The 72,089-nt window shown below is 39.5% G+C and overlaps 1 protein-coding gene across 1 annotated transcript; it reads right to left on the bottom strand.

The window, feature by feature from the left end:
- Positions 1-35,822: 35,822 nt before the first annotated feature.
- FAM174A (family with sequence similarity 174 member A) lies at positions 35,823-46,075 on the bottom strand (the record flags this gene model as incomplete). Its single annotated transcript, XM_082301989.1, has 3 exons — positions 35,823-36,299; positions 40,839-40,973; positions 45,768-46,075. 3 exons carry the CDS (start codon positions 46,073-46,075, stop codon positions 36,278-36,280), a joined length of 465 nt encoding a protein of 154 aa, XP_082158115.1. The 3' UTR covers positions 35,823-36,277.
- Positions 46,076-72,089: the final 26,014 nt, after the last annotated feature.

Below are 72,089 nucleotides of genomic sequence, written 5' to 3'. Positions count from 1 at the left end.
CCTGTCTTTCAAACCACGACACTCTCATTCCACACCAAACCCATATCTTTCCAGCTTAGAGGTAAAACATCATAGGGGAGCATATCGAAGGCCTTACAGATGTTTGGTGAGATCCAAAGGTCTTCCCTTATCTACTGCTGTAGTGACTTCATCATGGCTAGATTAGTCAAGCAACAAAAATGTCTCAGATGGTGGTCCACAACAGCCAAGGCAGGAAATGAGGAATTAAACACCCAAACAAAACCCCTAGGAAGAAAGACTGCATACATGTCTATCTCCAGATAATCTCAGATGTTCATCACTTGATTTCCCTTCTGAAGTCAGATATTTATGCCTGGTCATTCTCCATTAGCAATTCTGGCAGCAACAAGTACCCTTTTTACAGCATTACTAAACAGCTGTACCATTTCACTTTTACCATTTCTTCTTTTGCATGGGAAAATTAGAACCCACAGGTTCCTCTCTGCCCCCACTTCCACTCTGTCTTTGCTTTTTGAATCTGAATGTGACAGAAACTCTTACTGGATATGATGGATATGAAAATGATGACATTCACTGAAGCCTGGACTCATGTCAAGTTCTCATTTTGTTTGGGGTATTGCAAAGCCTAGGAGAATGAAAAGTCCTGGATATTTTTTCAATCATTTTCTGAATAACGAAAGAGATACGTGGGTCTTGCTGCCTGATACAACAAGGATTTATTCACTGAGCATTAAATAGGCAAGAAAAAAACAACTGTCACTTTTCAGAATAAAGAAGCGAAAAACATTTCTAGGTCCTCTTTCATTATCAAGAAACTTCCCTCCAGGTGTTATGAATTGACACAGGAAAGAGCTGTAACATTGTATCTGAACCTCTTCTTGTCATGTTCCTTCAGATGACTGTTCAGGGCTTCCTCCTTGCATTTTGCAATCTCCCAGCAGAGCTAATTGAACAAACTAGGTAAGAGGGGGGAATCTGAGCACTGTGGAGGGATTCTTGTCAGAGCTCTTGTGATGACCATCTAGGGATGGTCATATGCAGTGGGTGCCATTTTTGAATAGTGTTTTAAACTATTTAATGTGCATTTGCAGCCATGCAAATCCTGTTCTGATGTTCAGGCATCTGACTGTCTGGCTTATATATTTCCTTTTCATTTCCAAAGCCTCTTCTATTTCAGAGAAGCCAGTACGCTCTAAGAATAAGTACTGTTGTGAAAAGCTTTTATGGAACTACAAGAATCAAGCAATTTTTAAAGTGCTGCCAAAAAAAAAAAAAAAAAAAAAAAAAAAAAAAAAAAAAAAAAAAAAAAAGAAACCAAAAACGTTTCTGTACCCAGACTGAGAGAAATTGATACTCTTTATGAGCCCTGTATAAAAACAAAGATTGCCATAGCTAAAAAGCATGCATATCAATTACACTTAATTAACTTTTTACATTGTTCACATTTCTGTTAGGTTAGGCATTTAACAGAGCTTTTAAAACCCTGTTGCACTGTATTATCTGAAGCTGTTTGAGTTTTGGTTTCCAACACTTGTGATGCAGGAATGAGGTCTCCTGCATAATGTGTTCTGCTTCAGAAAAGAGTCAGCATCTAATTTAGATAGTGTAGGTATTTTATTAATATTTTTCCCTCAAGGAGATGACCTGCTTTAAGGTTGTACTCACCTTAGCAAACAGAAGTACTTTTGTAGAGGAAAATAAATTAATGCTGAGACACCACTGCCATCCTACATGCCTTTCAGGTATGTACCCCAGGTTCCACTGTGATTCCAATGACCGAATGACCACCGGTAGCTGGAACCCAAGAGGTGCATTTCCAGAATACAGGTGTCCTGTTTTCATCTCACCATTTACGGTGTAAACTAAAGCATGATAAAAGGGGACACTTAAGAATTTTGTTTCAGAAGTTCACTCCTGCTAAGAGCAAGATGGTACAGGAAAGTGAAAGTTTCTAAATTAATGGTTTGTTGTCATCCTGTTACAGGCATTTGATTTGCTCAAACATAGCTCTGATGTCTAAATGCTCTCTTTTTCTTTATTTACATGATATATACTCCCTCACCTATTTTTTAGTGGTTAAAAACCACTAAAATTATGACAAACAAAAAGGCCTTTGCACCTTAAAGGAAGACCATTTCAGTCCTATCATAAAATTGTCAAAGAAATACTACTAAGTTTTAAGGTTTAGTTTCAAAACCTTTATATATGTTACATAATTCAAATAGGTCAAAATAGTTAGCATAGAAAATATTTTTTTTGTAAGTATTTCATACCAGTAAATGAATTTCTTTTGTTGTTGTTGTTTTACTTAGAGGAGGTTTTATGTCAAATTGTATGCACTGAGTACATAAAATCCTGCAGAAAAACAGCTGGTAGTATTTCTTTTCTCTCACTTCTCTCATAAGGATTGAATACCTGATTTTTCCCTCAGCCAGTTTCTAGCTGCAACTGCTATGAACTGCTGTTCTCTACATAAATGACAGACATTTAATAATATTCTGTAGAACAAGGTTCAAAACATAACTAGGTTGGAAAGCAACAGGCCTTATCCTGACAATTTTTTGTTACCAAAACAACCCAAGCTCTGACCCTTTGGCATTATTCAAGGAGGGTGTCTCCAAGAACCATCTTACAGCCTTAGTGTGTTTGATCAGGGGTTCAGGAATAGCTGGATCTGACTCAGGCTTGGGGGAGGAAATGCACATAGTGCATGACGGCAGTAACAGCAATACATCGAGCTCCACTGGTATAGCTCAGGTGTTTGCTAGTATTGTCTTTGCTGGTGTAAGTTGTAGAGCTAATAAGAAAAAATTGAACTGCTGTGATTTATAGCTGTTTCCATATTACAGGATATAGATCCTATTTTTAGTTTGGGCACAGGAATATTGCCTTTGAGCAAGTTTCACTGACAACATGTGTTGAATTAAAAATTTCAAACATTCCCCTAACACGGACCTGTGAATACTGCTTACAGTTCATTAGGCTTTGCTGTTGTTTCGACCTTCCCTTTAATTGTTTTCAGGCTGTATATTCTTTATCATTACTGCAAGCAAGATAAAATGAGCACATTTAATGCAGTTCATTTGTGCCATAAACTGACTAATTTGTGGAAATAAGGTATGGCTAAGGTAGGTTGTTTACCGATATACCATTTTCAAATTGATTACTGTTCACATATTGTAGTGTCTAATTTAGTGTCCCATTGTATTTTATGGATATATCTTTGAGAATTGCTAGAAATACACTCACATATTGAAAAGACAGACAGAATAATGTTTTTAAAATTTATTCCAGATGCATAGAAACCAATTGGTTTTAATTGTTCAGTTTGGGTTTAGGTTTGTGTTTTTCTTTGGTTGTATTTTTGGAGGGGTTTTGGGTGTACATTTATTTTAATGTATTTTTGTAATAATAATGAAAAAATAGTGTCTTCTTTTGGACATATATAGATACTAGGTCCTAACCTGTTAATACCATTGCTTTTGATTTTGGGACTGCAAAAATTACTGAAATCAATTATATTTTAATGAAACCCCTCATTGTAAGGTGAATTGTTGTAATATCCTCTATATCAATATGTTTCTTCACAACTCTTAACAAAGGTTACAAATAAAATACAGATATTATTTAAATATTAATTTTCTGAGATTTTTTTATATCTAATGAACTGATTCTTTACCTTCCTTGCTGCATAAAAAAAGTGGAAAGCCTTATTTCAGATTTAAAATTGCTTTTGCAGTTTTGATTCAAATACCCAAACTGAAGCTATTTATTTGAAGCAACTAAAAAAAACAAAACAAACAAAACCCCCAAAAAACCCAAACTGAAACAACAACAAAAAAAAAAAAAACCAAAAAACAAACCCAAATTGAAACAATAGAATGCAGCTTTAGAATTACACAACTTGGACAGACACCTGAGAAAGTTAAAGTCTTTAAAATTTTGGCCCATTATTAGAAACATATGCATTTCATATTTGAGTTTCTGTAGAGTTCTGTATTTCAGTACTTTTTCCATTCTTTGATTTCTCGCTAGGAGGTAAATAAATTGATTTCAACCTGAACTAAAGCTTGTGGATCATGAAAACTGAAGTTGCTGGTTGTATTTTCTCCTGTCTTTTAACAAGACCTTTAAGCATGTGCTTTAAATGTCTTTGTAAAGCTGAGCAGTCACAATTGATCTCGATGGATTCTAAGATTTCTCCATGCTTTTACAATGAAAAGTAGACACTCTTGCAACAACATACAATTTTCAGGTTTCTTGGTATTTCCAGCAAATGTCGTCCTTCCCATTCACAGCAAATCTGTCCTTTCTGTGACATCCCAGCCTTAAGAAAACCAAAGCTGCTTCTGCTCAGATATGTCATCTCAGACACTGACAACTACCACAGCAGTAGAGAAGGAAGTTAGGAAGAGGCAAGTACAGGAAATATTTTCTTTGCTTCCAAAAAGCATGATTCAGAGAGTTTCCCTGTTAGAAATTCTACTAAGGCTCTTGTGTTCCAATGGTTATCCCATATCAGTGTACTTTTGGTTTCCTAATTTGTTAAGCCTGTATGTTCTTCAGGCACAACATCCTGGCAAAATGTCAGGCAATCAAATTTAATTTTATGTTAAGTAAAAAATTACTTCCTTTGAAGTCTCATGTCTTAATCTTGGGATGTTCTAGTAACTGGTGAACAAGTGTTTGCTGTGAATTTCCATCACAATTGTGACTATTGAAAGGGTGAAAATTATTGTACTTGGGCATGCTCAGGTATACTGAGGCTAGAATAAGATACACTGTAACCAATGTAGAAGCCAGCTGAGAAACTTGGCAAAAGATAGGGAACAAAAACTTGCTAGATCCAGTGAAGAAAATGCTGTAACAGCTATCAAGAGACTGTGCATGCCTAGGAAAGAAAGGTGAAAAGTGCAAAGCGAGGAAGACATTCAGCCTTCATCAAAATGACCACAGAGCCTTCCTCAGCATGACTACCAGGGAGCACTGTGCCTGTGCTCCGTGTATGCTAATGATAATAACGAGTTCTAAGAAATAGTTTCCATAACCACACCTTTTCTAGGGAAAACAATGAATACATCAATTGCAACCATAAACTGCTGTGTGCCTGGTGTGTGTGCTAGGAGGAGCGATCCCCCAAGCACCCAGCGCGCTGAATAAAGCAAATACCTGCTTCTTGGACTTTGTCTCAGAAGTGTCTCTTGGTCTGGTTTGGGGCAAATCACTATAGATATTGATTGAAGGGTACATTTCTGTAAGAAACTCTTCATAGTAACTACTTATTTTGAGTATAATGGTATATTTCATCTTGTCTATTTGTTTAAATTTTGTTTGGAATCTACTTTGAAAGTTTTGTTTGAAAAGTGTCAAAGGCGGTCTGAGAACTGACAGCTCTCTAAGTCTCCAAGGATACAAATCTTCTGCCTGTATGGCTCAGAGTTTGGAATTTTTAAATTCCCACTTCCAAAAAATGTGCATCCAAACCAATGGGGAACAAAGACATACGAACCTCCTTATACATCCGAAGAAGATCGTTTTATAATAGCTAACCAGGTCCTTGTATATTCTAAAACTCAATGGAACTTTACTTAACCTTAACAGAACTTAACAGAAACCTAAACGAGAAGAGCATTTATTGGCTGCTGCAGCTGCAGTGTTGTTGCTCATGCGTCCCTGCATCCAATCAGCCTCCTATTCATGTGGTCCTCACACCTCCCCAACCAATCACTGTCTCACTACCAACTGACACTCAACCGACATTCAACTGACTCTCAACCAACTCTCAACTGACCACCTGATCCGCAGCTGAGCCCTTCCCAGAATGCTTTTCGGTGAACAGAATTTAATAATTTTAATATATTTAACATAGGTAAAAAATATTCCTATCTCCTATGTGCATCTTTGATTTTGCCACCCTACTTTATCTACCTGATGATGAAGTCACAGTTTGAGCTCCTTCACAAATCCCATGGAAATTATTAAATTCTAAAACTAATTAGCCAAGTTCCTACAGTAGCAGCTATTCAAACCTGAGTACACAACATACATCTGGGTATTATGCATGCAAAGTGGGTAACAGGCTGTTCAAACCTGCTTTATCTTCCTAGGAGTAAACCAGTGACATGGTGGAGAGGCAAAGGAGAAAAAGCTTCAGCCATGATGTGCTCCAATGCCATGAAGTTAAAATAAAGAGCATCTGATCTTGCTATAGAAATTACAGTATGAAAGACAATAAGCAAAATTGCAGTGAGACCATACAGCAGAAAAAGTGTCAGAGCAAGGCAGGTTGAACCACCTTGGAAAACCTAATCTCTGATTCTCTTCAGATGTGTTGATACAAGAATTGGGTGCATTTCTTCTACAAAGCTGTAAAATCTGACTTTGTAAACTTATTAAGAGATGATGATGTTTCCACTAAAACTAATTAACAAAAAATAGAATGAAAGCTGAATTCCTATTCAGTTTTCGAACTATTGTAAACAGACTTGGAGAACGGCAAACACCTAAAAAACATTCTAAAAACCCCATCATTTAGATATAACTCTTATCTTTCACTTTCTCAAATAAACAGCTTCAACATTTTCAGCTTCTTATTTGTATGAAAGCCTTTGTGGGCACCTAAAAGATATTTGAGATGTTTGATATTTTTATAATGTGAAAATTTTGAGCCACCTAAAATAAAAAAACCCCACATATTAAAAGCTTTTTGGGCACTAAGTTGAACTAGAATTGCACATACAAATTTTCCAGTGTTTGACAGTTTACAAAGGCTTTCTTGAAACTGTTACACACTTCAATGCAGCATTAGTTAAAAGTGGTATTTCAGCTCTTGTATTTTCCAAAATTATTGTGTTCTTCTAGGGGAATTTATGAGACATCAGTAAGCTGTTTGTCTTTGATCAAATATTGTAGTAGTTCTTAGTGGCCAGATGAGAAACCCAATACTTGGTCATTGTCTCTCATGCCTTCAACTTTGAACTTTGCTGAAACTGCAATGAGCTTCATATGTCAGTTTTGACCAGCAGCCCTTTAACTAATGACTTTCTAACCATAAGGAATGAACCTAAAGCAAACAGAATAGATTTTTTTCTTTATGATTCATATTTAAGAACGAAAACAGTTTCTGACTGGTGGTGTCATATGTTAAGATATTTATTAAGAGTAAATGAAGGTATTTTATGCTAATGAAATATTTTTAGAAAACCTCCATGGTCAGATGCTTCAAGAACTCAGCAGTCCAGGATTTTAATAAATATGTAATCTAAGCTTGTTTTTTTTTTCATAAAAGTAATGTTGACTGCTTTGCAATGTGTCCGTTCAAGGTAATGTTCAGGGACATTGACCTACAATAACCCTCTTGATTAGCTTGAAAGAATTTTCTTTCTCTTAGGATTAAAATTTTGCTCCTAGTAGCTTTATTTCTTTGAAAAATTGGTCCTTTTAATAGCATAGGCATTTACAAAAAAAAAAAACAAAAGGGGGCTTTGGAGCAGAAAAAACATGTTACTCTTGCGCAGTTGCATACTTCTGGTTTGCAGACTGAATAAGGTTTGGATAAAGAGCAGCCAAACCAGACAGCCTCCTAAATATTTGGAAAATTATACAACTATCGTCATCACTACTGCTATCCTTACTAGTGTTATTTAATGAATTTTATGGTATCACTTTTTTCTAATGCTGATATCCTAAAGTATTTTATGTTCTCAGCATCCCCATAGCTTTAAGCCACATAAAAAGTAGAGAGTGTTCATTTTGTACTGAAACATTTGTTATATGTATGGAAGAGTTTAAAAATTACATTTTCAGAAATGGAGTGATGTTGGTATTTATTACATTTGTTTCAACTTCAACATATCTTCTGTAAAGAATTTGAAACAACTGGAAACTCACAATGTTACTGATATTCATAGACATCAAGAAATCTGTATTCCAACATATTATCATAGCAAGCACTGCTGTGTTTTCATATTTTCAGTATGTTCCTTTTAGGTGAGTAAATTATGCTCCCTAAGATATCTGTAAATAAACAATAATACTTTCACTAAAATGAAATGACCAACCTAATGTTTTGGACTCCTTAATCGATTAGCATAAACCATAGAAGTAAACAAAGACACCACAAAGTCAATTAAGAGTGACAGGCAAAAAACATGTGACTTGTCCCACTGATATCATGCAGATATGGAATAGCTGAGGGTTTGGACAGGTTTTTGAGCTGCCTTTGATTATATCAAATGGCCAGGAGATGATGGCAAGGGACTCCAACAGGTTATTTTAAAAACTTCCTTTTGTCTGTTCAATCTTGCTCTGTGCAGTAGAAAATAAAATTGTCCTCTAATTCTCTAAGAAGACAATTCTTTTCTATCCTCCTATTCCTTAATTGTATTGATTATATCAATAAAAATTTATAGAGATTACACTATGCATGAGCAAACAGTATATGTCCTTTCTTAACCTACTCCATCCATTAAAAATGGGGGGGTTTATGATTTTTATGATTTATGATCAGAAATTTAAGCATGAAAACATTGTGTTAATTTTCACAAACTAAGATGATGATGCTATTAAAAATAATTAAGCATTTAATACAGAAATAATTGTAATCCCCATCTAATTATGCTAATCTTTTAAATTCCCTGTGCAGGCTTTCTCTTTCCTTTTTGTTCGAGTCCATACATATTGTTTCCACTTAGAAGCAGCCTGTCATCCAAATAGACAGGATACTCAGCCTGTGTTCAAATTTACATTTATCAAAGCAATTTGAATCTTGAATTTGGCAGTTACTAAAGAAAATATGTTTATGCAAAAAAAAAAATCTGACCAGCTCCATTCCTCTTCTACGACTGCCAGCTTTTCTGCTGTGTTTGGGAGCCTGACATATTGTCAGTAACGGATAGGTTTTAACAACTTTTTTTTATTGTTTCTAGCAAAACCAGAATAAAACAGACCTCTTTCCTCAAAATTCCTAGAAAAACTATAAGAAGATGCCTTCCTTTCCTTCAGCCACTTTTATAGTGGATATGCTGTAACTTAATACAATGTAATTTTATTTGCTATTTAAACTACAATTCAGGAGACAGTAACTTAATACAAGTAAACTGGATTTTGGAGTGGGCTTCTGTCCATTTATAAAGCTGGAAAAATCTGACATAGGCTTTGTTTGAGAACTTAAATTGGGCTAGATAATTTAGTTATAAATTTTATTTTCACATTAAAGTTAGGAGTGTTGGAAGGTGTGAAGGGATTCTGTCTGGTTTTGGAATTGAGGCAAAGAGCTAAGTACAGAGGATGTATCTAGAAAAGTAATATTTAAACATTTAAATAATGAATTTGTAAGTAAATATTGGGTTATAAAACAAAAAATCTTGCTCTCAAGAGAAATTGGTGGTATCACATCTTTTAAAGTTTTGGTTTATTTATACTTCTTTGCAGATATTCTTTGCAGAAAATCTTCCACTTAGATATTGTTGACAATAAAAATCACTTACACTACATTAAAAAAAATAGAAGTTATACATGGAAGATATGTATTCAGAGCAAGTGAAGTGAAAATCATTGGCTGGTAAATATTCATAACTAATTAGACTTATGCAACTATAAACTCAGTAGTAGTTATACAGGAAATTATTAAAGGACAATATTTTAAGACTATCTTACAGAAAAAAAACCCCTCTTTTTTCTGTTTATTGAAATCATCTGACAGTAGAAATGGCCTATGTCCTAGAAGTTCAGCCTAGAGCTTCTGTTTTGGTTTAGAGATTTTTTTGAGTAACACAATAATAAAATAAGGTAGAGAAGCACAGTGAACGCATTACTGCCAGAATAGTCTGTATTAGCAGAAGCAGAACCAACTTATTGAATAGCTGTAAAAAAAAAGGGCGAGAAAAGTAAAAAAGGTGTTTTGAGATCTAGGCACTGCCTATGAAGGCATTAGCATATGGCCACATTTGAAGACATGGTGCCCTTATGCTCTGAGTCTCAGGAAGATGAGCTGTAAGGAGGTTTAAGACCAGTGTACCACAACATCACACACAGGGAAAGTAATTCAGGCTGGAAGAAGCCTCAGGACATCTCAAGCCCAGCTTCTGACTACAGCAGGGTCAGCTCTGATGGCAGAGCTGGTCCTGAGGAGTAATGGCAAATCCTTGTTTCCTCCAAGCAGGGCCAATTCCTCTCAAACTCGTGCTCTGTGAGGACTCCACACTCCACACTCCACACTCGTGCTCTGTTGTTGGCTCCTACACTTTACCCATTATCTTACTGTGGTGGTATTGGGACTTTCAGCAGAACTTTATCTGTGCTATGAATTAAGCAGTGACAGGTAGTATTGCAGCAATAAAATTCAAAAAGCTATTCTGTCATAATATTAAACTTTTCACAGGCAATTTTAGGGGACCAGAAAGTCTGTTCTAGGGGATTCTCAGACCCAGTTTAAGACTTAAAAACTGAGTTCTGAAAACTGATTCCAGTAGACAGCTTGCTATCCTTTTTAGGAGGTTAAAATATGTTTAAGTGGAAGAATGAAGGCTGTTCAATGCTAGCATGCCAAAAACCAGCCCAGTTTGTGTTCATTAGCCATACTTGCAAAGGAAATGGCAAAGGAGGGGAGAGAAAGGAAGCTTGCAAGAGAAAGATCTTGTCAATGAGCACCATGAATCTATATATATAGTATCTATCTATCTATCTATAGAACCTATATACATAGTATAACTAAAGGCTTTGATCTTTATCAGGGCTTGTTTTTCCCCTTCTATTTTTTAATGGGTCTTCTAGGTCTGACTACTTTTTCTTTACTTTTCATTTCTACCTTATATTGGATAAGCTGGCCCCATGAAAATGAAGATGAAAACCATTATTTTTTTCAGTAAACTGTTACAAATATGTTTAACTAGAATTTATTCTACTACCAGTACTTTCAAAACTGATTTTTATGTTTGGTGGCTTTTTAACATAAGCATGTGCTTACTGAAATAGGAGATAGTTAAAGCATTATAAGTCATCCCCAACTGCAGTAGAGATACTGCATTACTTCTGTTAATAAAATTTTTAGAGTGAAAAAATTTACTTCTGAATGGTCAAATGGTTAGCTAGTCACAGCTCATGTGCGTGGTGCCAGCTGTTGGGGTGGAGTGTCTGTGTTAGGAGATTAAAATTTAGTCTACTCTATTTCTCTTAAAGGGGTTTAGAAGTAGCTTGATAAGTCAGACATTGGAAAGACCATTGATTCTATGGAGCTTTTCAGTCTTTCAGAGAAGTTCATAGTAAGAAGAAATGGTTGGAAAGTGAAATTAGGCAAAATCAATCATGAATGCAGCTGTCATTTCCTAGAAGTGCCACCTGGCACTGGAAAAATATGTCAGGAGAGTGACAGGATCTCCATCACTTACTGCTTCAGGGAAAAAAAAAAAAAAAGAGATACCTACATAAAAGGTTAAAACCACTGGGGGGAAAAAAAAGCAGGACTGGAAAGAAAAAGGGAAGAAAATCTAGTCCAGCCATAATATAAACTTCAGATGTTAGGTGCAATCTGTAGTCAGCGTGATCTATAGAATGTGTGCAGACAGGCAGTTACAGCTTCCTAGGGAGATGGTTGATGCCTCAAGCTTGTCAGTGTCTAAGAGGCATTTGTATAGACCTTTAATACCATGCTTTGATTTTTGGTCAGCCCTGAATTTGTCAGGTACTTGGATTGCATTGTCACTATAGGTCCTTTCCTGTGGCACTTAAGTAAAACCTTATAAAATGAAGGCCTTGTTGCCTTTGTAAAATTATGGCTCAGGCCTGTTACTTCGTCTGGAGAAGGACTGTGAGAAAAGTCCGTGAGAAGAAAAACAATTAGTTTTTATCCATGAAAATGTAGTGTCAATAGAGGCAAGAAACCTAAACAACAGAAAGAGAAAATAGCAACAAGGCTGCACCTGTTATTTTTCTGAATGCTTAGAATGCTTATGATATAGGTAACCAATAATAGTATGTTGTAGTTAAATAATAGCCAATGAATCTATTGTAGTAGTTAAGCAACCAATGGATAACTAACAGGAGTGATAAACATACAAAAGTGTATAAATGACACTGGCTTTTTAGAATAAACACCTTTTTGTCTGGAGTTGTTGGTGGGGTTTGTGTGTGTCATGTCCATCTCAACAGTGACACCCTCCAACTGAACTATTCTATCCTATTCTATTTTAGAGCCTCATGCAATGCTACTAATACTGGACCTCCAATATACTTGGCACATTCTTTGGCAAGTTATATTTCAGAGATAAATTATTCTTCTGCCATGCTAGGTTGCCTGCCAAGAGCACAGTCTTTTATAACATTTATAAATTTTCTTTGAATAAGCATCTTTCTTTTTAGATGAACAATCCCTGTGTACTTGATCTGTATGGGCCTTTGTAAAAAGTCTGAATTTTTTTCAGACCGCAGCACGGGGAATTATTATAGTATCTGAAATTTGTTTCTGCTTTTTAAGAACTCTCTCTACTGAAGAATAATTGCATTGGAAGAATGGATCTAAAAGAAAATAATTTAAAATCCCACATACACACAAAGTGGTAATTTGAAAGAATTTTGGAGCTGGAAAGCTGTTGAGATTTTTGTCATGCACAAACCCTAAGATGCTATGACTAGGTAGCCTAACAGTTTCACATGAATAAAACAGCCTTCAGAGGTCTGTATACCTGCTGTGCTCACAAGTCAACATGGCTACTGTGCACAATAGTCTCCTAATTGCTTCAGGAGAAACTCACGATTTCATTGTACATATATACATACATACCTACATGCATAATGAAAGCTTTGGCAGTTTGATAGGAATGTACAGTTAGTGTGGCCAAAGGAAAAAACCATTACATACTCAATCAAACTTACACATTCTCGTTTCCATAGTACTACTCCTGCACACTTGGTGTTCTGTTTAATAGACTAAATTTGTTGTTTTGTCTCTTCTCTAGGGTCTCTCTTCCCTATCGGACTATCTCTTTTTTTCTTTTATGTATAGGAAGATAATGCCTGTGAGAACTCCCTCTCTCTCTGCCACATCTGGATGAAATGGGCCAGCATTTTCATTACTAAGAGATGCTAGCAGAAAGATTTTTGTACTCATGCAGATAATGTGGTGATGATGTTTGTTCCCTTAAAAAGACAGGCTAAACCAGGAACTTACTTACAATAACATTTCCACTGCAATACCATGTAATCAAACTGAGAGCCAAAGAAAAGCAGAGATATTTGATGTTTCATTCTACTGGGAATGATTTTTTGCACCAAAAAATTGCTTGACAGACATTATACAACTTTACAGTAATTGTTACTAAAATAAAAGATGTCTGGAAATGTTGCAGCGGGGATTACTGCAACAAAGTATATTTCAAACCAGGAGTCCCGTGGAAACCGAAGTATATATGGACAGATTTGTGGTAGATGTTTCAGAGATGTTTATTTCTCCAGCCGCATGGCCGGGGCTCAGCTCAGGAACTCCCCGGTCACGGGACCCGAGGGTCCTTGGCCACCCCGGGGAACACAAACCAACCAATGGGGAATGAGACTGACCAGGGGCAGGGAGACCCCGTGTCTCCCCCCCAGGGCCCCTCTCCCAGGGCTCCATGGCAGGGGGAGGAGACCCCAACATGGAAAAAGTGCAATTTCACACACAAATAGGAATAGGAGTCTATCAAGTATAAAAAACAATCTTTAAAGTCCATCCAGTAGCACAAAATATTTGCCATACAAAAGTGTACTTCTATGTATTGTATTATTTTCAAAACATATTTTGGAATACCCCATTTTTTGGTAATTTAGATCAAAACACAAAATGCTCTCCATAATGATGAGATATCAGTACTTCAGATTTATGTTAAATTTATTATTTTGAATTTTACCCAATAGATGTTCACACTCAGAAACCCAAATCCATTTCAAGTGTTTGATGAAATTTAAAATACATACTCTAACAACAACAAAAAAGTGTTCTTCAAGAGAGGAAGGAATGTTATCTGCAAGGTTAAACTTAATGGAGGGTCTTGTCCTTATCTTTCCTCAGGTTTTTTTTTTGTTCCGTCCTGTTGAATCCTCCTCATATTAAATGCTTTGACAGGAACAGAAAGTAAAATCTGAATTTGGCAGATAATAGATAATTTTCAATTTTTATTAGTCACCGAACAAGTAGACAAAGCTTTTACTGAAAGTGGAACACAGGAGTGACATGACACCTGAATAATAGTGCAGAAATAGTGTAAGGACACTGGGCAGGATAAAAGAGAGCTCTTTGTGCCTCCTGTATATGAAATGAAGTGCCAGTTTATTTGTTTGAAGAGAAATAGAAAACAATGAATATTATAGCTCAGTGAAATACATAGGTTGCTTATGCAGTCTTAATGCTGTTGCACATTCGCACAGAAAGCTAGCAAATTAATGCCATAGTGTGCATGTATGTGTGTGTTTAAGTAATATAACTATGAATGGGTAGGGAGTGAATGGTTGTGTACGGATCAGCTAATTATATGGAGGATGACAAATTTCTCCATGTCCTTTCACTCACTTATATGTGATTTCTCACTAAATTGCAGATTTTCTGAATGTGAATTGTTGATAAATACTAGTCCTGCTTATGTCAAAATGCTCAAAAACTACCCTTTTCCAAGACACACAAAGTAAGAAATTATTTGTTCCATTGTTAAAAACAGCGTCAGATAGAAAAGAATGCCAGGACACTCAGGATTTTTATTAATATATAATATTTATCACACCTGTCCAATTTTGAACATGTGCTCACATACAGAAGCATTTTCTGCCTTACTAATGTTACTAATCCTGCTGGTGAAGAGCAAAGGCTGTTAGACCAGTCTTTGTTCTCTAAAATACAGCAGGTTATTAAACATACTCTCCAAAGTAACTGAAGTATGACATGCAGCCCTGTTAGATGTGTGCAATAAATGGACAACATTATAAAAAGAGATTTACAGAATCTATTACTGTTTCCTGCTGAAGACAAATACAAAATGTAGTCCTAAAGGTGACATATGATAAGGAATTGAATACTATAAAGGTTGCTTATGCAGTACTTTTTTTCCCTAGGGGCCCAGTTTAAAGCAGGCCAAGCTGAGGACAATGAAGAACAAATATAAAAAAGTGCTCAAACCTTGAGAAAACATGAAAAGCCATTGAACAGATGCAGAGATAAAATCTGAACAGCTGCTTTACAAAATCAATTAGGAAAAAAAATCTGGAAAATTATAAAAAATTAAAACACATTATTTTGTTCATCATGAAAAATCCAGTAAAAGGATCATTGTCTAGTAAAACAAAGGCAATTCAGCAAAAATACGTGACTTATCTTTGCCAGACTGGTTGGAGCAGTTTACAAAAATCTGTCCATTTGTCTTAGACTATAAGCTTGCTTGCAGACATTGCCAATAAGTCTTGCCATTACTTTTGACATCACAAGTGTCTGCCTGTGGAAACGACAGAGCTGGTGATCAAAGCATAAATGCAATGCAATGCATAAACAGTTTACAATCTGCATATGACCTATGCAGTCAGCAATGTTCATTTCAGAGAATAAAAAAATCTAGGAAGGTGAGGTTGTATAGACATCTGAACACATGAATCAGAAAGAAAATTAAAACTGATGAAAAATGTCCAAAGGACAAATATTCCTATTTTACCTCCTTGCTTTGATAATGTTTCAGATTTATAAAACTATAAAAGTGGAATATACTGACAATAACTGAAACTGTTGTGAAGTAAAAATATATAATTAATAATGTGAGTATTTCATGTTTGACCTTCATCCCAAAACACTTGATCATATGTTACAAATTTTGGATCTGAACCTATAAGCTGTACTGCAGATTGTTTCTTTTTTACTGGTGTACTACACAAACACAAAAATCTGTCTGCAAACCTAGGTAGAACAGACCTTGTGAAACTGAGCTGCTACACAGACATGTACTTACTATTTAATGCAAAATATCAAATTTCTGCATGATATATTTGGAGACTTACTCTGCTAGCTGGAAGCATTCCTTTTCCAAATTGTTCACCTTTCCCTCAACTCTTCATGGAGAGCAGTCAGGTAAACATTCCTACTCCTGTCTGGGAGTAGATGAAACATCCATCCATCCATCCATCCATCCATCCATCCATCCATCCATCCTCCTCTCTACACACTTGATTATATATTACTTATACTACAGGTCCCCTTGGGAAGTGGTCACAGCACCAGCATGACAGAATTCAAGTAGTGTTTGGGCAATGCTCTCAGGCCCATGGTGTGATTCTTGGGGTGTCCTGTGCAGGCCAGGAACTGGACTTGATGATCATGATGAGTCCCTTCCAAGTCAGCATATTCTATGAGTGTATGATTCTAGGATTCTATATGAAGTGATGAACCTCTATGTGTCAGAGGGAAATAAAACACAGGTAAGCAGAAATAATATCACATCTCTTTGTAAACTGAGTATTTGCCCATCCCTTCTATAAATACAGTCTGCTAAAAGTTTGAATACTTCTTCAGATCTTTGACCTATTCCAAAATGAGTTTACAGCATAGGTTTTTTCCTCTTGGTTGAAAAGCTAGCATCTAGAATAGCTAATTCACAAAACTTTGCAGAAATGTACGCTATTGAAATTTTAAGCATCTAAAGGCTAAAAGAAAGATTGTACTTAAAATTTAGGCAATCAGCCACCCTTTCAAACTGATGAATGTTTACTATTTTTCAGTAAAACCCTAATGATTTTTAAACTCTGAAATTATATATATTTCTTAGCTCCCTATTCCATTTATACCATTCTTCACTACATCAGTATACAAACTTGCTGCTTTTGAGGAGTTTTTTGGCTGGGTTTAATTTTCTTTTTTTTTCCCCATTATGAGTATGCTGGCTTCACCTCAATAGGAAAGAAACATTTATTAGAGCACATTCCAGGATATGACAAAGTTAACTCTACATTCACTCTACAGCCTTCAAGATTTTGCAATGGGGGCAGACAGCAGTCCCCTTATGTTGGACATTTCTTCTGGTCTGTTTCTCAATAGCTTGCGTCCTGGCATCTTTACACCTGCTGCCTGACTAACAACTAAAATAAGATAGTAAGATTCAGTGTCAGTTTTCATCTGTTATTGAGAAAGTACTCTACATCATGGAATCATAGATTCATTAAGACTGGAAAAGACCTTTAAGAAAGTCCAACTGTCAACCCAGCATCACCACCATGTTCATATTAAACCATATCCTCAAGTGCCATATCCACACTTATTTTGAACGTTTCCAGGAATGGTCACTCCACCACAAACTGGGAAGCTTGTTTCAATGTTTGACATTGAAAAAAAAATTTTTCCTAATATACAATCTAAACCTTCCTGGCACAGCTTGAGGCCATTTCCTCTTACTTATCACTTGTTGCCTGGGAGAAGAGGCGTACCCCCACCTGGCTACGACCTCCTTTCTGGTTGTTGTAGAGAGTGATAAGGTCCTTCTGAGCCTCTTTTTTCTTAGGATAACCCAAATCCCCTCAGTTACTCCTCATCAGACCTTTCCCTGTGCTCCAGATGCTCCACACCCTTGCTCAGCTCCACTGCCCTTCTATAGACTTGCTTCAGCAACTCAGTGTCCTGAATTGAGGGGCCCAGAATTGAACCCAGCACTCAAGGTGTGGCCTCACCAGTCCTGAGTACAGGGGGATGGTCACTGCCCTGGTCCGGCTGGCCACACTATTGCTGATCCAGGCCAGGATGCCGTTGGCCTTCTTGGCTACCTGGGCATGGTTGGCTCATGTTCAGCTACTGTTGACCAGCACCCCCAGGCTCTTTTCCCTAGGCATCTTCCCAGCCACTATCGCAGCCTGTAGTGCTGCAGGAGGTTGTTGTGAACCAAGGGCAGGACCTAGCACTTGGCGATGTTGAACCAGTTGAACATGAGGCCAGTTGACCTCAGGCCATTGATCCAGTCTATTGAGGTGCCTCTGCAAAGCCTTCCTGCACTCCAGCAGATCAACACTCCCTCTCAGCTTGGTGTTGTCTGTGAACTTGCTGAGAGTGCACTCCTGAAATGACAGGAGAAACAAAGGAAGACACTCATAAGGACACTGCCAGTCTGAAGAATCAGCACAATGAACTAGCAAAATTAATCTGCTACTTTTATGGTGTTTATTAGTAGCTCATAGACCTGGGTCATACAGCGTATTACCAGCCTTTCTCAGCATTGTCATTCAGGTTGAATTTTCACATAACAAACAACCTTTGGTATCAGTAATCATTTTCAGGTGACACTCAAGGAGTTCTGGGAAGCCTCAGGAGGAGAATCTGTGGGTGACAAACATGAACAGGAGAAATCAAAGCATACAAGAACTTTTGGAAGGCTGGAGCTCATAAATATGATTGTCTGTCTGTGGCACAGAAGGGAAGAAATTCCTGGGTTTTTTCCCAGCCCCTAAGTTGTATACTATTTTGCCTATCTCTTTGAACCAGCCGTAGCACAGACTTTCTTAACAATTCCGCAATAAATTTTTAATGTAATTACTGGTTTATACATGTGCCAGGCATAACATGGCAGCAAAATCTTTGTGCATACTGTTGAATAAGCAATACACAGGCACAACCAGAGTGCCAAATATTTTCAAGAATAATGCAATTGTCTTTGTCTAAGAAGGATGAAGGGTTGTGCTAATAAAGAAAAGGGCTGTACCCTTTGAGGGAAGAAGAGAGGGAGAGAAAGAGAATGGATGAAAAAATATGAGTTAAGCAGGACCTGCTAAAAGTGCTAGGAAATGCCACTAAATATGGAAATGCAAGTGATATATTATAAAGTGATCTGCCTGCAAAATTAATTCTAAGAATTCTAAGAATTAATCTCTAAGAAGAGAAGACAAAACCATAAGAAAGAGTATGCCCTTTCTGCATGTTGTTGGGGTTTTAGTTCTCCTACTGTTTTTCTCTTAAAGGAATTTCCCCCATACATGTTGCCAGGGGGACAAATTACTGAGTGTTTAAGGAAAATAATGGACCTGGCCACAGAGGGAGGGGTGCATCTCTTTCACCTAGGTTTGTGGGTAGTCAGTTCCCGGCATTTGGACAGAGAGAGAGGCTGCTTGTTCGGCTGCCTTCCTTCTACTGGAGAAATCCCGGGATCCCAAGCCCACCTTTCCCTGCCCCACTGGGAGCCGGGCTGTGGCCACCCTGCTCCTGCCACTGCTTTGAGCCTTCACTACTCTGTAGCCCCACATACGCTGCCTGCTGAGACCTCCGGGGGCTCCCACCACAGCTCCTGAGTTTGGATACATCTTGTCTGCCACCCGGGATTTGTGCTCATTGCTGCTGTTCCAGCCTCCTGTTTCCGAGGGTCCGGCTGGACACTGGGATCGGCTTCCCAGGGGTTTGTGAAGCCTTTGTTCAATCCCTCCCCGGGATCCCAGGCCACCAGTGCTGTGTGCTCTCCGAGCTCGCTCCGGAGCGCCCCCTGCAGCCGCGGGGGAACCATCGCACCTGCCCTGCTCACCGGGAGCCGCCAGCGCCCCTGCCGGCTGCGAGCGGAACTGCACCCGAGGGGAAAGGGCCCGACAGCCGAGAAGGCTGGGACTGGGTTTATGGTTCTGTTTGCTGTTACTACCATAGTTACTGTTGTTTATTTGACTTGTTATACACATACAGATATATAATAGCAAAGAACTGTTATTCCTATTTCCCATATCTTTACCTGAAAGCCCCTTGATTTCAAAATTATAATAACTCAGAGGGAAGGGGGGTTGCATCTGCCATTCCAAGGGAGGCTCCTGCCTTCCATAGCAGACACCTGCCTTTCAAACCAAGACACATGTAAACACTATACACACAGATGAAGAAATCCCAGCCCCTGTATTTGCCATTCCTGGGGGATTTTCAGCATCTGTACCCTCCTCCACTTTTCAATTACTAACCCAATGATCACAGCTGAAATGGTTGTGTGGCCAGCACCCAGGGAGAGAAAGGAGGAAGCTGAGAATTTGCCTGTGTGTTACCCTGCTCAGATTGTGTACTTCTATAATGATTTTGTCATCTCATCTCCCACCACCGACAGATGCAGCAGAGAGAAAGAGAAGTGAAAAAACCAATAAAATTCCAGACATCTCTGCTGCCAAGTACGTATTTTGGTTGCTTATTCAGCTCTATTTTAGTATTTTATGTTTCATGATTCACTTTTCATCTGGGAGCTTGTTAAAACTCCTTCAAGCCTCTGAATAGTCTACAGTTAGGTTTTTGAAACAAAGGCAACTATTACTGGTTTTAATAAAAAGTTATTTTGTTGAAGTCAGACATGCTTGTTAAAACATCACTGCGCTTTTCTCTTAAAACTCATCAAGCTATTTAAGTGCCTAAAGAGAAATCAAGGTTTTCTTAAAGTGTAGTTCCAGCCCTACTGAGTCAAACTATGTTTAGGTTTATTGGAACTACAGGATCAAGCTTGTGCAATTAAAATGTTAGAATTGCCTTCAGTAATTGAATGTCATAAAAACCTCTTCTAGGCTTGTACTTCACAAAAAATAAACAGACTTCTGGAGTTGGGGGGAAATAAAAATGTTGACCATGTTATACAAGGGCATTTTTGCTCTTCAGAAATTTCCAATACTACAAGAATTGTTCTTTCAAATTAGAACAAAACTGTAAAAGATAGACATTTTGCAAATGCCAATACACTCTAAAATTATTTTACAAAATTCACTGAAATGAAACATTTAGTTACTTTAAAGAATATTTGAATATTTGACTCAGTATTTCAAACTAAATATTTCAGATGTAATTGAGAGGTAAAATGGAAGGACAAATGCCTATCTGACACTGGCAATTTTTCTTCATATCAGGAATTCATTTAAAAAGTAGGGTTTTTTCTTGGAAAGAAAATTAGAGGTATAACACATAAAAATAAAAAACATTTTTGCTGAAAAAACCATTTTTCTATGTCTTATTTTACCTTCAGCAGGTAATATTTTTTTGGCTAGCAACATTTCCAAAGTACTACATTTAGTCTGTATTGAGATGGGTACTGATTTCTGACACTTGGATCCCCCACAGTCATCCCTGTATATTTTGACAAGTGTCTCCAGTGACTGAATATTTATTTTCTATCAAATTTGGGTGATTTTTTTTTCCTTCACACGAAACTTTGATATACACACAAATCCCATCTGTTTTAAACACAGCTGTACTGTTCTAGCCCATACTAATTCCTGAACTATGCCTTAAAATTGTCATGAGACTATAAACAGGGAAGAACTCTCCCTGGAAGTGTTCAAGTGCAGGCTGGATGGGGCTTGGAGCAACCCAGTCTAGTGGAAGATGTCTCTGCCCTTGGCAAAGGGTTGGAACTAGGTGATCTTTAAGGTCCCTTTCTACCCAGGCCACTCTGTGATTCTGATTATATTTTAATACACCAGTCAAAAAAAAAAAAAGCTTTATCTCTTAGAGAAAGGTAACTTCAGCTGTTTTCAACTGAGAACAGTAAGATAATTCTGCAACTAAATTGTATTTTATCTAAGTGTAATGAAAATTATTGTTCTCCTCATCCCTCCTACCTAAAATACATGGTGACTTGTTCCTAGTATCCACTTACTCTCTGCTATATAGTCTGGTGTGAATTTGGTAAACTCACTCTCTTAGTCTAATAGTTGCTGCATCCTACTTGATTTCTTCCTTGACAGCTCAAAAAAGTCCTTTTTTTCACTTGAATACTTATTTTCTGCTGCTTTCAGCAAAAGTAAACAGCACAATTGTTTTTGGATGCTGATGTCAAGATGTACCTATCAGAAACTGCATTTATTAACAAACCTGAAATCAGAATTTACACTTGGCTTGAGAACTGAGTCTGCAAACAAAAGGAAGAAGGAGCTATTGACAGCCCTTCATTTGTATGTGGGGCTATTCAGAGGCTTTGGTGCTCCTGATTCCTCCCTCCATGTGCTGGTGGACTCCTAAAATAGAAAGCCTTAGGCTTGAATTTCGTGCTGCCATCCTGTGACCAAGGAAATGATTAAGGATGATCCCTAAAAATTCTATGCTATTACACATCAGAATAACTAGAAATCAAGGAAGAAATTTTTTTTGGTGGGTGGGAGGGGAGGGGGGAAAGTGTTTATTCTCCTAGAGAATCAAACCATGTTTAGTCAAAGGAAAGGAAGAAAAAGACTCAACCAAGGAAATCTTGGATATCAAATAACAAACATAATTTGTTAAATATTGGAGTCAAACCATGTATTACTAAACATGCATTGTAACTAAATTTGGTTTATCTGCCAAGTGGACCTCTGTATATACATCCCTTTTTAGGGATTCAGCTTCCTTTCGGAAGTATTAAGTCACCAATGATGTTATTCCTGGCTCTCCATTACTTCCTGATGTTGCTGTGGCCTCAAAGACAAGCAGAGTTGAAATTGAGTTTGGTTGTACCTTCTGCAGCTGAGGTACCCAAAACGTTTTCACAACCTCTGACTGAAGGAAGTCAAAGGCCACCTCTGGGTTTGCTGGAAGTACTTTTCACTTGTAGCCACTCTGGCTTGGACATGTCTGTGTCCACATTCAATCCAATATGACCAACCAGAATTACACTCAGACATGCAAATGGGAATCTGGATCATTGATTTCTTCTCCTCATCTTTGCTCCACACATTGGTACTTACGCCTAGGACTGATATGTTGAAGCTATTTCCCCTTGGCCACTATCTGGTCCCCTAACTTGTCTTTTAACCCCAGCCAAGGGTTGCACAGGTTGTAGGCTCAGTAGTGACCTCTGGAATCCACCTCGTTCGTTAGTTTTTTAGACATTAATGGTAAATTTCTTTCTCATTTAGAATAAAAATAAACCTTTCTTACTCTCACATTTCATTATTTATCTATGTATAACTACACTGGTTAGACATTCAGTGCTTTAGTAGAGGAAGTCCGAAGCCAACCACTTAATTTGTGTTACATAGTAAGATGGGACATACCTTTCCCTAGTTCAGAAAAGACACTTTACTTAAAACTGACCCTTAAAAAAAGCTATGTTTTTTTTATTTCTCCTTCATTAGGAAAAAAAAAAGGAAAAGAAAAAGGAAAAGGAAAGCCTCTGCTCTCACTTTTTTTGAGTGAAAGATCAGACCAGGTTAGGAAAGAATTTATGATTTTCCCTTTCTGATGCAAAGTTTGTGGCAGACTGTAGTGGACTCTACATATTGTAGCCGTAAACTGAAGACATTGCTGCTTCTTGTCTATTAAACCTTATCTGTTTCACTTTCTTCATTTCAAAGCTCTCAGTCTGTCATATTTATTTGTAAGTAAACCAAATACCAATGGCTGGGAAGGAAACAAACCAGGTTATCTCCAAAAAGAGCACATAGCTGCACCATAGCAAGACAGACTGCTGACATGTATGCACGGAAACTGGAATAAAGCATATCCTCAGACAGAACTTAAAATTTACAACTGCAGATAAATGGTTCCTTCAGCCTTTTGGACCAGATTTGCTAGAGGTTATTCAAAGCAAATCAATTCAGAATTAGTTTCTCTTAGACAATGAAATAAATTGAAATGTGTGGAAAACACTCCAAAGACTGTTTTTTCTCCTCAAAAACATCATCTCATATCCCCTACCCTCAAAGAATACCCTCCTCCTTCAGAAGAATATTTAATAAAGTATTCCCTTCGAAGACAATTACAAATTTAACAGTTGCCAAATTAATCCTTTTGTTTGTTTGTTTTGGTTTGGGGTTTTTTGGTTGTTTTTTTTTTGTCTCTTGAATACCAGATCAGTTCTCCAAAGCCAAATAACTCTTCTTTAATCATGGCAGAAGAAAGTTGCCCCCTTGTGCATATGCACTGCAGTACAGCCCTTAATTACATAATTAGAAAGTATTTTCCCCTCTTCATTCAGCATATCAGATTCAGCACAATTGAGGAATGAACTAGGGATGCACAGTGATTACAGATCTATGTGCTTTATTTCAGGCTTAAAAGGAAAAAGAAAGGGAAACAAAATTGGTCAATACTCTAGAGAAACTGATTCCATTCCAAGCCCTGCCACTGAGTTTCCAGGTGGTGTCAAAGAAATCTTTTAACTCAAAATATGTCCAGTTTGCCATTCACAATGTAGTTCTCATTTGCTGATCAGTCAAATTAGGATTTTGGCTCTACAAAAGCTCGTACAACACAAAAATGAAAAAAATACCACATACATAGAACATATGCACTGCTTCAACACTCTGGAAAATAATTTCTTACTGTTTTAACCAAAGAAAAATTACTAAAATTAGCAACAATTTTATTTCTCACAGTCTCAGTACCTTAATTGTAGAGTGGGAATAAGAACTTCTGGTGTTTCTGTGAAAATTGATTTGGTTTTATTCATTTGAAGGCCTAAGACACAATTGGTGTGGGTGTCTTGGAATAAAGCTAGGAAAAGTAGTTACTCTTTATGCAGAAAACATTTGAATCCTGAAATATGGCTTAAATTATGCAAATGTGTGAGGAAAAAAGTACAATGAAAGTTTATTTACTAATTTTCTCCCTTGTGCAGTAAATAAGAAAAATCCTGTGGAAAGAAAAAGGAGACACAGTCACTAATAATATCATTATGTGTGTAGAGAAAGAAATAAGATTCCTGAGAAAATCTGTACTTTCCAAAATTTAAGCACTTGGGTCTCTTGTAAGTTCACCTATTCCAACTGCTTTATAGGCAATGAGGACATACACAAGCCATGAAAGAACCTAACAATGGTCAGAAAACTTCTGTTTGAAATGCTACTGATTTACCAAAAATATGAATATCGATCTAGTATTGATATCCAACTGAGACGGACAAAAACTCTCTAACAGTTTAGAGTTAGAAAGTGTATGTTTTACTAGGCGCCAGACAGCTGCGTGGAATAGCTTCCTAATATGCAGTGTCAAAGTATGAATGGTTACAGAGTCTATTTATCCACAAAAATTATGAATATCCAAAATACAAATACATATTTATAACAATGACCCCTCCTATTCTCTGCTTTGTATGGAAATTAGCTTTAATGTCATTAAGCATGCATAGTATAGTTTTTTAATTGAGTCAGTGGCTATTATTAATTGAGGAATGGTCTTGAAGGAATAATACTCTTCCTCACTTGAACTTTCCACCCCTCTGGGTTTTGACAATACAAATGGCCTCTTGGGGAACATCCAGTTTCTTCCTTATTACTTCTGAATAGTAGCCAGATGGGAAAAATTAGCAATTGTTCTAAATTTCTTTAGATGTATCTATCAATGTTTTCTGGTTCTTATTATAAACACAGCTAAGCAAATATAGAAAGACAGTTAATTATCTGAAACTTAAAAGCTTGTTTCTAACTTCTTATTAACTCTTAATTAATCTCAGGTGGACCTACTTTAACTAATTCTAGCAAAACTAATCTTTAACTAAAATCTTAAATTCTTAATGTTTCTTTTGAAGTCTGTGTTTCACTGCCTTTATAAATATCAATAATCAGTTCTCCACCAAGTGATCAAATATGTTATTGAAAAAGCTTAGACTTAAAATTTAAGATTAAAAAAACCAAGTGTGTAAAACCAGACCATTGTTACTCTTAGTAAATGAAAACCAGCAAAAACCCCACCAAATTCTGATCATGAATACCAAAAAAACACCTTATGGCAATAGTGGAGATTACTTGAAACAGATATTAAGGAATTCATGTGAAGATTTCCATCTGTCTTAAAAAGAGGCTCATATCAAACAAGAACCTTCAAGCAAACTAATTTATTTTTGAAGATATCAAGAAATTTGATTATCTAGTAAAATCTGATTAAATTTTTACTTCAATATAAAGCAAAGAATAATGTTTAACATGTGTGACTAAATTTTTTGATACTGCATATTACCAAGTAGAATTTCAAGAGACATCTAGTAAAGCATGGGAGAGGTGGCCACTCAATCTGCAGCAACTTGGTCAGATAAAAAAAAGACTAAGGTGTTGTCTGAGCAGTTTTGCTTTGGCAATTTTTGAGCCTACATCCACCATGGTTAAAAAATTACATGTATACAGGCTGATCCCCTCCACTTCTGTGCCCATAAATTTCTGGGTTCAAGAGGTTACATTCCTGAGCCAGTTTTCAGAGTTGGTGCTATGTTCTGTTCAGCAGCCTGCATTTTCTGGGCTTTTCTTCCAGTCCTGAAGCAGGCAACACTAACCTCGAAGGGATGAGCTTCATAGCAGTTCGGTACTGCAATTAATGTAGTTACAACGAGGATCTGTGGCACCACCTGAAATATTTAGGGTAAATGCCACAGAATTCAGGACACATATCAACTCCTGCAAGCCCATAGATGAGAAATCCAGTGACTAACACAGGGAGCCTGAAGTCTCAATCAAAAGCACAGCGAGATGACAGCAGTGTCTCAGCAGAACTGATTCACTCACCTCACATTAATATACTGGCTGTAAACGCTGATGTGTATCTGTATCAGAACTTCAGCAGTTGTCTCCTGTGGTAAGTTGGCACCTGTTCCAAACATGGGAACATCAACATCGTCAGCAGCATTACCTATTACTTCTCCAGTGGTTAATACGGCTCCAATTCTAACCATCAGTGCTATTGGAAATAGTGAGTCCTTAATCTCTGCCAGGTGACCATGAACTGAGCACACAGGCATTCCCGTGCACATGAGGGATGGGAAACTCAGAGCCTGGTGTCCAGCAGGTTCACTTTGATTCTGGACAGTGATTGTGCTTGGGAAAGCATTTCATAGGAAGGATATGTCTCCTTTTCAGCACTTACTGCACGATAGAAAAGGGTACACTTGTTGAAAGAGAAAGGAAGGCAAAGAGGAAGGAGGGAAGGAGGAAGAAGGCAAGACATGGAATTGTTTATAGTCCAGCAAAATGCAATCACTTAGTTCATATAATCATTAATGGCACTTTTGAATGATACCTATGCAAGAAGGTTCAACTTTCCATTCCTTTCATGGCTCCTCAAAGGCCTCTTCATATTCCACTCCATTTCATTTCATATTCCTTCAAGTGATCTGGACACAGCCTCTCATCCTCGAGAAGCTGACAGCAGAACAACATAAAAAGCAGCATTTACAAGTCAAAGACAGAAAGAAAACAAATGCCGTAAGACAGAAAACCTGTATGTTGTAAAATGCAACTACTTTGTTGTTAAAAGTGCCAAAAGTGTACATAAATTTACAATAAAAGGTGATAAAATGTTAGCAGCACTTCATTCACATTCCACTGACAGTTGTTTATACACTGAAGGGTACTGCCCTCTCATATTAGCTGGAGCAGTTCACAGAGCTTGCCTGCTTTGACCAAGTCCTTCTCCACAGCAGCTTCACAGCATGGCTGGAGGGGCCCATTTTGGGGTTACATTGGCCCTGGGAAAAAAAACCACAAAGAATTCTAAATCAAATATGTTTACTGAGTGCTTGGCTGATAAGGAAGAGGAAGCCTGGCTGATTATAATTCAGTTTGGGAGCTGCTGCTGAAGAGAAGTCCAAGTTGACTGACAGCAGACAGCCAAAATAAAGAAAAAAAGACGCTTGGGCTAGCAGCCATCTTAGCCAGAGACAGTAGCAGAGTGTTAGGTAACATATTCCGGAAGGAACATTTCACTATTTGGCAGTAGCCCCAACAAAGTGGGCACTTGGCATTGACTGGTAACGTTAGTAGATGGACATTCTGTCCATGATGATAGGATACCTGCTGCCACACATCTGTGTCAGATACATCACTGACATTATACAGAAATAGCCTCAAGACAAAAGCTTGCAAGCACTTCTGTTTTCTCCTTTGCTGGTAACAGAATACCACTCCTGAGATTCAGGCAATACAGGCTGAATGTTGACCCTCCTGTATTTCTGCAACAGGCAAGGGAAACTCTCATCTTCATCCCACAATCAACAACACTCCTGTGAAAGTCTTGCTGGAGTCAGTTTATTCTGTAAACTTCAAGATGGTGGAAGTAACTAGAAAACACTACTTTGCCATGCTAGTTAAGTTTTTATAATACCCCTATTTCATCCATATGACCTCTTACTGAGACTAAATAACAACTTGGCTACTAGATTTGTGATTACTAGCTAGGAAGAAAAGAGAGACACTTGGAGGCCTTGCTGCAGAATTTTTAAGGGGATGTTGTATTTCAGTGCATGGGCACAGAGTCCTTGAGAAGTCTGCTGTGAATATTTCTAGAATTGAACGTCAACAGTTTTGAAAAGTGCAAAGGACATTATTGACACATGCAACAATAGTCAAAGTAGGCCAGTCTATTTAACAACACAAAATGGTCATTGGTCAAGGGCTAACCTTGGACAAAGCATATGCCCTCTTCCTTCCACTGTTAAAGAGTTGCAACTTCATTCTGAAGCATAGACAAGTTTATAATGCTTCTTCTACATACAAGGCTTGTAGTCCATTGTCAGTCACCGACTTTAAGTAGCCTCTGAACAAAACATTCAAATGAATTCTGAAAATAGGAAACTACTATCATCTTGCCATTTAACTAGAGAAAGGTTTTAAGAAGCTGTAGATTTAACTTTGCTAAATTAAACACATTCACAGTAGGCTTCTCTTGCTTTTTCTCACTGGGGAATGGCACATATACTACCCAAAACTGAATTCGTGTTTGTTGCAAGAAAAGAAACAAAAGACAATCCTAAATGTTTCAACAGGATTTTGCTGTGGAATGTCATATTCAAGGCAAGCCTCACACTTGCATAAGGGGTGTTGCGTACAGTTACTTCACTGTACTCTGCACTCGAAAGCACAGTTGAGGCGACAGAAGAGTGACCACAGCAACAATACCCAAATAAAACCCCAAAACCTTGAAAATTGCATTTTTTAATCATAATTTTGCTCTTTTATGGATTTAGAAAGACAACAAACCCGAATCTAACGTGAGAATTTTTATTTTCATTTAAAATTTGAAACATTACAAATAATTTTGTTTCTGATTTATAGTATCTAGCAACACAAATGGGCAGAACAGTATCTACAGTGTTAAAAATGAGGAAAATATTTCAATTTCATAGGTACTGAAGACATGTATCTGCACCAAGGACAACAGAGCTTGCATTCAAATAAAAAAATAAATAACATATTTTATAATTAACAAGTTTTTAATATATCCTATATTTAGCTTTCTTTTTCTTGAAACTTACACCAACACAAGTGAATTTAAGGGTTTTTCTTGGGGACAGCTAGAGTTGCCAAGTTAATCAATTAAAATCTTAATGACTCTCTACTATTTGTACCCAGAAGATTACAAATACTTCAGTTAAATCAATATTGCACACTGGTATTCAGGTATTTCATGGTATGTTAGTGGAAAACAAAAAAATTGGACCAAAGCACCACAGCTGCTCAGGCAGGTAAGCCCTGGTCTTACATTGCCTCTGGGAAAATGAACGCTGTCATGTCCAGCTTGGACTGAATAAAGTCTAGAACGTCCATCCTGCTTGCAGATATAAAGCCGTTGTGTAGCTATGCATATTAAATTTAGAACCCTATCTTCTGCATTTACTTTCTGGTATCAAATGGTTCTGAAGCAGCTACAAAATCTAAGGCTCTCAATCAACTGAAGTTATTTACAGCACTAGAATTGAAAATATGGTAACTTATCTTTTATATGGGTAGGGGAGGAAGGGAACTTATTTATACAACTCAGGGCCAAAAGTATGACAGCTGCAGCAACCTTTGTATATGTTTCCATCACCGTAATCACAGAAACACAGAATCATAGAAGGTCCCAGATGACCTAAAGCTGGCAAATATCCCAATTTTTAACAATAGCAAGAGGAATGACCTTGGTAATTACCTGCCTGTGAGTCTCACCTCAGTGCCTGGCAAAATTATGGAGAAGATTATTCTTTGAGTTATTAAAAAATACCTGAAGGACAACACAGTCATCATTCACAGCCAGCATGGGTTCATGAGGGTAAAGTCCTTCTGATTTCCTTTCATAACAAGATTCTCCACCTCACTGATCAACAAGGCAAGACAGTCGATGTAATCATCTTTTTGGATTTCAATAAACTCTTCAATTCTGTTTTTCAGCACTCAGCTAGATAAACACATCATCTCAAACACAGCAACTGGCTCATGGGTAGGGCACGAAGGGTGACAGTGCATAGGGTGACATCAGGCTGGTCATCTGTCACTAGCGACATTCCACAGGGCACAGTGCTCTTCAATGTCTTCACAGCCAACTTAGATGCAGTTTTCCAATTATATTTATCTTGGGAGGTGTCATGGGTGACCTGGGCCTGACACCAGGCACCCATGAAAGCCACTCACTCACTCCCCTCTGCAGCTGAACAGAGGAGAGAAAATATAATGAAGGGTTCGTGGGTTGAGATAAGGGCCAGGAGAGACGCCTCATCAAATACCATCATGGGCAAAACAGGCTCAATTTAGGGATATGAAGTGAATTTATTTACTAATAAAATCAGAGGAGGATAATGAGAAGTAAAACAAGCCCTTAAAACCACCTTCCTTCCAGCCCTCCCTCCTTCTCAGCTCTGCCTTCTACCCCAGTGGTGCAAGGAGACAGGGAATGGGGGTTATGATCAGTTCATGTCCCGTGGCTTCTCCTGCTGCTCAGGAAGAGGAGTCATTCCCCTGCTGCACCATGGGGTCCCTCCCACAGAAGACAGTACTGCATGAATTTCTCTGACATGGCTCCGTCTCACGAGTGACAGCTCCCTGCAAATTGCTGCAGAGTCTATCCCATGGGCAGCTGTCCTCCCCAAACTGCTGCAGCATGGGTCACTCTTCCATGGGGTGGAATCCCTCAAAGACAGGCTGTACCAGCATGGGAGCAGGGCCCCCCTCTCCATGGGTCCCCCACAGGATCACAGCCTCCTTCCAGACATCCACATGCTTTGGTGGGGGCTCCTCCATGACCTGCAGATGGATCTCTGCATCCCCATGGACCTCCATGGGCTGCAGGGGCACAGCTGCTTCACCGTGATCATCACCACGGCCTGCACAGGAATCACAGCTCCAGCACCTGGGGCACCTCCTCCCTCTCCTTCTCCACTGACCCTGGTGTCTGTATAGTTTTTCCTCTCACATGTTCTCATCCTGCTCTTCTCTGGCTGGAATTAAAACTGTGCAACAATTTTTTGTTTATCTTTCTTCTTAAATGTGTTATCACAGAGGAATTACTATAATTTCTAACTGGCCCAGCACTGGCCAGCAGCATGTTCATCATCAGAGACACCAGGGACTGGCTCTGCTGGACATGGTGGAAACTTCTAGCAGCTTCTCACGGGAGCCACCCCTGTAGCACCCCCCACTACCAAAAACCAATGCAAAACCAATAGAGGAGGAAAGAAACAGAGGGTATTTTGTTCAGACAAAATGGAGAGGCAATATAATGATCTTGAAAGCAATGGCAGATCTGCAATAGAACAAAGCTCTTTTTATCATTCACTGTAGCTTAAGTGCAATAGGCTTAAAATTACTAAAAACAAGATTTAAATTTCATCTCGGGAAAAGCAAAATTAAAGATCTGCTAGAAAGAACAGTTAAACTTTGAATTAGATTTCACCACCTACCTGAACAATCTTCGTACTGGGAAGTGTAACACTAACTTTCAGTACCATCACAAAACTGTTGATGTCTGCTTTGATTCAGCAGGTTTAATGTATATCTTTATAAAACTGTGGGGTTTTTTAGAAAAATGAGGGGCCTTTGGACTCTATTGGAGCACAGAATAAAAATAACTGTATTTGGTCTGAATAGAAACCCATGTAGTCACACATCTCTTTTTGGACAGTGGCCAAGGCAGGTACGAAGAGTAATAACAGCTCAAACATATTCACTGTGAAATCTCTGGAGTTTCAAAATGTGGCATATAGACCTTTCAAATAAAGTAATCTGAAGGAGTTTCCTCAAGTTTCCTCATAAATGCCATTTACCTTACCTACAGGCTTTTTGCTGGATTTGGTTTAAAAAAAAAGCTGTGGAAGGACTAAAGGATTTTTTTATTAAAAATGAGTACTTCTTTATACAATGCATGATCCAGTCAGCTGTTGAACTGACACTGACTTTTCTTTAAAACATGAACAATGAAATGCTTGGGTGAGAATGTGTACTGTTTCCTCCTCTGTCTTTATGGATCAAGTTTCATGAAGATAATATGAATGAATCTTTGTTTTTATTAAAACAGTGAGGCTTAGGGAAGAAAATTGATAAACAAAGTGCCCATTAGCTAGTTTGATATAAACAGGTATCAAATGGAACTCTGGCATAACTTCTGAACTCAGACTACGCTGTATGCCCAAGCTGAACTCCATGGGATGCAACTTCATTCCCTTCCCATCTGCACTTTCACTGCTCAGCAGAGACATCAGCATATCCCATTCTGCTGCTCCTCTTGGCCACTGCCTTCTCTTTTCCAGGCTGAACAAGGCTGTAGTTCCCTACGCTTCTCATACTGTGGTGCTGAAAACAGAGCAGAGTGGGACAAGCCCCTCCCTTACCTGGATGCATGCCAGGACACAGTTGGCCCACTTGGTTGCCAGGGCACTGCTGACTCATATTCAACTTGCCACTGACTCAAATCCCCAGATGTCTTTCTGCAGGGCTGCTCTTCAGCCTCTTGCCCCCCAGTCTGTATGTATTATTATCTCATCCCAGCTGGAGAATCCAGCACTTGATCTTTATTAAATTTCATATGCCTGGTGATTATCCTGCTCCGTAGTCTATTCAGGTCTCTCTGTAAGGTCTCTCTACCCTTAAGAGAGTCCACAGCTCCTCTTAGATTAGTAGCAACAGCACATTTACTTAATGTACATTTGATTCATATGTTCACATCATTTAGGAAAACACTGTATATTGCATTTTGTGCAAAGCATACTGCCACAAGCCTACTGCCATCAAAAACACTGATGTCAAAAACATAAGCTCATACTTTCCCAAATTAAGAAAGCAAAAAATTACATGCAAAATTATTTAAGAACCTTCTTTGTATCTCTAATTAAAATCTTAAACTTATCCATCCATCCTGATATTACCTTGAAGATATCTTGTTTTATCATGTCTTAAAACAAGAATGTTTCAAGATGTAAGCTAAACAGAATGCAAGCCACTTGAATATGATGAGTTATTGTGAACAGAGAAAAATCACACAAAAATCTTGCCAGAGGACACCACTCCACAGAGTTGGATCAATTCTGCAGGGGTTTAACAGTTAACAACTTGGAACATCATCATCAGTAGTACCATGAAACAAGACACCTGTAGCAAACAGAAGCCTATTCCAAAACTATGAAGCAGTCCACTCACATTGGATCTTTTGAGACCAAATTCTTTCAGTTGGCTTATGTATTAGAAGATTGCTCCTGGCTCTTACTGATCAACACAAAAAATAAAAATGCTTTCTGCCTCTTCAGTCACCATGGTATCACAGGGTGCATGCTCCATTATCCTATCAATGCACTGAACTAATACATTCAGACTTTATCAGGAACTACATATTCTTGTACAAGCTGTGTCTCAAATTACACTAGTGAAGGAAAAAAGTCACAAAGCCCTAACAAACAGGCATGTCTGTTACATGCCGTGATAGCTTTAATACTGTCAGAATTGTAAAAGTATCTTTAAACATAATTTTCTTTTCAATCTTCCAAGATTTTTCTCCACATTCGATTTTCTGTCTTCGGAAATTCAAGTTACAGACAAAATATAGCCTTTCTCCCAGTTTATTTAAACTTGGGCTATCTTCTATCTTCAAGGAGCTTTAATTCAGCAGATCAGCTCACATTCTTTACTGGCCTATTAATATCTTAGTTCAAATGGGGATAAAATTTTCCATACACAGCTACTCAGTTATACATTTCATAATTACTTGTCTTCATCTTTTTAATCTTGTTTTTGTATGAAATTTTAAAGTGATAAATAGGCTTGATATAAACTTCAGTTTTGTCTATGCACAGGTCTGTTACCAGCCTCTATGGTGGCATATCCTTTCCCAAATTTTTGAAAGTATGTTAGAACAGCTCTAAGAACAGCTTTTCAGATGTAGTTGGAAATGGTACTGATGGTGTTGCACCTATCAACAGGGGCTGTGTGTAACTCACAGCTGCAATTTCTAACTGTTAAGACCAAGATATACAAAATCATTATTTTTTGACTAGTTTTGTGTGAGCAAATGCAATGAGAGACAATTCAGCTACTGAAATTAGATACAAGCTGAATAAGGCCAAGGAAGTTTGCACCATCAACCACATGATATCTGACATACCAGAAACCAAAACTGTCCCAGCTTATTACCAGTTGTACAACTGCATTACAGATGTTTGTCCTATAAATATATCCTCATGATTTTTGAGGCATGGATGAAAGAAGTCTATATAAAATTTTTTGGAAAATTTGTGTTGTGGGGGTTTTTTTTTCCACCAGAAAATTTGCTTGGATACATAAATAACCTGTTCCATTTTGGTTTTTTCTGCAGGAAAACATCAAGGTTTACCTGCAGGACATACAAGAGTTCAAAGATTGTTTGCAATTCCAGTGATTCTAACTTGCTTAAACAGTTCAAATATCTATGCATAACAAGCCTAACACCTCCTCAGCAAGGCTCAAAGCCTAGTAAGATTCTACAGATTTGAATTCTAGGATGTCAGGAAGACAGTCTGTACTTATGAAAGATTTCAATTATGTTTCGTTTAAACACTGATGGTCCCCTTTATATAAGGAAACAACATACTTTGCCTTCTATCATTTACTGTTCTCTCACCTGCAGTCTACAACCCAGCTGTTCTTTACCATGTCTCCAGATTCCTCAACTAAGCATCTGCAAGAAATTAGTGCTCTGTTTTCATTTCAGTTTTATCTTTAAACATAGGTGGAAAAAGTTAGGTACAATAGAAAGCAAAATAAAGACTTGCCTTTATTGTAAATACAATGTATTTCCCAGGAGTGTGTGGCACATGGGGAACTGTAGGTGAAAATTACCTTGGGAAGCTGATTTGACCTCATTTGAGCTGTTACTAGAACAAGTAAGAAGGTTTCAATATAACAAATCAGCTGGTAAAGAAAATCTACAGCAGACTCCCTCCCTACCCTGTAACTGTAGAAATGACCTCAAAGAAAAGTACTCCGATTTTGTTCAAACAACAAGAGGGTGAAGAATCAGGAAAAATTACTCCTCTTTCTCTGTAGCCCATAATTTAGGCACTTTCAGGATACATAGTCATCCCCACCCATACTGCTACAGCAAGTTTACGCCTTGATACTAGGTATCTATGGATATATGGAATAAGCAAAAAAAATACACAGTAATTCTAAACTAGAATTTGAACATTTTGTCTACATTATCAAGATTATGGTGGAAACTGCAACACATTAAAAGAAGTATATGTTCCAGATCTTAAAGATTGTTCTAATAATTTTTATGGCACTAAATATAAACATAATCGCTGGATGTCAGCTACATTCATGTGAGTATTACCATACATTTCAGCTGCTTCTCATGTCAATATTTCATTTTAGAGTTACAGAATATTTAGTATTTTCCCAAAGGCTTTTATCTCTGCTTCACTGCAGATCTGAATACTGACATCACATGGACTAGACCAGCAACACCCTAAAGTCACTGAACCACATCTGTTCACACAAGTTGAAGATAGGCCTCAGAAAAAATTAACTCTACAGCTGCAATCAGCAGTTTCAACACCAAGAATATGTTGCAATACCCATGTTTTACATAATTATATTAACATCCCAAGTATCCTTAAAATCTATAGTGTTGAAGTATCGCACTAAATGCTAGCAACACTGTAAACATATTTTTTTCACTGAAATTTACACAAAATATGTTAATTCAGTTTTTAAAAAGTCTCAACACAGAAGGCAGTAGTTTGGCTTTTTATTGGTAAACAATAAATCATCTCCTCAATTAAAATCAAGTTATAACAATTCTGAAAAGTCCACAGTGGCTATATTTACTTACAATTTAACAGCAGAAGAAAAAATAAACATTCCAGATTACTGTAGAAAAAAGTGTATATCACAGTTAATGGCATACAAGATTTGTAACAAGCAAAAAATACCCTGTTTAACAAGTAATCTCCCTTCCAAATAGGTTTTTATCTTAGTGCAGTTAGTACTCTCTCCCCACAGGCTATATACACTGAGAATCTCTATATACAAAAAGATACAACAAATTGACACATTACTTATTGCAAGATATTAAGTATGCCATAAAATACACAAATTAAATTAGTTTCAGCCCACTTGCATACCGTCTTGCTTCTTATTTCTCCCATGAAGCAGTCTCCTTCTCTGGTTCTAAGATTAAGTTCTTTCATTGAAAGGCATGTACTTCTCTACAATAGAAGAAACAGATGCATTAATCTGAAATGCCCTGTTTCAAGGCAAATTTAGCTTACATTTTTAAAGATCACACATTATGAAAGAACCCAGAGAGACATGACATTTTATTATTAAATTTGAATGGAAAACCTCGTAGTTACCATACTACTGTGAAGCAAAGTACCATAAATCTTCAAGGCTCCTGAGTTCCTAGTGAAACTTTGGTAAGTCTTGGTAGCACTGCAGTTATGGAATACTATAAAAAAAATTGAGTAAATTCTTCTCCTTGTGCCTTGCAGCACTGAGCAAGTAGTGTCTGTGTGAAGTCATTCAATGAGGATTGTAACGTATTAGTGTGATACGACTTTGAAAAACAAAGATGTGGTATTGGTATACTGTACGTCAATTGGCATGTATGTAAAGTTGTATTGCAAGAGACCAAAAGCTAGAATTCCACACTTGGGCATTTAAAAGTATGCTATTGAGCAAAATGGCTAAAACCTACTGTTCTGGCAAACTGCCCCGAACAGCAGTAGCACAAAGACTAGTGACATGGAGGATGATGACTGTGGGACTACACTTAAATTGTGTCTATGTTACAACTGAGGGCACTGGGGACCTTTTTTCATATAGCTCTGAAAGAAAATAGCAACCCTTGAAAGTAGTATGTATCTGGACACTAGTATACTAACACTACTACGGTGATTTTTAGGAGACAAGCCAGTTTCTCTGCCTAGTCCTGGAAAGGGTCTAATACAGTTAACCAGCTAACCCAGAGCATGCCTTTCTAATTTCTAATACATGCATATCATTTTGTAGAGTATCACCTTAAAAAAATGCTTTATTGTTCAAGCAACAAAAAATTAAAGCAGACTGGTTGCCACTACAGTCTTTTAACATGTTACAAAGAAATAAAGAAAAAAGACATATTTTTATATATAAAACAATGCTTAAAACTTGACTACTTTGATGTCAATAACAAATCTAAATGAACATATAGTGTGGTGATACGATACCTTTATCGTATTTTTATATAAGTTTTCTGTACCCCAATGGTTCATCCCTACCTTCCCCACTCCTATTTCCAGTTGGTTTGCCCCAGACCCAAGCCGCTCCCCCGGTGCTCCCTACATGGTTGTTCTCCTCCCCTTGTTCCAGCTCTTTCCCTATCAATCACCCAAACCCCTCCTGTCATTCCCGAAGGTTCAGTGTGCATCACCTGAAACCTCCCAATTTACCCTTATATGGTCCCCATCAATCCCCCGAGACCCTACCCCTCTAGATACCTCCCCCTTTGGAAATCCCCTAAACCTCGAGGCCCCATTGGGGCATGTGATCCCTTTCCCTCCTCCCCTTGAGGCTATTGGCCCAAGGAAATGTCTATCCTCGTCCATATCCCTCCCTTACAGATTTCTATTGGTCCCCAGTTAAGCCATCCCCATTGTAACACCTCCCTTTATAAGGGCTCCCTGGAGCTGCTCGAGGCTTGTCCCCTGTGAGTTGCCTCCAATAAACTTGCATTATCCCATGTGGCAAGCCTCCTTGCTACTTTTTATCCTCTCCCTCGTTGGGACTGCTGACAGCCACTGTGCCTGGAGCTTCAGCTCCCCTGGGCAGAGCTGAATTCCTGAGGAGCAGCTTTAAAGCCAAGAGCCTCCAGCTGCTCCCCACTCCTGTCACACACCGCAGGGGCTAGCCTGGGCAGTGGTCAGTGGCGGTCATTGTGACAATATAGATAAGCATTTTCTATAATTGCATTCAGCTTTTTAGTGCCTTCTGTTTTGTTATGAAGGAAAGAAACTTACAAACTAAATAAGCTCAATTGTTGATTCTAAATAAAACTGCAACTGTTCTTTATTTAACAAAGCACTAAACTCAAAAAACTACTGAAGGCCTCTTTTCCTTGTTCCCAGGCTCCAAGTGATGCCATGATGATTTTTTGCCTTTTCTTTTATACCCCTTTCATATACCTTTTCGTAGCTTTTTGTATTCTTAGAGTTTTTTAGCCTACGTTCTTAGACTTACTTTGTTAAGCTAGGAGACTAAACATCTTAGAAGCCTCGTAATTAGGGATCAGAAAGCCCGAGACACCAAGGTCCTCTCCAGAACACATTTTGTAAACTAAGATAGGACTATCTAGCGGGAAGGTTCCTCAGGGAGGGAGGCTCACTTGAGCCTCTCATTGGGGAATCTTTGATAGATATGTTAATTAGTAAGAGATATAATGTTATACCTGATCTATCGTGTGTGTGCATTGCGGTGTGCATTTCAGCATGTTCCACCTGGACGTGGTGCACCTAAGGATCTTTAAAATAAATACAAAGGTAAAATCCCTTTTCCCCTTCTAACCATGTTCGATCCTTGATTTTAAGACGAGGAAAAGGCACCACAAACCTGACTATATATTTAAGCTACCTAAAACAAACCCCAACCAACCACACCTCTGAATTACTGCAGATGTCAGAACAAAGCGTAATGACATATCCCAAGAATATTTGAGTATCATTTTCATCAAGTTGTTCTCAGCATAATGTTGTCTTTGCTTACTTAGACATTTTGTACTCCCTTTGGTCATTGTGCTTAAGCAATGACATGAAGACTGATTACTAAGCTTCAGTGAAGATGCAAACAAGTTGAAACAAGGAGAAATTAAGTAACTTCAAAAAGTACCTTCCCAACCAAGATTTTTAAAAAATAAATTAATTCAAGTACTCTAGTTTTCAAACTATCTTCCCAGCAATGACATAACCTTGCAAAGTTTGAACAGCATTTTATCAAGCTGTTCTACAGAGATTTGTGGAGTGATTTCACATTGTTCAGCACTGCTTTCATCCTACACACAAATACTATTTTCAAAATAAAAAGTAGCTCTTAAAATTTTAAGAGCTTCTCCCCATAAGAGAACACAGGAAGATATCCATTTACAAAATGAAAGAAAATTCACAATCTTCACTAAATATAACTGAAGTCTTTTCTTGAGTTCCCAGTGTCAAAATAAGGACTTCAATAATTTAGGCACATACTTTGAGAGCGATATTGAAACAAGTTTTGATACTTCTACAATTAAATACTTCAACAATTTTTTTTCCTCCCTCAAACTGAAGTGTTTAGAAAAACAGGAAGGAAGAAAAATCAGAAATACGCTCTCTGAAAGTTATAATTGTACAATACTGTTTGTCAATGATGACTAGCTATATTGTCATTTTACTTCCCACCAAAAAACATACTTGATACTCCTGTAAATAAGCATTTATAAAGAATATCATATTAACTGGTCATCAATTACCTCAATGTCTAACAAGTATGCTGAATTACAACAGAAGTGAAAAGAGTTAAGGAAGACAGTGAGAGAATTCCTGGATATAATGTGAAAATTACCTATTACATTTTACATATGTATATATGTATATACTGGAACAATACTAGTAACATAGGGTAATGGTAAATGTCACATAATTCTAAAATACAGAGGAATGCTAAGTGGAGATATTCCAGCCACTTTAATCTAGCATATGGGTGAGAAAAAAGTCAAGAAGGCTTTAACTTAAGAAAAAAAAATTAAATCAGAAGATTCCCATTAAGGAGACAAAGTTAAAACACACTGAACCTTTCACTTCAACTTCCACAACTGCATCTAAAGTTCCTCCTGACGAACAGTAGAACATCTGACTTACTACTCCAATACTTTTAATTCATTTGAGACATCACGTATTGCATTTATCAAACTGTTTTGCTCGAGATTTGAATCTGGTTTCACATTAAACAGTGTGAATCAATTACTTGCTGTGACTGGAAGAATTCATCTGATCTCTTCTCATACTTCTGAGAGTCAAGCAGCCCTCACTATGAACTATGACTATGATAATCCCATCAATTTTTTTACTGTATCTTTACATGTGCAATGTGATGGCATTACTCAACGAGGAAAAAATTTTAGTGTGAATTGCATGAATTTAAGTTTGAATTGATCATAATGTTTAAGGCCACTAAGGAAATACAACAAAAGTTACACACAATAAGGAGATAAAACAAAATTTTTCTGCATCTACAAAGTTTCAGAGAGTAGCTTAACAATATGAATCTTTCAGTGCAGTAATACCAGATGTAAAATCTGGTGCAGAATCATCATCAACTAACTGCTGACTATTTTAGCAATAAGAAAGCAGAATGAAGCAAAGCCGCTTGAAGCAGAACTCACAGGTGAGAATGCACAGGAAAAACTGAGGAGGCTCCAAAGTAGGGAGAAAAAAAAAAAAAGAGAGAATGGTAAAAGCTAGTTGTTGACTTTAACATTAGCTTCAACAATGACACTGTATTTGTAACAAAAATATCCTACCTTCCTCTCCATTTCTCTGGAACTCACATGTTGAAGACAAATGGTGTTTATCTTCTTGCCCACTAAATTCTTGCCCATTTAAATTTCAAGTGATCTTGACATCCCTTCTCCAACTATGCATATGAAACACAGTAGTGAGCTTTCTCAGAGAAACTGCTTATCACCCACACTCCTTCACTTCTATTGCTAGAAGTACATTCAGGCTCTAAATACAAACCTTCGAGGATGGTTGGCATCAAATACTGTTGTATCATCATCATCATCATCTTGTTCTAATGGGGTCAGCTCCATGTTTTCTATGTGCGTATCCAGAACTCCGTATTTTCGTGTTTTTCTGTTTCGCCTTCTGAGCCTGAAAGGCATTTTAAAACATTCAAGTAATGTAAATCTTTTTCTACTTTCTGATCCAAGAGCATAAAATACTGCTATATTGATACTTAGCGTAAGTTTTCCAAAATTTATGATATGCTCTATGAAATTTAGAGGTCAGACAATTCTATGTGTCAACAGTTTACATGAAATGATTAAGGCCAATAAGAGTGTCATCTGTAGTTTTGTACAGAATTAATGCAGTGAATACAAAAAGCCAATACAGGCACTTAGCATCTAAATATAAGAGCCATGTAAAAATACATGCAAAAGCATACTTCTAACATACTTCTACTGAGAAAAAAATTGCCTTGCTACATATTCGCTGTGTTTCATGCATCTGTAAAGAACATCAGATCAAATCAGGCAGAAATTCAACACAGCAAAAGTGTAATACAAGTCATGGCTGAAAATTTTTATTGTTGTTTGTGAAGTCTTTTATAGATATCAAGTTAAAAAAATGTTTGTAATTACACTTTAGAATAAGACAGATCTTGTAGTCAATGTCTCGTGTGCTTCACAAAGCACGGAAGGAAACAGCAGTGACTCACTTTTCAGGATTAAGGCACAGTGCTTATCACAGACAAGCAGACTGTCTGCATCTGTTTTTCTCACTCTCCACAGCTTTGCTGCATGGCCCTGGGTTCCATGTGAGTCACCCACACAATGAACCATTCCAGTCACTTCTCTCCCAAGTAAAACTAGTGTACAGGTATTATCCTGTTCCAGCTGCAGAGCCCAACATTTGTTCTCATTAAATGACATGCCACTGGTGACTGCCCAATGCTCCAGTCTAGATCCCTCTGCAAGGCCGCTGGCACCTTGGGGGAGCCTACTGGACCTCCCAGTTTGGTGCCACCAGCAAAGTTGCTAATGGCATTCAACTCCTGTCCTCAGATAAGAGTATCAAGCAGAGCTGGCCCTAGAACTGAGCCCTGAGGAGCACCACTGGTGACTGGGTGCCAGCCAGATGCACCCCTCTTCACTACAACCCTATGAGTCCTGTCATTCAGCTGTCTCTTCAACCAGTGCACCACAAACTTGTTCACCCCACAGCTGGAGAGCCTTTCCAGAAGGGTACCGTGAAGAACAGCATCAAAAGCCTCACTAAAATCCAGAAACACTACACTCACTTCATCCCTTCTTCCACCGGGCAGGCAACCTTGGTTGAAAGTTTGCAGAGTTTTTATGTCTTATAACAAGATATGTCTTTGTGTTGGTTTAATACAGCCTGGTTTTTAGTGGGCTAAAAACCTGCTCGAAACTTCTATGTCCAGCACAGAGCCAATCACTGAAAGTTCTGACAATGGGCAGGTTACTAACCCAATTAGAGAAGTTGTTAACGCCTCTGTGATGACATATTTAAGAAAGGAAAACTGGGGGAAGTTCTCTTTTTTCTCCCTAGGGGTGCTGAGGTAGCCGCTGGGGGTGATCCCAGCGGGGCTGCCAGAGGCCCATCCTGGCATGGCCAAGGCCATGCAAGGCTGGGGCCACCGGGGCCCTCCCGGTGCAGCCACTGGGGCTCTCCTGAGGCCAGGGCCCTCTCGAGGCCAGGACCTCACAGCCAGGGCCACCTGTGCGGTGCCAGTGGGGACCATGTGGCCAGTGATGAAAACATAGCAAACAATTCCCTGACATGGAGCACAGACAAGATCAACCTTTTTCAGCCCAGCAAAGGTCTGTAAGAACTTTTCAATTGATAGAACTTGAGAACAGTAATACCTACAGACAACAATTTTCTTCTGAGTCAGAGAAAAGGGAAAAGTGAGCACATGTGAAAAGAACCAACATGGTGGCACTGAGGTCAGTGAAAAGAAGGAGAGAGAGAAGGTGCTCTGGGTGTCGAAGCTGAAATTTTTCTACAAGCCAAGGTGAGGACTATAATACAACAAACTATTTCCCTGTAATTCATGAGGTGCATGGGGGAATGCAGAGATCGCAGCCCATGAAGAAAAGTGTCCACACTAGAGTGAGTGGATGCTGAAAAGCTGTAATCTAGTGAGAAACTCAGAGAGAGAGGACCCTTGCTTCCAGAGATAGAGAACCCTTGCTTCCAAACTAGAGCAACTTATTCTTAAAAGACTAAACCCCATGAACTAAAATGACCCACGCTGGGCAGTTGTGGGAAGACTGCTTGGCCCATAGGAGGTACTCACGTTACAGCAGGTTGGGCAGCACTGCTATTTTGTGAAAATTGGAACCACATTAGAGAAATTCACAGAGAACTGTCTCCTGTGGGAAGACACAGAGCCCATGGCACAACAGAAAAAGAACTCCTTTCCTTAAATGAAGAAAGATTCTTAAAAAGTGAAAGACTGACCAAAACCCCATGGTTTTTTTCCTTGCACTGTCAGTGGGAAAGAGGGAGGGGGATGGGAAGAAAATAAGTGTTCCAAATGTTTATTTTAGTTCTTAGTGCCCTTTTTACTTTTAATTCTGTTAATAATAAATTTTCTTTATACTGTTTAAGTTTTCAACCTGTTTTGCCTTGAAGTGTTTTTCCCCTAATTCTTACCTCAACTCATGAAGTCTTTGTTTTAATTTCCCCTCCTCTGCTCAGCTATAGGAGAGTAAGTATATGTGAGTAAGTTTTTGGGGGTGACTGGCACTTAGCTGGCATCAAACCCTGACAGTCTTCATGCCAAGGAAACCTATCAAAAAAATGGGATGTTTGCACTTAATCCTTTTATTTCTTATACAACCACTGCAAAAACATTTCAGCTAGGAGTTCAAATTTATTTATTTGAACTTTATCTATTCCAAATTTCAGAAGCAAGATGCAGCAGAATAACAGAAAAATGTGAGGTGTTCAAGCTTCCAGTTTACAGTAGCACCTAGAAGACAGCACTCCAGTTTCAAATGCAGAACAGCATCCTACTGCTAAAACCAGAATATCAAGTAATTACCACTCTTCCAGAAAATAATGGCAATAGATGACAATTTCCTTCTCTAGCTCCTACAATTTATTTATTTATTTATTTGGCCTTTCCACAGTACTACTCACATCTCTAAATCCAGCAGGCTGGTGTTACAAGACACACTGACACTGGGAAGTGCCTTCAAGGCTTCTCAAGAGTGATCTGTAAGATGTATTGTCAGAGATTGAAATAGTTCATGCATCAAACATTGATATAAAGTTTTGTTCATTATAACAAAAACTGTATTAAGAAGCTACAACCAAAGACGCCTCCCTGAAGATACTTGACTGGGGCTTTGGACTGTAAGTTAAACCACTGAGATTAGATAAAAGAAAACCCATTCTTTCATCATCTCAGGCCTAGGAAAAAACAAACAAGGCTGAAGGAGCAGAATGCATCTACAAGAAAGCCAAACACAGCAAAGATTCCTCCCTGGCTGAGTTTGGGGGAGGAGGTTTCTGGTATAACCTCTAGTAAGAAGCAGTCAACACCCATCCTCCCTTACACAAACTGGCCCAGCTGTGGAACACCCAACCCCACAGGCCACATCCACAGGATATTCACAGGAGAGGCAGCTGAGGGGGTGTCATAATCCATCAAAGACTCCCTGAAGTGCCCCCTAGAGTCATTCCTGAAGCCTTGCACCACAGGACGGCACATGATGCAACAAACAGAGTCTATTGTAAGAGACAATGGGAAACTCCCCCCTCAAGGGAGGTGCCTGGGTTTTCCTACTTAGCCTGAGCGCATATTAACCCATCAGATTCTATGTTTTTCGGGGAGACCTTCACCACCAAGAAGACCAGCTGGAGAGGATCAGTGGAACATCACTGGGATCCATGGAGTGGTGGTATTTTCCTTATCCTGTCCCTGTCCGTCTCTTTCTGTCCCCCCCCCCCCCCACCTATTTTTCATTTCTTTCTTTCTCTCTCTCTCTCTCATATTTACTATCAAATAAAACCCATACTATTGTCACTGGCATATGGTCTTGTTTGCATCCTAATTCGGGCAGAGGCATTTCTAAGAACTTTAGTAACCGGATCATGACATGCATGGAACAAGCAAAATATCCTCATTTACTTGTACTATATACCTTAGTACACGATATACACAAAACACTGTCTTTCAACTGCCTTTCTAGTCTAAATGATGCAGATATGAGACACAATGAGTATATCTAAATGTAAAGTACACAGAGAACTTGCTCCATAATTGATGTGCTTTATGCATAATTCCACATTTGGGCCTTGCCTTGAAGAATTCAAGTTAAAGCATGAGAGAGAGAAGTAGAACTGCCACGACAAAAAATACAGTGACAAACACTCTGCTTAATTGTAAAAACACATCAAGTTATGTGGAGAATAGTTTCCATGAGAAACATAAAGGCAGCTAAGTGGTAGCAAGCGTCACAAGGGCCCTTTCCTTAAAAAGGCACAAAATAGGTTAATTTTACTGTGAAAGAAAGCATAAAAGAAAGATGTTTACTGACAAAGTCGGGGAGACAGTCAACTTTGGTAGTTTAGCGATATAGAAGCTTGCAAACTGGTCAAAAATCACTTAACGTACAAAATAAATTTAGGTGGGCTGACAGATGCCACCAGTGACAAGTTCACCCGGAGAGCAAAGGAGGGAGTCGGGAAGGGCCCAATAACGATGTGCGATTCTCCGCGACGTCTCCGCGACGTGACCGGAGCCGACCGAGCTCTTCCCCGCCCACAGTGGGGAGGCAGCACCGGGAGCTTTCCAGCGCAGCTGGGCGCTACTTGCCAGCCCCTCAGGAGGCGCGGAGTCGACACGTTCTGCAGCCCCGGCCGCGGAGCTGCTTCCCCCGCGCCCGCACGCCCGCTCCCCGCCCTCACCGCACGGTCCGGATCACGAAGTAGACGATGAGGGCGGCGCTGGCCAGCACCAGCACAGACAGGGCACGCTGGGTCATGGGCTGGCCCTGCTCGGGCGGCACCGACACCTCGGCCAGGCGGCTGCTGCTGCTCCTGCTGCTGCTGCTACGCGTGGCCGCCCCGCCGGCCGCCTCCGTGGGGCGCGGGGAAGTGGTGGCGGCATCCCGGGGGTGCAGGGCCGTAGCCTCCCCGCAGCGGGCGGCCTCCAGCAGCACCAGCAACACCAGCAGCGGCCCTGCCAGGAGCCGCGGCAGCGCCGGCGGCCACATCTCCCCGTGCCTCCCGCCCAGCACGACCCCGCAGCGCGGCCGGGCCCCGCCGCCGTCAGTGCAGCCGCCGGAAGCGGAAGCGCTCCCCCCTCCCCCCCATGTCGCTCTATTTCTGTCGTGGGCACCATCTTTTTTCTGTGGGTGGTCAGTGGCACTTGGACGCGAGTCAGGGGCTACTTCGAATACAAATTTAAGGCGGGGTAGTTTTTTTTTTTTTTTTTAACCAGTCCTCTGATTTAGCTTCATTCTATGTACAAAAGAATGGAGATTTTATAACTGACTAAAATGAAGGCAGAAAAATTAAGGAAACTTCCCAGTGTGACCATTTATGAGACTCCCTGGTAGCCACCTCCCAACGCCAGATCTGTCACTGCTGACCCGAAGCTCCCCTTCGCAGCAGCGGCTCCAGTAACATGATGAGTCCCCGCTTGTCTCCCCACACACCCCACTCACGCAGTCAGACCGGGTTTCCCACAGGAGAGTCTCAGATGTCTCGTTTATTGACGGCTCAGTACCACATAAACAGACCAAGCTGTTCCTCCGATGCTACCGAGCTACCTGCAGCAGATGTATTCCTCAACAGTAGGCAAAAAGATGGTTTGGAAAGTGGTAGATTCTGAAAACCATAATTTTTGCTTCAGTTGTGGTCCAGTGGTGGAAAGACCAGGAAAGGGTTGTGTCTGGGCAGACCACAGCCAAAGGTGATGGAGCAGTCAGTGTGTTACAAAGCCAGTGAACCTGGAAGGCAGGACCCTGACTTAGGATGATGCTACAGAGTGACTCTGCCATAAATTTTATTGCTCTTGTGTCTCATTGTTCCTCAACTAAATGCTGTCTGATAGGATAATCCTTTAGTTGTTAGAATCCGTTATAAGATTATTTTTATTGGCACTTCTTTTTTTTTTCTTTATTACTGTATACTACAGCAAGGATTTCAGGGTATAGTGTACCTACAGAATGGGAAATCCACTTTGGTGGGCTTTGTGATTTGTCACTGTGTTGAAAGGAATGAATAAAATGCCAGAGTAGCAAAGAAGCCTTGTAGAGAAATATTTCTGCAGTTGAAGTAACATGGGCAACAACCAGATTCTGTTCAGAAGCAGACTCATTATCCCAAAGGCCTTAAACTTAGCAGTGTATCAATCATATTGGGTCATATAAAATCACATATATATAATGTAAAGACAGTGATTAGTTAACTTATTAACAAGTTAACAAGTTTAGCAGTTCATTAACTGAGAAAACAGATGCAAGGTCTTGTGTCACACAATGAGTCTGAATTTGGAAAGTGTAAAACTAATTTAAATAGCCTGCGAGCCATCAAACTATCACCTGTATTCCCCTTGAAAAAATGTAGGCCTTTTATTGGGAATAATGTTTCGGATGATTTTGCTGAAGTTGCTGGAGGGATGGAGCATGTGAGTAAGCTTTCGTGATAGATTTTTATGAAGGTTATGACTTTGACAGAGCTTGACTGATTCAGGTCCTCGCACTGCCAATATGTATCAACCTCCTTCTATCCTATGAATACCCTTAAGATATATTTTCTCTTTAACAAGTCCAATCAACTTCTTTGCAGCACAGGGACTTATGACAGGGGAAAGTGTTATGTTCAAAAGTCAAGGAAGAATATTTCTTAGAATGTCAGTCGCTGATGTTAAATTGTCCTACAGAAATGTCCTTGATGCATGGACTGTGTAAAGTCTAACAGTGCTGGGTTGCTCATTTAGGATGATATGATGACATACTATGTAGTAAACTGCATATCCAGTGCAAAGCATTAGGGGAAAAGAAAAGATGATTGCCTTGGTCAGTAAAAACTACAGCATGACAATATTAGTATTTTAAATGCCCTCTTGGCAAAACTACCTTCCTTAAAATCAAGGGTTCCAGTGCTGTGTGGGGAAAGATGTTTTTTGAAGGGTTTTTTTTCCTAAATCTGAAGCTAGTGCTCTTAATAATTGGCAGATTAAGATAGTCTTTGAGTTTTCAGATAGAAATCAAAAAGGTAGAGTAATTTATGGTCTTTATTTTGAAACAAAAAGAATTACAGAAGTCCTTGAATATTTGGTTGGTTGGTTGGGTTGGGGGGGGGGGGTTCTTTTAATCATTGAAATGCATAGATTTGTTCAGTATTCAGGCCAGGTATAAAAAAACTTCAAGTTTGTATGCAAAAATTTGCTTTGAGAGGGCCATAAGATAATTCTTTCATGAAGTGTTATGTAACTTCAAACCTGTGTGGGGAAACTGGCAGTCATTATTTAATACAACTTGCTGGACACGAAGATTTTCCTCTAGTCTTGTGTAATCAAAAACAGGCAAGTAAGGCTTTTTGTTACACATATTGTTTACATATTTATCAGGTATCCTCACTTGCTGGATGTATATTTGTTGTCCTGTTTTGCACAGTCCCATCCCTATCAGAAGTCCTTATTTGGTCCTCAGGGGTCTCTTTCAAGGTCTCTGGTGATCTTTGATCCCCAAATTGTGGTTGACCCCTGGTTCTGAGCTAGCACAGTTTGTTTCCAGCAATTTGCAAGGCTGCTTTTATCTTATCTATGCTCCCAGAACTCAGCCCACATCCCCAGGACTTCTCCAAAGTTGTTTTGACTGTGTTCTGTTACTTATTAGATCATGGAATTTGGCAATGTATCATTTCCCTTATCAATATATGACTATAAAAAAAAAAAAAAAAAAACAAAGCAGTGGTTTATAGCACCAATAAATTTACTTAAGGATTTTCAAATTAGTTCTTATTACTGGTTTAAGAAAATGTTTCTTTGGCAAGTTTTCCTCTACAATGGTGTCTTCTGGTATTCCAACGAATGTATTTTTCTTTCATTATTCCCACATTTATCTTCAGGTCTAACAGCTTCCAAGAGAATCTAGGCTGTTTACCTACAGATGAAAGCCAGAAGGGGTCCCAGTTTGTATCATGCATTGTTATAGATGACCTTCTATCATGTTTCCCTGCTTATTTTTTCTTAACTGAATTGATCCAAATCTGTGGTACCCCCATGTTTTGAGCCTGTGGACCATTGTAGCCTCTTCCTGTCACAGAGAGACACTGTATACTTCCTAGAGGCCCTCTGTCTCTCAGTTGAAGTAAAATCATGTTGCTACCAAACACTGCCCTCTGCAGTCCTTCGTGAAAATCTTCTGCTGTCTTCCCCAGAAGTCACAACTCTGTCCTGACCAAGTGATGAGCAAAAGGACAAAAATGCTCCAGTAGAAGGAGCCACTGTGAGTGCCATATAGATTGATCTCATTACAACAATTTGTTTCTTTTCCAGGCTACTCTGCTGTACACAGAGACTCCCCTGTACAGATGTGCTACTCCTAGCAAAAGCTGTCTACATGATACACATGCTTGCTGCACCCATGGTAGTCTTGTCCCTTCCTGAAAGCCCTGAATATTCTCTATAAGAATGAGTGGCCTATGGCTGTTTCCTGATGCTGAAAGCATGTATGATATCTGCTGTTGAAAAGGGTTGGAGGTTGAGGCTTCAAAATAAACAGCACTTCTTACCACTTTGATTACTTCTTAAAACTCTAATGTATCCATTTTAGAGATTTACATTTATGGTTCTTATTAGATGCCAGAAGTTTACTGATAAGAGGCACATTTAAGTACTCTAGGTTTGTACTACTCCTTGCCATTTAAAGTTTAATATGCTCCCAGAAGATGATTTTCATGAAATTGGAAACAAAGGGGAGAAAAAGTAAACTAAAAATATATTCTCTGATGTTTTTCTTGTTTGGTCAAAAAAGGGCTTGTTTTAAGAATAGTAAAAATACAACAGGTATATCAGTTACAGAAATCTATTTTACTTCCTCTATGAAACTGTGGAGTGGCACCACGATTTTCTGCTTAGAACTCTTTGGACTATTTCCAGAGAATGAATTAAATCTCACAGACTTAGATTCTCAGTATTATGCACACAACCAATTTTCATTAAAACACACAAGATTACATGCAACTGTACTTTGAAGATGCATAAAGTAGAGTTCATTATCAATTTTTTCTGTAATCATAGAACAGATAACGGTCTTAAAAGAGTAGTTGGTTTAATACCGAACTGATTTTCAACATAAAAGTGAGTTAGAAATGTTTTCAAACACAACTTGCACTCATGAATCAGGTGTCAAGAAGCACAGCTTTACAGCTGGACATTTATCACACCTTACTCTTTGTCTTCAAAGACATGTTGAATGAAAAAGAGAAATGAAGAGCAGACCATATTGGGATAATAGTTGGAAATATGGAGAATGCTTGTTAGCTGATAATACTTATAATTATTTTTAAATATTTGGAGTTGTCACCTGTCAACAGTGAAATGCAATAGACAGAAAAAAAATGAATCAGTAACACTTAGTTGAGAAATAAAAGTTTAGCGAAAGAGTCTATGAAGTGTGTCATATCAAGCAAGATGCAGTCAGAAAATAGAACCTTAAAGAAAGCAGAGAATTTCATAATAAGGCCTGTCTAGACAACACACCAAGACTCAGATATTCTGTAGAGGAGGTTTTAAGGAGGCAAACCAGCAAGATTGTCTTGCACATTTACATTGTATTCTTTCTCTAGATGGTCATTTCGTAGCAGAACAGACAACCTATAATTGCCATAACTAATTACTATAAAAATTTCTTAAATTGTGTGATTAAATGCTGTAATCCTTTACAGTAATTTAGTATGGGAAGTAATTTGCTGTGATGAGTTTCCTCCTCTATGTCAGCCCTTTTTATTATAAACAGCCTTTCCAATAGGAAAGATTCAAGAGTGGCTTTGGCAATTTTTCTCACTCTCTTTTATGTACAGACAAATATAAAGTGAAGCTGATGACATTGCTAAATTAGGTTCTTAAGAGTCATAGCATCCATCTAAAGTAGATTAGATGAGTACTTAGAAAAAGGGGAGGGGGGAATGATTACATTAAAAATGTAGTCTCTTATGTGCAATTTTATTTTTAGAAAGTGCCTCTCAGAAAGCTTGAAAGTACCTTTGAAATTGTAATGTCTATATAGTCTTTTAACATAAGGGAAAGATACTGATTTATGTATTTGAATCTGATACTTTATGATAGAAAATTGAGCTTGCAACCCTTTAACAATTCTCCCACATTTCAGTGAATATTGTAATGCCAATTTTTTCCTGTGTAAGAGAGCATGTGGTATGAGAGAGATCTAGGAGAAAAGTTAGAGAATATCAGATAAGTTTTCTCTGTGGATGGAGGTAATGCGGATGTATGTTGATGGTAAGTGATGCCTGTAGTGGAATTGCTTTTCAGAACATACTTCAGACTCAGTCAGAATTTTACATGCTCATTTCGTCAAATGAATGTCTACCCCTGAGAAACTTGTGACAGCTTATATATATTTATATCATTCATGATACAAATTTCAAAATGTAATTTTAAAATAAAATTAGAAGTATTTTTAATGAAATCTGTAACAAAAAAAATTAATTAGCATTCTAAATAATAACTTAGTACTGCAGTAAGCAGAACCCTACTAGAAGCTGTCATGCACCATCAACACTTGCTAACATCTAGACTTCAAAAGTCTCTTTTGGGTTGGTATGAGAGGTAAATCCCCACTGATGTTGCCTCTATTCCCTGCAGGAAAACTAAGTACATAGTGTTGTACTATGTGTGTAACTTTGCTTCTTCCTTCACCTCCATGCATGATTCACCTTACCTTTCTCAACATATTGCACCCCTCATTTATCAGCTCTGTCTCTTCCCTTTCCGGATTGCATCAAAGGGCTGCAAGGAGGTTGTTGGAGGTCCTTGTACCTGTCTTGGGCAGAAAGCATAGAGGTTAATAAACCCTGCTTATGAACTCTGAGAGGCTCTGAGAGGAAAAGAGTGGTGATAGTATAGGCGGCATTGGTAAAGAAGGGACCTCGGGAGGGGAGGAGAGCAGGAGCTCAATGCACCTCAGTCCTTCTCACATACAGGCCATCAGTCACTCCTTTTCTTTCTGTAACGTAAGCAATTCAGAGTCTGTGTTCAATAAAATGCTTTCAGACTGAGTAACTTGAATTCCAAATGATAGGTATAAAAGGTGATAATGCAAGGAAAGTAGAGTGTGACCTCCTCTCTGTCAGATAGTCTCTGGAGATTAGTTTGGCAGTCTAAGGACCTCCGGTACTGCCTCTTGTGTGCACTTGTCATCTGCTCTCCAAGCACAGCCACGTTTTAAATGAGAATAAAGGTGAAGAATGGGTGATGGCATAGAAAATTAGAGGATTTTGAAATTTCTGAGGAGTGTGTGTTTCTGTGTGCATTCCTGTCTTCCATAGAGCACAAGAGCTGGGAATTCCCTGGGGTAAGAAATTGGGCAAGGAAGACAAGAGACCGGCATGGCTGAGTTGGGACCTGCTGGTCAAACTAAAGGGAAAGAAGCAAATTCACAAGCAGTTGAAGCAAGTACAGGTGACCTGAGAAGAGTATAGAGATGTATGGTTGTTTAGGGATGGGACAAGGAAGACCAAGGTGAAGCTGGGACTGAACCTGGAAAGGAACACAACAACAGGAAGGGCTTTCTGCAGGTGTAGAAAAGGAAGGTCAAAGAAAGTGTATCTCCCCCAATATACAATGCTGGAAAACTGGTAACAACTGATGAGAAGCCTGAGATACTCAACAATTTTTTACCTCAGTTTTCAATGACCCTCTCTATTCCCTCACCTCTCAAGTCAGTGAGTAGCAGGATGGGGGCTGGAGGAGCAAAGTCCCTCCCACTGTAAGTAAAGATCAGTTTTGTGACCACTGAGGACCCTGAAAATACATGTCTGTTGGGACCTGATGAGATGCATCCCAGAGTCCTGAGGCATCCCAGAGTTGCCAAGGCACTCTCCATGATATTTGAAAAGTCATGGCACTCAGGTGAAGTTCCAGGTGACTGGAAAAGGGGAAACATACCCATCTTTCAAAAAGGTGGAAAGGAGCACCCTGGGAACTATCACCCTGTCAACCTCACCTTTGTGCCTTGGAAGATCATGGAGAAAATCCTGCTAGAACCTCTGCTAAGGCACACAGAGGGCAGGGAACTACAGCTTCACCAAGAGCAAGTCCTGCTTGATCAAACTGGTGGTGTTCTATGATGGAGTGGCTACATCAATGGACAAGGGAAGGGTTCCAGATTACATTGGTCTGGACTTCTGTAAAGATTTTGGCACTGTCTTTCACAGCTTCCTTCTCTAAATTGGGTTTGATGAGTGGCCTGTCAGATGGTCAAGAAAGCGATTGCATGGTCACATCCAGAGCATAGTGGTCACTTGGCTCAGAGTCTTCATGGACAAGTGACAAGTGGTGTCCCTCAGGGGTCCATACTTGGGCCAGTGTTATTTAATATCTTCATTAATGACAGAGATGAAGGGTTTGAGTGCACCTTCAGCAAGTTTGTAGATTACACCAATTTGAGGGGTATGGTTGACACACCTGAGGGACAGGAAACCATCCAGAAGGACCTGGGCAAACTCAAGTGGCCCACTGGAATCTCATGAGAGCTACAAAGATGGTGAAAGACCTCAAGGTCAAGGCTCCAGGGGGTTTGAAGAGCCGCTGAGGTCACTTGGTCTGTTCAGCCTGAGGAAGAGGAGACTGAGGGGAGACCTCATCGCACTCTTCAACTTTCATGTGAGGGGAAGAGGAGGGGCAGACACTGATCTCTTTTCTGTGGTGACCAGTGACAGGACCCAAAACAGGCTCCCCAAGGATGTGGTGACAGCACCACATCTGACTGAGTTGAAGAAGCATTTTTACAATGCTGTCAGGTCTGTGGTGTGTTTTTTGGGGATGGTTCTGTTCAGGCCCAGGAGTTGGACTTGGTGATCCTTGTGGATCCTTCCAACTCAGCATATCCTGTGATTCTGTATTTTAACACACTGAACTTTGTGTTTTGTGAGATTTCTCCATCCCTGACAGATTAAGACTGCAACCATCACTTCAACCAACAGACATCGAAATTACAACAGCCAAGTCCCTATCTGGACCCCTGGGTGACGACTATATACATCTTTCTACTCTTAACCTTTCTTTCTTTTCATGTTTTGTTAAGTGCCATATTACAATATATTATAACCAAAATGGCTATATAACTGCTTTCCATTGCAACCAAATTGTTCTAAAATAAACTCTAAATATATATTTATAAACACTGATCATTGACCTTTTGGAGTGGGTCATAACAGTGTACTGAGGCACTGGAACACGTTCCCCAGAGAAATTTCAGATAATCTTAGTCATTTGAATTGAGATCCCCAGTGGTCAAAATGCAAGCGTACCTCAGGCTGCTGGTGTGAAGTTAGCCCTTCCCAGCACTTCAGTGAAACTGTACTCCTGTGGACCCTAGTTTTGGAGCATGGAAGCTGAAAAGGAAGAACATACTGCCATTGCTTTTTCTCTCATTTCTGCTGATCTTGCTCTTATTTCCATGCTACTGCTATCTCCTACAAACAAGAAAGCAGAAAAGAGTATAAGGTCCAAATTTGTAACGTGCTTCAAATACAATAGTATTTTTTGTGCATGAAGTTAAAACACCTCTGAAAATGAATGCATTGCTTTGTGGTGGCTATATGATAGCTACAAGGTTGTTTGATGTGGGTTTTCTTAAAGGAGTTGAATTTTTCTTTACAGCAAAAGGATCTCCTTGCTGCATTACCCTAAAGAACTGCATGTGCCAAATGAAGAGCCGTTTCGATGTTAGTCAAATGTAGCAGCCTAAAATACCTTCTAAATAGCATACTTTTCAAAGACTGCATTCAAATGAAAAAAAAAAAAGAAACCCAATCCAAAGCATGAAGCATATTAGAAAAGCACCAAGAAGTCTCTTATGCTTAATGTTTTATTAAACAGGTAGCAAATAATCAGCTACAACTGTAACTTTGACTGCAGTGTTGCCAGGTGTTTTCTGTTCTCAAGCAGAAAACTCTGCTTTGCTTTTGGCAGAGTTATTTTGTCTAAAAATATTAGCTTTTTATGGGGGCCCAAATGCCTTTTATCTTCACAGCTGCAGCATGCTGAGAGGCAGGCATATTTCACAGACATGAACCTGCAAACAGATTGGTCTAGCTGCACCAGCGAAGTCTAAGAATCTTATTGGGAAATTCAGCTGGCACTAGTTCATCTGCAATACTTGTCTTCTTCATATTCTGCATGATTTCAATTTTCAGTGCATTAATAAAGGAAATAACAAAAAAGAAAAAAAAAACCAACCAAACAAACAAAAAAAAACAAAACAAAGGCCCACAACCCAAAACCAAACCCAACCAACCAAAACAGAGATGTAAATGAGACACCACTGACAAATAGGTAGGAGGGAATTATTAATCACAAAATACATGTTCATAGGTTAATCTGTTAAATAAATAAACAGTGAAAAAATTGTAAAAATACCATAATCTATTGTTGATACCCATGGCAGTTGGAGGATTGTTGGAATACGGTGTATTTAATGCCTTTCTTGTGGCATTTCAATATGTTTATTTGCTAGCGTGATCTGTGGGAGGTTCTGCTCAAAGCCAATGTTATTCATGGAGAAGAAATGACGGAGATCTTTTCATAATTGTAGCATCTTCTCTTATCAGTCAAACGCCAGGAGAGGATTTTCACTGAAAATTGTTCCTGTCATAGCTATTCTGTCTAGTCGTCTGCAATATAAGGGATCTGGAGAGTTCTGTTTTTCCCCCCAAATTATACACTGCAGCAATCAGAGGACTGAATATAAAAAAAGGTACATATTTTTTCAAAATTATCTTGTTTTACTATTTGCCATTGACCTTTCTGCAAAAAAAGAACTCTAACTGAGCTGATCAGAGGAAATGCATCCATTATTTTGAAATTCTCATGCCTGTATTTTAGAAACGTCCTCTGATAAGACAACATTTTATTTCATTTTTCGTTTAGGATATACTAAAACCTGTAGTTTCCACAGGAAGCTTAAAGTGAAACATAAAAGGCAGTGCAGAAGTGTAAAATGTCAATCGCCTGTTAAGGAAGCTTTGCAAATACACTGAATTATTTGCTGGAAGTGCACAATCATGTGATATCCTTGTATTCAAAGAAAATTAATTAAATTAAAATTAATTAAAAAGAAAAAAATATTTCACAAGAAAGCAGCTTTAGTCACATTTCTGCAGGGTTTACATTACAAAAAATATAGACACATTTCTGCTATTTAAAAGAAAAACATCAAAATACCTACATAATAATAATGGTTTATTTCCATATAAAAACCCATAATGAAATAAACATTTAAATAATAACATTTAAAACATTTCTGCATGCAATCTTACTAACTGCAAATACTTCATAATTGTCGCAGTCTTTTATATACATACAGATTTTTTGCTGATCATAAGAACATTATTATCAGGGACTGTAAATAATATGCGTTTCTGCAGCACATCAGTTAGATAGGCATGATCTACTTTCTTTGTATAAAGAATTAAAATCAGTAGAAAAAAGAACCAGAGCTTGCATTTATTGACAAAAGAGGATAATTAAACATGTGAAAAGCATTTCACACATAAACAGTAATGTTGTCATCTAGGTTTATACAAAGCAATACATGCTGAGGAAATGAATTATGGCAGTAATATTTTACTATAACAAATATTCCTTTAAAATCATGTCTCAAATTTAATTATCTGAAATTAGGGTTTCCTGTAATAATATTTGTTGCTTTCTAATACTTTAAATAATGATGGTTCTCCATTGTCTCTTATCTTAAATACAGTACCAAATTTAAAGCATCACCAATCACTTCAGTCTTTTATGCTGTAGCTTACTCTTATAGATAATTCTTTTATTAAATCACTAAGATGCAAGCCTAGAGGCCACTTTAACAAATCAATCCATAGAGCAGGTTTAATTTAATTCAATTCAATTCACAGAAGATCATGTTCTGTTGCATGCATTTTCACCTAAGCTGGTGCCCACTCTTTAGGCAGGATACTTTACTGGGTCCATTAGTGTGACTTAAAGTCTGAGAAAGAAATACCAGTGTTGCAGTTGAGATGGACGTGACATTCACGAATCACACACGCCAACTCCATTCAGAAGGCAAAAAGCTTATCTTTAATACCGCACAGCATCTTTTATAGCTTCTTAGCTGGTTACATAGTTTTAAAGCACAACAAGCTTAATTCAACCAATCACCACACATCACCAGGTGAACACACAATAATCATGCAGCATGTTTTTCTACCTCTAATTCAGCTATGACTCTTTCCCACAGTCCTTCTCTAGCAGAAGTAACAGGCCTGAGCCATGATTTTACAAAGGCAACAGGGCCTTCATTTTATAAGATTTTACCTGCATGCAACATCCCAGCAGCAGATTCTAGAGAAGCTAGATCAAAAGCTGGAAAACAAGTGTCTTTCTTGCTGAGAACAGCTGCTTTGGATGCCATGCCATGCTATGCTGTGAAATTATGCTGCTCCAGTCAGCTCTCTCTATTCACTCTACCAGAAAAAGACAATGAAGACTTCTGTTTATTTCTTTTCCACTATCTTAAGGATTCCAGAAATCATTCTGCATGCCACTTTGTTATTCCTTTTCTGTTTGTCCCATAGTCTCACTTTAATTTGTGAATTAGTAGACACATCCATGAAACACATCTGTCTCACAGGTTAGATATAGTTTTAGTTCTGTCTTAATCTGGAGTGGGAATGCCCTCTATTATGTGTTATTTTGACCCCTTGCCTAGAAATACTTAATTTCTTGCAATACACTAAGTCTGATAACACTACTGATAGCCTTCAAAACTCTGGATGCCTGTGCCCACTCCCTGCTTGCTATTTTTCTCATTTTTACTTTTCCCTCTTACTATGCCAGTCCTTGTCTACCACACTGGCCCTTGTAATTCTTTTTTGTTCATTTCTGATAAATTAAGCTTTCTGTATATATCCGTGCAGATTTCAAACCTACCTTTTATACATAGTTGCTATTTCCTCCTCAGTATATCTTTCCATAAGGCCATAAGGCCATTTAAACCGTGTTGAAGTAAAAAATCCCCAACCCACAGACTATTAAAGACTAAAAATTAAACCCAGACACATTAAAAGAATTTTTTAAAGTTAGAATATAATTAGATATCTGGATATTTATTTTTATTAAGAAAGAGGAGAGAATAATACCAATGAAAGAATAATATAGAAGGATTAGGCAGAATACAGACCTAGTTCAGCATTATTGCATGTTGGAGATAATCACTAGAGTCATGCAGTCATTCAAAGGTCAAATAAATTTATTAAATTTTATCTCAGTGGAAGTTATAAACTTAAATTTTTACAGTTAAAGGCTTTTTTTTGTTTTTATTACTAGATGCTAGTAATAAAAATAAAAAATCAGCATCAGAAAAAGATAACAGTAGCTGAAACTAGGCAAAAGAGAGAAAGATACATTAAACATTAGCTAGTAGTACTAATATGCAAATGCTTCCATTCTGTAATGCAAAAGGTCAGGCTTTTAGAAGAAATGATGATGCTCTTAAGAAGGAAAAGTTTTCGACCTGAAGGCTGATAGAAACCCATCACAAAAGAATATTTGATCTGAGGAACGGAACATTCAAAGTACCACCAGTCACTGAAACTGTGATTGGCTGTAGTATCTTTTTATCAAATAGTCAGGAAAAGGCATTTTAATAGTTAGATTAGTTATAATAGTAGGGTCAATATATAGCTATCTATGAGTGACAAGTTGTCTTGGAAACAAGACTGTATTTACCAAATAAACTTTTATCTCTGCCAAATAAAGGGACTAACTTCAGTAAGTAATGATAAATTGTGAGAATTAAACATGAGTATTTGCTCTAGAGCACGTTAATTGGCTCAGTGTGTTTGTTCTGCCAGAATTTTTTTGTTTCTTCTAGTACAAGCTTTTGAAAATTATAATTTTTTATACAAAGCCTCAGAATTTTTTTAAGTTCTCCAATCATATTCATATCTTAAATTCTGCAAAACATCAGAACTAAATTCTGCTGCATGCTGTTGTAGACTGAAGAGACTGGGACAATGTAGAATGCAATAAAGCAGAAATCAACTGCATTTCTCATTTTCTTATTTATTTAATCAGTGAGTTCTCACATTATTTTCTTGGAGATTAAACTCAGTTTATTTTAAACCATCACCATGCTTCTATTTTTTTATGTGCTGGAGGTGTCTGGACTGGTAACACTAAGCCAGCCTGATAGGAATCACAGATCTACAGACTTTAGTGGCTATGTAAGGTAGCGTTGGACTGTAACAGAGATGATGTCAAGGAGTTTTTGAGTTGTAAATATCTGTTGGAGGTTTTGACCAAAATCCTCACCAACCATACCATTAAGACAAACAGTGCATTGTAATTCTTAGTTTCCCATTAACACTCAATTTAGAAGATAGGGTGTTTAAATCCTGTTCAAACATCTTTTATTCAGGCTGGAAACAAGCATAGACTTATGAAGGAAATACTGAAAATATTATGAATTCTCTGTGCTGTTCTCCATAACATGGAGAACATGTGTATGGAGACCACAGGAAATACTTTCTTTTCTGTACGCATTTTTTCAGTCCCTGTGTTTATCACTTCCTTAAACCAAATCTGCGGGTTGTGCACCACAATTGCAAAAGGTCCTGCTAACAAAATAGTTCCCAGCACAAACCCATATAGAGGGGTAAACTATACCCTACCACTGTAATCTTTTTGTCATTCGGTGGAGTGGCAAAGGCTCTCAGGAAATGGCTTGCACCAAACCATGACTGCTAATCTGCACAAGGGAGATAAACACAAGGTTGGGGATGTAGTAGATCCTGTAAATACCCTAAACACAGATTGTATGCAAAAGCCTTTGCCAGTGAGGGGTAATTCAGAGGACTCCTGGAGCCTCTCTGGGGTGTGCTGTGGCTGTGTTCCTAGAGCTAAGTCCTTGGAGACTCTGCAACTCGAGTCATCCAGGAATACATCTCTGGGAGCTTCCAACTCTAGCATTTCAGTTTAATACAAATACCCAATTTATGCCCATCATCAGGGCCCTTTTATATCCAGAAAAAGAACAACCCACAAAATACAGATTTGTTTTATTTTAAACATTGTGCTCTAGTAAGTAAAACTGACTGTAGTTACAAGATAGTTTACAGTCCTGAAGAATATTGGTATTAAAGCCCTTCTGCACTGGGTCATTCTCTGCTAACCACATGACAATATACTCCCTTGATTCTAGGGTTAGCTTATTGCTCTGTATTGTGATAATATTGTACATTGAAAAAAATATAGACAACATATACTATGTGTTTTAAAAAAGAAAAGGGTTCTGCTAGTATTTTCAGCCTAGAAGTCAATAATTATGTGGCTAATCAGTGGTCTCATTTATTTTCCATGTTAATGTACATACTTCATGGAATTTTTCCATCCATTAAAGCCTGATGGAGAAAAAGCGTGTTTTGGGTTGTTTTTTTCTTCTTGGCAATGCTTAGGGATGTAGCAAAACACAGGGCATTTGATGGAGCATAAATCAACCACTCCCTCCATCTACATTCTCCTTTACCCATTTTTCAAAAAGAGAGGTACTTAAATAAATAGCGGCTCTTGCCCCTATACAGACACAGTGATGTAGAAAAAGCACCCTCAGTCTGATGAGCAGATTTGCAGTAGTTTTTTTAGAAAATCAATCTGCAATTAACCATTTCACTGCTGTATATTTGCATTTGAAATATGTTTTTCAGAGAGGTTTTGCCAATAGGTCTATCAAAACAATGAGAACAACGTTAATTTAATTCTTTTATCTTTCCTTCTAATTCAGATTTTATTACATATTTAATTGTTTCTCAGAGACTCAGTGGGAAGCAAGCAATACATTAAATAAAAGAAAAAATAAGAAGGAAAAAAACCCCACAGATTTGTGTAAGTGAAAAAAGCAAAAAAATAAATATGAATCAAGTAAATGAGTAAAAGTCTGGACAAAGAGCTAGCACCAGACTTGAAAGCTGATTAACAAAAGCTGAATTTTGATGTATGATGTGAAAATGGACAACATATTCAGGACATCCAAGATCAAGAGATAACCATACAGGGAACATGGAAGCATACAGGGAATGGAAAGGAGAAGCAAAGTGAAAATAATAATAGGGAGAATGCAGGAGCTAGAAACAGGACAGTTGTAAGTGTGATTAGATGACCTAATCTTAGAAATATGGAATTATTCCATCACCATACTAGACAGAGAGGGTTCACTGCAGACTTTCACTGTTGATTTTACTGTATCTGCCTAACCTGGAGAACATCTAAATTATACTTAGACCTGAAGTTCCTAGTCACTTCATGATAAGTCACTCCTTTCTGATGTGCAGAACTGTCAGTGCCAGAAAGGCTTGTCCCAATGCCTGTCAGGGGTGGGTACTAGCAGGATTCAGTCAGGACAACCACACAGATGTTAATTTAAAAGACCTGCTCATCACGTCCAGAAAACCAGAATACGCTGAGACCAGTACAGTGAGAAGACTGCAGATCAAATCCTGATGTGTAAATCCTTTTCTACAAAAGGACAGATCCATTCAGAAAAAAAAATTTTGTAAAGCTGGAGTAGAATAGGAAAAGTGAAGTTTGAGACACAAACCTCTGCTTTGCATTATCTACAGTGAGCTCAAGAAACTAATTTTTGAGCTTTCTGGCATTTATTTAGCTCATTCCTGCTAAGCCTTTCCTGAACTATGAATTCCAGTAGCTGAAAGAGCATTTTGGCTGGTAGTCCAAACCTTGAACTCACCCATGAAGTCAGTCTGACCCCTCATGGAGTCCTCGGCCCTCTCCACCACACACAGCTAAAACAAACTGTTGTTCAATGGTGATGTAGTTCTTATACTATGCCACTATTACTTGTTTTGTTGTTGTTCAAAGGTGATGTGCTTTTTTGTACTGTATTATTATTAGTTTTATTGATTTGAATAAATTTATTGATTTAAGTACTTGTATGTTATCTTTTTCTTTTATTTGGTTTCCTTTTGTAGTTTGCTTTTCTTTACCTATATACATTGTATCACATATTCCCCACTATTGAACTAATAGGGAGAAGTTCAGGTATGAGAACATTTCTGAATGTTTACAATGCAAAAGCAGCTAGACAGCATGCATTCAGACTCATCTTGAAGGTCTTTCTCACACATGGGCTTGCATTCCTCATATATGTACACAAAACAATAAACTGTATTGAAGCTGGTGATTGCAGTGGCGTAAAACCAGCATGAAAGAGAAATGCATCAGCTATTCACCTAGTAGGGTACTAAAAGCTAAATTCACTGCTAAATCATATTAACAATTCTCTGGTATCTTTCTACAGACTTCAAGCATTTTCATAAGAATGCACTTTCATGCCTCATTCAGTTAATGCCTTAGGTTTTAACCTTTATATTTTTCAAATTCTGTACTGCTTGATGTGTGACTCTGAAGTTTCTTGTAGCCTGTTAATTTCTGCTCTCTCATGCTAGGTAGACATAACAAAGCCTCTGCAGCCCTGCTTTCCAAGGACACCAAGACTGTCCTAGGCCAAAAGTACAAACCAAAGAGCCGCTAATGGGGGGGGGGGGGGGGGGGGAGGGGGGTAAGCTGAGGGGAAAACTGAAGCTTTAATTGGAGAATTAACCCTGCTATGCAAATGAACCAAACCTATAAAAGAGTGAAGAACTCGTGACCTGGGGTCCATCTTGGGGTCCATTTTGAGAATAGCTTCAGGGTCCCCAGGGTGTACCTTTGAAGGCCTTTCAAATAAATACCTCTTTTATTCCCTTACTCCTGTCTAGTCTCTGTTTCTAGGAGGCCTCTTAAGGCATCACAGTAATTTGTAAAAATGTATTCTTTGCTATTTAAAGGATTGTTAGATGAGCTGAAAAATATTTGAATGTGCTTTTATTGAAAAGACATGAAGTTATTCAGTGAATGCTTTTGAGCTTCAAGTTCATTAAAAACATTTGCCTTTTTTTGCACAAATTATGGAAATCATCTGGTATATTTTGTATAGTCTGACTGGATGATTTATATCACTAAGGATCTGAAAACACATTGGGAAAACAAAATTTTATCATGAAATATTTGTGCTTTTTTAATTGGTTAGATACTAGCAAAATCATACACTATTTTTTCTGTGCTTTGTCTACACAGTCAAAGAGCTTCTATTTAGAAATGGAACAGGAATACTTGATGATTCTAACATCTCTGTGTCACTGGTGTTCACAAGCTGGTTCTTGGTAGTGTTCAACTCCACTGAAAATCAGCTCTAGACACCTAATTTCTATTAGCAGGAATTGCCTAAATTTTGGAAACTTCACCTACTGCAAAGACTATGTTGCACATTAAAAATTATGTATTTATCCCATTGTCTATCTGTCGCAGGTTCAGTTTGTAACCGGGCAGAAACACCAATTTAGTGTAGTGGTTTGGTCCAAAATACTCATTACTATTTATCTGCTGTGAGATAAGAATTAGGAGAAATGCAAAGCAGGCACCAAACTTGAAAGAATATAAAGAAGTTTATTAACAGACCTAAAAGAAGGGAGAAAAGAAAAAAAAATTATACCACCTTCAGAACTCTCCTCCTCCCCCCACCTTCCTCCCGTCTCCCACTGACAATGTAGAAAGACAACCCTTAAGATGTTCAGTCTGTTTACCACTTCCATAATAACCTTGTTCAGTCCATTTAGAAAGAGAAGTCTCTTCTTGCTCATGCTATGAATGAAAACAGTATCACAACGAGACAAGCTGCCCACTTCCAAATATTGTTCAGTCCATTTAGGAAGAAGAGTCTCTCTGCCTGCATGTGAGTCCTTTCCCCCGACCTGCAGCTTTTCCCACAACTGCTTTCGAGGGTCCACTCTTGAAGTTTCTTGGGGTACAATTTTAAGGTTGAGCCGTTCAGAAACAAAAACAGAGGCCCGTCTCCTTCCCTGGGAGCAAAGGGTCTTCATCATCTTCATCATTAGGACTATCTCTGGGAGCATTTCTAGGAACTGAGGTTTTCTCCTTTCCCGTTTGGAGCAAAAGTCCTCATCTGGTCCATCTCTCCCTGTCCAAACTTCTCATGAAATTACAGCTGCGTCAGCATCTGCCTATCTCAGCGCAGGTGCTTTTGCTTACGAGCTGAACACTCCACCCCCCATATCTTCATGAAATTACAACAGGATACTCTGATATATCATAGCTTCACAACAGAATTTCAGCTTTAAGCATCTCCTCTCTCTCTTCCCTCAGGTTTTCAGCTCTTCACAGCAGTAAAAGGGTTAATCTCACCTCGGCCTTGCAAGCTTTGCAGCTGGAATGTTGAATTTTTCTTATCTCAGTGGAGAGGGGGGAGAGCCGAGCCGCTCCGGCTGCCCACGGCAAGGCAGTGGGGGGGGTTCCATGGCTGGAACAGGTCCATTGGCTTCAGGATGGCCGTGGCCCGGCCCGGCCTGGCCCAAGCAGGGCCTGGCCGGGCCCGCTGGCCCCCACACGGGGCCCGCAGCCACCTGTGCCAGCGCCGGAAACGAGAGAGAGCTTGGAGGGGGAGTTTGTCTATTCTTAAATGTGGATCACAGAGGTGGTCACAACTTTAAGTGGCTTAGAGAATTGTCCATATTCAAACTGGCCAGCTGATAGGTTCTATCAGGTCCCAGAGGAAACTGTAAGCACCCCTTAGCAAGGACATCCCTTCCGGGACTATGCTTGCTAACCTATGACACTATCCTGAAAGATTTTTCCTGGGTAGTAAATTTTGATACTTCTTAACTCTACACAAAATTAAGGCAATCCTCAATGTCATTACCATTATAATATTTGAAATTCTTAATAATTAAACACATTTATCTGAAAATGTTTCTGGTTTCAATCCAGAGGAATATGTCAATGCAGAAGTATTATCTGTTGGGTTGTTGGGCAGCAGACTGTACCTGCTTTATTTCTTTGAGAGACTGAAAGCAAGGATTGATCTGAGTTTTGTTTAATCCCACAAGGCAGTTTGCAGGTGCAGCTGCAGGCTGAGACACCTGCCACTGAAGTGTTGGTGTTGGGCCTTTATTTATCTTCAGCCTTTCCTACTCATTAGCCTAATATTTTATTTCCTGCTTGAAACAGATGCTTATGGAGAATATATTGCAAGTGTCTGGCTCTCTAGTGAATTGCTGATCACCTGAAACAGACAGGAATGCACCTAAATCCACTTGTGAGGAAAACTGTTCATCTATGGGAAGTTGGAAAACATGCTTATGTTTACTCAGTGTGATTACATGGAGAATGGAGAGCCAGCACTTTACTGCACATGGTCTAAATGTGAATGACAAATTAGGAATGTTATTAACCTACCACAAAGTTCAGGCATCAAACTGGAAGTCTTACAGAAACCAAGGTTTTAGAAAGACACCACACTTTTTTTAAACCTATTAATGTATTTGTGAGACAGTAAGCTGGTTTTTGTCCTGGAATTCTGTGGATGCTGAAAAGCTTGAGGCAGAGAAATTTTCCAGCTTTTTGCCAGCATCCTGTGAAGGTCTTGCCTTTCTCATACAGGCTAGCTGAAAACAGTGGTTTTTGTAAACGAATTCTTTATCTGCACCTGCAAGCTTGTTATGCAGTATTATTATGGTACATTGGAGAAATATTTTGAAATGGGTGTTGTAGGGTTTTAACCAATCATTCTGGGAGGTGGATAGTCAGAGGACCAATAACTTTACGTCATTCAAGCAAACCAAGTTATATAAACAAGTTTGTAATTAATTAAATAATTCCATTCTTCCTGGACCTGAACTTTATGCTGTTATTCTCGCCGTCCCCGGTACAACAGCGACATCTGGTGACCTGATACACATACTACAACTGCACCTGAACCTGCAACTCCAGGACGAACTGAAATGCCGCGCGTCTTTCTCGGAGATACATGCACTCCCCCGGGGATATGGGGAAGGGACCAGCCGAGGCAAGAGCGCTGGCTGTGGAGACAGAACCCTAATCACTGCACCAGGGTATTAGACGAAAACTAAAAAGATGGGACTCAAATCCAGCAAAGAAAGCACGGTACTTTCTGCCCGGAAATCTGTGTTAACGGTCACAGGAGCTAATATATCCGAGGACGCTCTGTGTGAACTGTTACACTGGGCAGTAGAGCATGAGTTCTCGGCAGATCCTGACACTGCATTTAGCCTACAAGCTTGGTAACAATTAGGGGATAACTTAATTCATGAGGTCGTGTACGGAGACAAGAACGTAGTTGGTTTGGTCCCTAGCTGGGGTTCCCTATTTGATATACCACAACGTTGGACAATGGGAGGAGAAGGAAAAGAATTACCCGGCTCTGAGGGTGAAGGTTCTGAAGGGGGCAATGAGCTATCAGAGGGTGGACAGACTCAGGACAGCACGGGCAGAGCAACTCCAGCATCATCTCCGGCACCGCTAGAGCCTGAGAGAGTCGCAGAGACTGCTCAAAGATCCTATCCCTCACCACGTAACTATGTGCCCCCTATCTGTCCCTCTCCACGTGAGTTCGTTATGCTGAAATATCCCTCACCCACGGAACAACTTGCAAAAATAATTGAACAACAGAAAGAGTTGGAGCGTCCCCCACCCTTCGCCCCAGCGGCCCCTCCCTCCTCCGCATCACAGATGGCTGCACAGCTGCTTACTTCAGTTAGCACTGCAGGACCCGTCATTCCTACAGCCCCTCCATTACGACAAGCAGGCACAGTAGCCGAGATTCTACCACAGGGAGCTGCGCCGCTTCTTTCACCACAGCTGGCAGCGACGGGGAGCATCATTGCAGCGTCGGTCTCGCCACCACTCGCCCCTCCACAACCGGCCCTGGCAGCGCTGCTCAAAACGCCCGCGCCGCTTCCACCACAGCCGCGTTCAACAGCCGGCATAATGGCGCGGCCACTTGCCTATACAGTGTACAGGTTTTCTTCCACAAATGCGCCCACAGCGCCTGGCTCTCCTGTGCACGTGCTTGCATCCGGGTATCTTCCTGCGCAGGTTCAGACAGCCCAGCCACCAATGGTGGACCTCTTGGCGCAGCATCTTATAGCTCTGCGGGAGGTATTGCAGCAGATGGTGGTCCTGCGGGAGGTATCGCAGCAGCTGGCAGTACTGCCGGAGGTGTTGCTGCAGGTAACTGCTGCCAGACCCGTGCCAGGGCGACCCAGACCAGCGCGGCGGCGGCGACCGCGGAGGCGGCAGCAGCCCCGGAGGCGGTGGCAGAGGGCCCGGGAGCAGTGCCGCAAGTAGATACATCACTACCCTCCACGCAAGTGTCTACAGCCTCTGCCGCTATGCCGTCCTCCCTGTACCCTGCCAGCCTTCTTCATCCGCATTGAAGCCATCGGAAATACCTCTGCCTGACGATGCAAGCAGTGATACAGAGGAAACACCTGCTCCACGGCAGAAAACTGAGGTGGCGGCCAGACGCCGGCAACCAGTAAGACGACTGTTCCAGAGCCGCCCTTGGACACTTCCAGAGTATAAGGTGACTGTGCGTCCAAGAAACTCAAGGCGTTTTTGGGAGGCGGTCAGGTTGTGTGCTCTGGAGGCGGGAGACTGGGATCTAATAGAGAAAGTAGGGATGCCTGAAGATGCAGAGGGAACTGTACGGGTGTTACAGCGCCTCAAGAAGGTGTAACAGTAGATCGAGGCAATAGTGAACCCTCGCAGGGGGTTATCCAAGCCTATCCTATGCAGAAGGCTCTTCCCAACACGGGTCAGCATGAGGTTATTGCTTGGAGGGTGGTGCAGGATTTACAATCCAAAGTGGTACAATATGGGCTCAGTTCTCCTGAAGTCATGTAGATTATTCGAGTGCTGAATACTGATCTGCTTTCTCCATTCAATATTAAGCATTTAGGTCAGGTGTTAATCCAACCTGTGCAATTTACAGTTTTTGAGAGCAACTGGAGAAGGATGGCTGAAAAGACTTCAGCTCAAAATATGCAGTTGCCTCCAAATGATCCCAGGTATGGAGTTGGAGTAGATGCTCTTATGGGAGCTAATTTCTTTCCTAATCCCAATCTCCAAGCTACCTGGCATCCTCAGGTCCTTGAACAGGCTCAAAGGATTGGTCTGAGAGCTCTATTAAAAAGCATAGACATGGCTACTCCTAAAACACGATATGTGAAAATATCTCAGGGGCAGAAAAAGCAATTTTTATCCTTTGTGGAAAAAATTGCTGCAGCCCTTGAGAAGCAGGTCGAAGATGAGACATTAAGGCAGATGTTGTGCAAACAATTAGCAAGAGATAATGCTAATGATGAGCATAGAAAGATCATAGATGCTTTGCCAGGGGCCCCTACATTAACAGAAATGGTCGAAGCCTGCTCTAAGGTAGGGTCTGGGGATCATAAAATATCTGCTTTGGCTGCAGTTCTGCAGCCTATTCAGGCAAATCCTGATTGTGGACAAAGGAAGCCTGAGGTTGAGGACAAGTGGAAACAGGCTAGAACAGAAGCAAAAATAGAACAAGGGAGGTGCCCACTGTGAGAGATGCGATAGGTCAGGTCATTATGCAAAATACTGTGAATCTATGTACCATGCCAATGGTCAGCTTTTGACAGGCTCAGGAAATGTGAACAGGAGTGCAAGGGGGAGCTGCGCTCCGACACAAATGCTTCCCTAGGGCATGGCACCAGCACAGGCCTACTCAGCCAGCTTAGAGGCAGCACCCAGGGATCAGCCAGGGTAGACGTGTGTTGCTGCCTGCTCCGAGCTGCCCTTCCCCCTCCCCAAGACAAGCCAGGACTTCCCTCTGCCATGTGCTCTGAATTCCTTTGTTCCAAGCACAGGCAAAACCAAATGTAACTCAAACCCTTTAGCAGTGTCTGCGGGTCCACCCCCAGTTCTCCCCTTTCCCCTCCTCCGAATAAAAGAAGGACCCAAGAGGGGGCCCGCCCTCTTTGGCTTTGCATTCCTTCTGCAAACATCTGTGTGTCTATGTCTCTTATTGAAAGCAGGACTTAAGCTGAGAGCTATATTTCTCCCTCTTTGCTTCTACTAGTGGTATTAGCTTTGCAGCTACTATTTGCCGCTTTTAGAGCCACTGAAATGCTAGATTGCCTGTGCTACCTCTCTAGGCTGTTCGAGGCTTTCTAAGGCATTGAACTATGAGCATTAGCCAGTAAAAAGCTGTGAGTATTCCACAGATGTGCACACCGCAGCAACAGTCATCTTAGAATCCTGTTGTGTTTATAAAGGTTCCCTTGGATGCATTTGGACCCCTAGTCAGGGATTCAGTGCACTGGTTGTGGGAAGATCTAGTGTCACCCTTCAAGGGATCTTTCTACACCCAGGAGTCATTGATGCTGACTTTACAGGCCAGATTTGTGCTATTTGTGCTATAGTTTCCACACCCATCCCCCCCGTCACGATCCCTGAAAAGACTCACATTGCTCAACTTGTGCTTTTTAAGTCATGTCTTCCCAGGACAGAACAACGAAGTCGTGGAGATGGCAGCTTTGGATCTACGGAACTTCCACGGATCCTCTGGACTGTAGACATCTCTAGCCAAAAGCCACAGATGATGTGTACCCTAATACTGCCAAATGCCCATCCACCCCAGATCCAGGGCCAAGGTTTGATCAACACGGGCGCTGACGTGACAATCATCTCCTTCTCTGCGTGGCCTCCTTCATGGCCTTTAGCCCCTGTGGGGTCGGCCATTGCAGGGTTGGAAGGAGCCACACAGAGCTATTTAAGCGAACAATCTGTAGTGGTAAAAACGCAAAGGTACAGATCACTACAGTTCAGCCCTATGTCACTGCAGCTCCACTTAACCTCTGGGGGCAGGATGTATTGGCAGCCTGGGAGGTATGGATTGGGACACATTTCTGATGGGGGTCACTGTGCGGAAGGGTGCACAGTATCCTACACTGCCTTTACAGTGGCTAGTAAACAGACTGATCTGGGAATCGCAGTGGCCCCTACCAAAAGAGAAATTAGTCACCCTTCGTAACTTGGTTCAAGAACAATTACAACAGGGACACATTGATCCTTCTGCTAGTCCCTGGAATTACCCCTGTTTTTGTAATTAAGAAAAAAATCAGGGAAGTGGAGATTGGTGCAGGATCTCTGAAAAATCAATGCAGTGATGGAAAGCATGGGGTCATTGCAGCCTGGTATGCCCTCACCCACCATGATCCCAACAGGGTGGGAAATTCTGATCATTGATTTGAAGAATTGCTTTTTCACAATTCCTTTGCACCCTAATGACAAATGAAAATTTGCTTTTACTATGCCTGCAGTTAACAATGCCGAACCTGTGAAGAGGTATCAATGGAAGGTTCTTCCTCAGGGCGTGAAGAACAGCCCGACTGTCTGCCAATGGTATGTCACTCAGGCTTTGCCCGGAGTCTGTGAAAAGTTTCCTGAGGCCTACTCCTACCATTTTATGGATGATATCCTGGTGGCAGCATCCACCCAGGATGAGCTGCTGAGGATACAGCCTCTGCTGTTCACTGCTCTGCATTCTTATGGATTGCAAGTGGCTCCAGAGAAAGTTCAACAGCATCATCCTTGGAAATATTTAGGAGTCAAAAGTTTGTATCAAACTACACAACACCGAGAGGTGCAATTCTCAGATACTATTAAAACCCTGAACGATGCTCAGAAATTGCTAGGTATCATCAATTGGTTACTTCCTTGCTTAGGACAACACAACTTTGCCAGCTTTTTAATCTTTTAAAGGGGGACCCCTAGTTGAATTCACCTCAGAAACTGACTTCTGAAGCGTGCTGGAGGAGGTTCAACAGGCTGTTTCTGCTCATCAGGTTTATCAAGTGGATCCCTCCATTGATATCACTGTTTTCATTACCACTCCAGATTTTCACCCTACAGGTATCATTGGTCGGTGGAATAAACAATGACCCAACCCTTTGCATATCCTATAATGGGTCTTTTTGCCTCATCAGCCGAAAAAGACAACACCCACATTGTTTGAATTGATCACTTGTTTGATAATCAAATGCTGCCAACGGTGTTTGCAATTAATGGCAGCAGATCCTGCAACAGTTGTTCTTCCAGTACAGCAGGAGCACTTTGAGTGGAGCTTTACCAACAGTGCTCATTTGCAAAGTGCACTGCAGAACTTTTTGGGGCAGATTGCTTATCATCTGCCCAGACATAAATCTTCTTTGCAGTTGGCAAAATCGACCAGTTTCACCTTGCAGCCAAAAAATAGTCAGGTGCCAGTGCAAGGACCCACCATCTTCACCGATGGGTCCGGAAAAACGGGGAGAGCCATTGTTACCTGGAAGGAGGTATATGAGTGGCAGGTGCTGGAAAGCCACGAGTCAGGCTCTGCCCAGCTGGTTGAACTGAGGGCTGTTGCCATGGCTTTTCAGCAGTTCTCTCAGGTACTTTTGAATTTGGTCACTGATTCTGCTTATGTAGCAGATATAACGCAATGCTTAGATTGTTCACTTTTGAAGGAAGTCAATAATGCAGCTCTGTTTTCATTATTGAAAACTTTGTGGTGTGCAATTCAAACTCGAGTTCACCCGTATTACATTCTGCGTATTCGAAGCTACACCAATTTGCCAGGTTTCATAACAGAAGGTAATGCCAGGGCTGACATGCTAGCTCAGCCTGCATGGGTAGTGCCTCAGCCTGACAAAATTGCCCAAGCCAAGGCATTGCACGGTTTTTTCCATCAAAGTGCATATACCCTGCAGAAGCAGTTTCACTTAACGCAAACTGAGGCTCGTGACATTGTCAGCGCTTGTGCTGATTGTCACGGACTCACTGCGCCTTTGCCATCGGGGGAAAACCCCAGAAGCCTAAAGGCCTTGCAGCTTTGGCAAACAGATGTAACACACATTCCTGAATTTGGCTGATTTAAGTATGTGCACATGTCTATTGACACTTTCTCCTCAGCTATGGGGGTGTCTGCTCATACTGGAGAGAAAGGTTATGATGTCACTGCCCATTGGAAACTGGCTTTTGCGATCCTGGGCATGCCTTCTTCTGTGAAAACCGATAATGGCCCTGCCTACATCTCGCAGAAGACACGGCCATTTTTACACCTATGGGGTGTG

The sequence above is a fragment of the Coloeus monedula genome, assembly GCF_965178545.1.
Source record: "Coloeus monedula genome assembly, chromosome: Z".
NCBI lineage: Eukaryota > Metazoa > Chordata > Aves > Passeriformes > Corvidae > Coloeus > Coloeus monedula.
Note: the sequence above shows the minus strand (reverse complement) of the source record. Positions and strands in the feature narration are given on the sequence as shown.